Source organism: Uranotaenia lowii, chromosome 2 (genome assembly GCF_029784155.1).
Source record: "Uranotaenia lowii strain MFRU-FL chromosome 2, ASM2978415v1, whole genome shotgun sequence".
NCBI classification, from domain to species: Eukaryota; Metazoa; Arthropoda; class Insecta; order Diptera; family Culicidae; genus Uranotaenia; species Uranotaenia lowii.
In genome coordinates this window covers 228,820,744-228,892,832 of record NC_073692.1, presented here as the reverse complement: position 1 = coordinate 228,892,832, position 72,089 = coordinate 228,820,744, and the positions used below count along the sequence as shown (strand labels likewise).

Sequence of the window (72,089 nt, the reverse complement as noted above, 5' to 3'; positions counted from 1 at the left end):
GTTTACTCTTGGGCTCGAACTCGCGGACATCTGCTCAGGAGACAACAGACTTGCCAACTGAGCTATATCACAAGCTCTAAAAAAATGTTCAAACCATTTTAAATGTTAATTATAAAATTAAACAGCATTTTATGTGCCTATATTTTTGTGATTGTGATTTTGTATGTAGATTTTAGTTTCCCGAACTCGAAGCTGTTGTCAGATTTTGTTTTTCAAATTTAGTTCTGGTGATTTGTACATATTAGTTTAAAAATCAATCAGATCTGAATGAAATCAATTAATGCTAATTAAACCAACAAAACAACATGAAAAACAAAACCTGATTTGGATTTTTTTTCCTCCATTCAATCAAAAAGTCAAACTTCAGAAAAAATAATTTTGAAATTTCAATTCTACCATTTTTAGAAATTTGAAAAGGTATCATTACTAGTATTTTTGACATTACTTACTTCCTGAGTTTTTTTTTTTTTTGACAAATTTGTTGAAGACTGAAAATCGATTTGACTTCTATTCTAATAATATCCAAAATTCAATTTGGTTTAAAAGTAATTAAAAAAAATCGTTAAGATTTTCGTATTTTACGGAGTAGGTAAAAGAAAACAAAAAGAATACTTCTTTTCTTTTATCACAAAATTCAAAATTTCTAGCTAACTTCTAGAAAGTTTATCATTGTTTAAATCTGAGTTTTTCAAATTTTTGTAACGTTAGACAGTTTAGTCAGAAAAGTGCAAAATGATTTTAAATAATGTCTACCTATTTTCAAAAGTTATTTATAAAACAAAAGCTGATACAAAAAAAAACTAATAATTGTGATTGGATTCAGGGCACCCAAAATATTCAAAAATTAGCTCTAAAACTCTGTGCACCTCGGATAAATGTTAATTTTGTGGCCTTGTGGCCTTCCGAATATGGAATTAAACGAGAAACACAAAAAAAAATGAGACTTTTGTTTTGAAGAATATTTCCGTCAGCATAAAATGTGTAATGACATAAGACTTTTTTTTATAATCAAAGTGATATGTAATAAATTAATTGAAACTAGGTTTCTACGATTCTACTAGGTTAAATTTTTTTTGCTTGTTTTGTTGACTATCGTGAGCGGTACACATCTGTCACATCTACCAGCTTGTGTTAATTAAGTATTTGATGAATGTAATTTGATGTTAAAATGGGTGGTTTCAAATTCTGAAATTATTAAGTTACAGTTCTGGAACCCCATTCCAAAGAGGAGGTAGCGAGGTAGTGTAGAAGTGTCAAGATTTAAGTTTCAATACAATGGGTTTGTGAACGCATATAGTGTCGTAAAATGAAATATCTTAGTCTAAGAGTGATATAGGACGTGATGTAGCACTGAATTCCGCCGGAGGCGAGCCAATTTTCTAACATGTTTGTAAACAGTTATTTTTGAATATCTTTTGGGATCAAGTAATTTCCCGTTACTACGATAAATTCAAAAGAAAAATTCCTTAGAAAAAATCTTTATTAGGGGGGCGGGGTTAAACCCCTATCGAAAGAATCACAGCTACTGCTAAGGGTCCAGCGCCGATTGACCGGCGCATAGGGCTGAGATAAAAGATCTCCACTGCTGGCGATCCGGAGCCAGCGTCTTCACTTGCTGCCAGCCGAGGTTCTCGTCAACTGTGCGGATTTCAGCGGCTAGACTTCGCCGCCACGAGCTTTTGGGCCTGCCTCTTCTTCGATGCCCATCTGGATTCCAGTCAAGCGCCTCTCTGCAAATCTCGTTTTCATCTCTTCGCAGCGTGTGCCCAATCCATCTCCACTTACGTTCCCGAATCTCGATTTCTAGCGCCTTTTGATGACACCGGCGATGAAGTTCAACGTTTGAGATCCAGTTACCAGGCCACCAAGCGCGGAAGATGTTCCGCAGGCAGCGATTCACAAAAACTTGCAGTTTTCGCGTCGTCACTGCATATGTGCACCAAGTTTCACACCCGTACAGCAATACGGATTTGACGTTTGAGTTGAAGATTCGGATCTTAGTTCGTAGAGAGATCTGGCGTGACCGCCAGATGTTTCGGAGACTCGCAAACGGAAATCGGGCTTTTCTGATCCGGGTCTCGATGTCCTTCTTGGTCCCACCATCAGGCGTAATCTGGCTACCAAGATACTGGAAGCACTCCAATGTCTCAACCTGTTGTCCAGCTACCACGAAATTGGAACGATTTTCTGTATTGATTTCCATCGACTTGATCTTTCCGACATTGATTTTTAAACCTGCTGCCTTGGAGCTTTCGGTGAGGTCGTCGAGTTTGCTCTGCATGTCTTGTTGTGTTTGGGCGAGCAAAACAATATCGTCTGCCAGGTCAAGGTCGTTCAGTTGCTCCATGGTTGAAGGATTCCACGGCAATCCTCGGTTTGGTCTACAGTCAATCGATCCAGTCAATATCTCATCCATTACGATGAGAAAAAGCAGCGGTGACAAAATACATCCTTGTCTCACTCCAGCAGTTACCGGGATTGGTTCGGACAAGACACCGTCGTGCAAGACCTTGCACGAAAATGCCTCGTACTGTGCTTCGATGAGATGGACTAGTTTCTCTGGGACCCCTCGTCGTCTAAGAGCAGCCCAGATGTTTTCGTGGTTCAGTCGGTCAAATGCTTTTTCGAAATCAACGAACACCAGCAGAAGAGAGTCCTGGAATTCGTTGATTTGTTCCAGTATTATTCGTAGCGTTGTGATGTGGTCCACACATGATCGTCCGGATCGGAATCCAGTTTGTTGCCGTCGGAGTGTAGCGTCGATTTTCTCCTGGATCCTGTTCAGGATCACTTTGCAGAGTACTTTAAGGGTTGTACAGATCAAAGTTATGCCACGCCAGTTACCGCACTCTGTTAGGTCTCCTTTCTTTGGGACCTTTACGAGGATACCCTGCATCCAGTCGGCCGGGAATGTTGCAGTATCCCAAATGTCAGCGAATAGACGGTGCAACATTTGTGCTGACAAGGCAGGGTCGGCTTTGAGCATTTCAGCAGGAATGCAATCGATTCCAGGCGCTTTGTTGGATTTCATGTCCTTGATTGCCGCTTCTATTTCAGCCAGCGAGGGCGCTTCCGAGTTGACGCCATTAATGCGACTTACTGTGGGCGCCTCGAGCTGCGGGTTCTGTTGGCCATTGCTATATGTAACTCGAAAAAGTTGATCAAAATGCTCAGTCCAACGCTTGAGCTGATCTGTTCGATCTGTCAGCAGCTGACCTGCTCGGTTTTTCAGCGGCATTCTTGCATTAGTCCTTGCACCACTAAGGCGGCGAGAAATATCATATAATAATCGGATATCTCCAATGGCGGCGGCTCTTTCTCCCTCTTCGGCTAGGGAGTATGTCCAGGCTCTCTTGTCTCGTCTACAAGCTCGTTTAACTGCCTTTTCCAGCTCCGCATATCGTAAGCGGGCGGCTGCTTTGGCTGACCCGGTACATGCCTGCTCAATTCCGACTTTCGCCTTTCTCCGATCATCGATCATCCTCCAGGTTTCATCCGACATCCATTCACTTCGTCTTCCACAAACTTTACCGAGAGTACCATGGCTCGTCGTGATAAAGGCATTCTTGATTCCACACCACTGTTCTTCGACTGTTCCGTCTGTCGGCAGCTCCGAGGCTCGGAATTCTAGCTGTTCAACGTATGCCCTTTTCACCTCTGGATTCTCCAACCGGCGGACGTCGTATCGACACCCGGCTTTCTGCTCGCGCCGTTGGACACGTGCAACTCTCAGTCGTATCTCGCCAAGGACGAGGTGATGGTCAGATGCAATGTCTGCGCTTCGCTTGTTGCGGACATCAAGAAAGCTCCTTCTCCATTTTCGGCTGATGCAGATGTGGTCAATTTGATTTTCTGTTCGGCCATCTCGGGATACCCAAGAGACCTTATGTGCTGGTCGATGGGGGAAGAGCGATCCACCGATCACCATGTTGTTGTTGCCACAAAATTCTACAAACAGCTCTCCGTTTTCGCTCATCTGTCCTAGGCCATGGCGCCCCATGATGCGCTCAAGGTCCTGATTATCGGAGCCAATCTTTGCGTTGAAGTCGCCTAAGTGGATTTGAATGTCACCCTTCGGAATTCTCTCAACCACGCTGTTCAATTGACTGTAAAACTGCTCTTTCTCCTGCAAATCGGCAACGTCAGTTGGCGCATAACACTGGACCATTGTAAGGTTTCTAACCCGTGTTCTGAATCTGGCTACGATTATTCTTTCGTTTATCGGTTCCCATCTTATGAGGGCCGCATGGGCCTGCGGGCTTAACAGGAAACCAACTCCTCGTTCCCGAGTAGCATGTTCTCCTCGTATGCCAGAGTAAAGCAGTACTTGCCCGGACTGTGTCTTGTGTTCTCCAGTGTTAGGCCAACGGACTTCGCTCAGTCCCAATATCTCTAGCTTGAGGCGGCTAGCTTCTCTAGCAAGTTGAGCCAGCTTTCCTGGCTGGGCAAGGGTCAAAACATTCCAAGTTCCAATTCTAGTCCGTGTTTTCATGCTAAAAGTCGTTGCCAAAGTTCCAATTCGGTTATTTCTTCTCTCAGTTTCTGTAACAATAAAATATTTCAGGAGCAGTAGGTTGTTAGCCTAAAGTCCCTATCCCGCGATGGGGCTGCCATCTTGGACTTAGCTGGCGGGAGCCGCATTTCATAAATTCAGCCGCTTGCTGCAAGACAGACGCTGTTTGAGCCGCCCCTGACCTGGAGAACAGACGCTCGGTTGTTGTTGCACGCCGCCCCTGACCTGGGGAACAGACGCGTGCGGCCACCTTCTCAGTCTGCATGCGACCAAAGCATCCACCGGGGTTGGGTACCCGATCTCCGCTTAGGTTACTCGCACCCCAGCCGGCACCGCGGGGAGGTAGAGATAGGAGTTGTGAATAAGAGATGATATGACCACTATGGGGTCTCGTGTTGCACATTATCCACCGTTTACCACCGTTTAATCACAGAGAGTATTATTAATTTTATCGTTAATTTTGAAATTTTCTTCGAAATTTTACATTTTTGCCAAAACTTTTGATCATTTTCATAATAAATTTTGAAGTTATTTTTTCTGTTTGTAATTTTGTATTCGAGGATTTCTTCAATGATTTGATTTTTTTACTTTTGGATTTTTATACAATATTTTTCAGTTTCGATTTGCGGTCATTTTCTTTGACTAAACGATCAATTCAAATAAAAATATTTAATTTTTTTCGTTTAGTTTGTCTATACTTTTATTGACACATTAATTTTTTTACTTGCGATTTCATAGTTCAAAACATTGGTAAACAAACGGGTTCTCCCAGCATGCAAAGGTTTCATTCAATATGTAGGCATATTTACATAAGGTTGACATCTTCAACCGTCTGCTTCGATTTGGCTTATCCCTGGTTGCCATTTAATAATATGCCCTAAATCTCCCCTCACAGTCTGCGGTAGAAATTTATTAAAATATAAAGATTGCCAGGTTATAAATGTCACGAACAATACCCGAACCCGGAACAATGGCCCGTATGACGGATAGATAGCACTTCTAGCTCTGAGGCATGTCATCCCGATTCCTTCAGTCCCCCGAAGTCCTACTAGGTAGGTACTAGTAGAGCAAGAGCGATTATCTGTGGTTTCTCCCATTTTTCTCCGGCTTCCCGCGCGTCAAGTGGTGCCACTTATGGAATATAAAAAACATCGTTAAAAAATTTGTTCAGCACTTGATGGCACATCTCGACGTGCATAATTTCTAGCGTTATTAAACAACCATAACTCATCTGCTGTGTGGGTGAGTGGACTCAGGGCGGGTATCGACAGCCCAAGTGTTCAGTCAGAATGCTCTCGCCTTGTCCCGCCCGAACAATCGAATGATTTGATTTTGCTCCGGACGAAAATTAAACTTTAAGAATGATTCAGCAGCACCAGGCTGTGGATTGGGGATACTTATACCTAACATATTTCCAAGAATCTACGAAGCAAAACTAACGCAAAAGAAAGTTGTTGCCAGTAGAAAAAAGTAATAGTTTTACTTTCTCGCCGGCTGCTGGCTGTTGTGGAAAAAAGATAATTTATGACCGGAAAACACTTTGCCTGGTGTCAGTTTGGAAAGGAAATATGTTGCCAATCGAGAAGATGGAAGAAAGAAGCTGCAGCAATTTCGGGCTAGATAGGTAATTGAAAACTAAAGAATGTTCGACCGAGAAAAGTGAGGAACTTTTTTGGTTTGTAAATTTTTCTGATTGAAACAAACCAATTTACTGAAACTACCTAGCTGAAAATTTGATCATCGATTATTATGTTTTTTTTTCTATTTTACTCCAATTTATTCGATAGTTTCATTTATTTTTGTTTATTTGTGAATTTATGTAGAGAACTTATTATAGAAGAATTGGGGAAGCAGGCGTTGTCTTGATGACACCGCACGTGTTTTTTCGGGTCTGTGAATTTGTTTTAATATAATTGATTTTTGTAGTTATGATCAAGGTGTGTATATATAGGAGGTGTTACCGAATATGAAATTCCCGATTCAGCCATTGTAACGGCGGAACTCAAGGAAGTTTGTTTACAAACAAACCACAGAAAAGCTGAGCAAATAATCGTATGTTTGTAAACAAACTCATTGAGAGCCCCGCTCACTCCTCGCCTACTTGCTGTCAAAGTCGGTCAACCTCGTGTTTCAAAAAACCTTGGTTGTGATTATTTGATGAATTTTTCAAAAAAAGTGTTCAACAAGTAGCCGGAAGTCAACTGGATCATTGATCACCGAAAGTGATTTAAACGGGCTTGAGAAGGATTTTCTCTTAAGGGGCCATTCAGATACCACGTGGACAGAAAAATGAGATTTTTGACCCCTCCTCCCCCTCCGTGGACAAGCGTGGACATTTGGCAAACCCCTATCCCCCTCCTCGGATGTCCACGTGGACAGATTTGAAATTGTTTTTATTTGTAAATCTAATTTAACAGTAGGAAAACATTACTTTTTGCCTTTTTGTTATTGAAATGGCTGATTTTGAAAAAAAAACGAATAAAAATTTCCTGGTATAAATTAGTTTTTTTTAAAATTTTTAAATTTCTTAATTATCTTTTGCTTTTAAGTGGCTACTATTGTTTAAACCTCAAATGGAAAGCTTTGCAATTTTAAGATTTTGATTAAAACATGTTAATATTTTTTCACCTTTACAAAATATTTTTGAGGTAAGTATATCCACGTGGACATGACCCAAACCCCTACCCCCCTCTTCGTGGACAAGCGTGGACATTTCCATACACCCCCCCTCCCCCTAAGTTGTCCACGTGGTATGTGAACGGCCCCTAATGTACTTATTTTGAGCAAGTGATTTGAATAGTTTTTTTTTCTTTGTGCAACTGTAGTGCAAACTCACATGCTTCACCGCGGGAAAGAGGAGGTTGTGTGTTTCAATAATGGTCCGTGGATTCTGAATCTCCAGATTATAGCGTGAAAATGTGTTGGGATGCAGTGCATGGCTATTGAATTCGGCATTGCTGCATTTGCTGGGGTGGGAAAGTGAATTTTCCGATCTCACAACAGTCAAAGCAAACTCGGCATGCTGCGATTAAATAGTTTTAAAGCACTGTGATTTTATAAGCAGCCTAAAAATTTGTTTTTTTATATAATAATAAGAATGCTTCCTTTAAAGGGGTACAGGGGTAATACAACGATGGAAAGCAATGGCGAATTGTAACAAGGCAAGAGATGAAACATGAGTAAAATTATGTAAATATTTTTTTAATTATATACTAAATAGCTTAACTCTATTATGGGGTTTAGTGGGAGAATTGGACAGGACATCAAACGATCGGAAGACTGATATACAATGGATTGTGGGTTTAAGCCAGCCGGAGTATCTCGGCAAATTTGGAATCATGAGTAGGTTACTTAGGTACCTTTTCCGGATTCTTTATTTATTTCGAACAGTTAGAAGGGAGTGCGATGAGTCAAACCTGTCCCAAGCCAGGGGCAACGGACCCCTTGTTTGTGCTGCAATTATTGTTGATGAGCTAAGTATTAACAATATTTGAATGTGCGATCGAGACTTCCCGTACCGCCTCGGGTCGAAAGATCTATCAGCCACTGGTGGGCAAGGATGGAAAAATTCGTTCACCAGCATGAACGCTAATGATTCTCAATCACCGCTCCGTTCACGATGATAGCATCGGCGATGCGAGCGTGAACAGACGACCGCTGATTGGTCGGATTGGCAATCCGAATGAATGAACTTTCAAATACGTTCGGGTGAACGAACCGATGGCCGAAACGTTCGCCGCAGTTAACTGGATCGTTTTTTATTTTCACCACGACGTTCGTTGGGTGAATTGATTCGCAAATGATTGTTGAAACACAATCGCCAAACGATTGCACGATTGCATTCGCGAATGTTTCTGTAACCGGTAAAGGATTGCGCCATCAGGTGCTTGTTTTTCGGCTAATTTTGTGCGTGTTTTAGCCCCCGCGCTCGCTGACGGTTTGTTTTCTCATGATTTTATTATAATTTATGTTCGAATAAGAACATTCAGCACTTTTGCACATTGCGTAGATAACTAAACTGACAAAGGGGGGTTTGAAAATGTCCACTCTAGTTTACGAAGCCTAGGGATTTAGCTTTTGGCTACTGGGACATTTTTTTTAACCAAAATTGCCAAATATCATTTAATTATGTTGAGATTGCAAGAATACAGAATACAAAATTATTACTTTTATATGCGTCACATAAAAGTTATAAAATCCCACACATAAATATTGTAAGCCGACATAGCACTCAAATATCTGCCTACATCTGGGCGATTACGTGCTTGCCTATTTGAAGGCGTTTTGTTTTGTTCGAATTGGTTTTCGGAAGGAAATAAAAAATTGTGAGGAATTGGCTCGAAATTTTTTTAATTTTTATTGTAAATTGAAATAACTATAAAAATGCTAAGCCTAATACGTGCGTATGTTTCGCGTTCGTATCCCATTGGGACATAAAAGCGAATTCCGCACCGGAAAATCAGCAGCTAAGACGACGTTTATTCGACTGAAACAATATCGACGGCTTTGATCGACACCAGGCCGACGTCCTTGCCTCCTATTTTCAAACCCCCCATTGTCAGTTTAGTTTTCTACGCAATGTGCAAAAGTCCACACTTTTACTAATTATATGTTGAATGTTCCTATTCGAACATAAATTAAAATAACATCATGAGAAAACAAACCATCAGCGAGCGCGGGGGCTAAAACACGCACAAAATTAGCCGAAAAACAAGCACCTGATGGCGCAATCCTTTACCGGTTACGGAAACAATCATGTCGTTTTTCGACAATCATTTGTGAACGTCGTGGTGAAAATAAAAAACGATCCAATTGAACGAGGCGAATGTTTCGGGCTTCGTTTCGTTCACCCGAACTTATTAAAAGTTCATTCATTCGGGATTGCAATCGTTAGTGTTCATTGTGGTGTGTTAACTTTTTCCTTTCCCGATTGCTTCGATTGGCAGTTAGAATTGAATGAGTTCACCACGGATTGCAGATTGAATGTACTTCGATCCGATTTTTTCCATGCTTGCTGGTGGGTTCTCATACATACATACATACAAAGTTTCTTTGTAAAATTAAAAAAGTTTCCTTCTTTGTGACGTGAATTCACTCATTGAGATCTTTTTTTGATCGTTTTTTAAAACAATTTCATAAACCAATTCTTTTTTCTACACAATTCAGCAGTATTTGATGGCTTCAAACCGTATTAAGCAAATCGCGGAAGTATCAATCCATATATGTTTAATCAATTAGGCCTGAACAAATACCACTTTCTTCGTTTGTCACCCCCCCCCCCCTCCTCTCCCCTTCGAAATTTCCAAAAAATCCGAAGGGGGGGAATAAGTAAAGTTTGAAGTATTATATGTAAATTTCGATAAATAAATACAAATATCCGAAAAATTACAAGACCAAAAAACAAATTGTAGAAGATGGGAGTTATTTCACTTTATGTATTCTTGATTTTATTGAATTTTTCGATGAAAAATTACTTGATTTAGAGGTTTTGTGCAATGATATCGTATGCAATGTTGTTGTATACAAGCCTTCGTGCAATTTATTCCAATTTACTTGTATTTCGCATTATTTTTTATTATTAACTCAAACAAACCGTGAAATGGTAAAACGAAATTTGTAATTTAAACTAAAACCTCAAAACGGTTCGGAAAGAAAATCAGAATTTTAATGTTTCTCATAGCACTTAATGTGCATCGCAAACCGCCGCAAAACAACACTTTCAAATTCATAGAACTCGCTTTAAAAATGAATAAAAAAGAAAAAAGAATACTTAGCTTCGATTAACTTGATTTTTTGCCAAAGAGGACGTTGCAAACTCGTCCGCAATCCAGCCAATGGGCCAGGTTAATCCATCTCCACTATTAGAGGAATTGAATAACATGGAAAAGAATTTTCCGACAACGATTTTGACACACGCGGAAAAAAATTATGCGTCCGATCCTACCAACGCCTACTGCCTATCTCTCTGTATTCCTATCGAAACCTGGGGTAGGAAGACTAAATAAAAAAAGAAAAAAATCTTTCAAACGTCAAATTTCTCTCATCAATCTACCGACCAGTGCGAAGGTTCAAAATTTTACTTTCTTATATAGTGATTTAAAAATAAAACTTGTTTGATGCTCAAAAACACTTGTTTTGCATAAACAATGATTCAATTAGGTTTTGTTTTGCTCTGGGAAATTCTTGCATGATCAGTAGGGTGTCCCAAAATAGCATTACTTCTGGGAATCTGGGGGCTCACCCTCCAAATGGTAGATTAGGATGTGCCGAACAAACTTTTGTATGGAGCTGACTAAAAAAAATCATGTTTAGAGGTTCCGCAACGCGATCTTTAAAAAAGTCCACTTTCAAAAGATTTGATTTTAAACAAATTCTAGGTCCAAAAATTTTCATAAAATTTATATATTTTATATTTTTTTAATTTTTTTTGAGTTAAAAACTACACGTAAAAAATACAAAATGAACCAAATTTGTATCAAAATGTAAAACTAGCAGGCTATTTTCAAGGAAAAAAATTTTTTGGTCCAAAAATTTTGAATTCAACTGACCAAAAGGTGTACCAAGCGTAGAATATTTTTGATACCAATGCCATCAAAAGATGCGGATTTTTGTGCACTTAAACTTTGCTGAACAAAACATGTGATTTGTATCAACGTGTGAACAGCTATTCACGATTTAATGCTTAACAAAATAACAATTAAGGATATTTTTTATTTAATTTATCAAATTTGTCTTAATAAATACCTACTTTAAAATCAAAATAATTGCAAAAAAGACTTTGATGGTTTAAAGGAGTCATCAGAAGGCCATATGCCGAATTTGAGCAGAATCGGACAACAGGAAGGGGTTGCACTGAATCTCAAGTGGGAAAGGGATTCTGAGACATAGTGTTCTAAAGAAGCATAAAAAACTGGTTTTTCATCATGCATTTTTGTCTTTACCAATCGATTGCTTGGTTATGTAAGTTTTATTAAAATTTCAATTAAGACTAACATTTCACCTGAAGACTGCAACTCGATTGGACTTAAAACAAAAAAGTTATGGCTGTTCAAAGATTGTATTTTGGTTACAAATTGTCCTGTAAAACTCAATGAGTAAAAAGTACTCATTGTGTGTTAAACGACAATTTGCCACAAAAATACAATCTTGGAACAGCCATAACTTTTTTGTTCTTAGTCCAATCGAGTTGCAGTCTTCAAGTGAAATGTTAGTCTTAATTGAAATTTTAATAAAACCTTCATAATCAAGCAATCGATTGGTAAAGACAAAAATGCATGATGAAAAACCAGTTTTTTATGCTTCTTTAGAACACTATGTCTCAAAATCCCTTTCCCACTTGAGATTCAGTGCAACCCCTTCCTGTTGTCCGATTCTGCTCAAATTCGGCATATGGCCTTCTGATGACTCCTTTAAACCATCAAAGTCTTTTTTTGCAAGTATTTTGATTTTAAAGTAGGTATTTATTAAGACAAATTTGATAAATTAAATAAATAATATCCTGAATTGTTATTTTTGTTAAGCATTACATCGTGAATAGCTGTTCAGACGTTGATACAAACCACATGTTTTGTTCAGCAAAGTTTAAGTGCACAAAAATCCGCATCTTTTGATGGCATTGGTATCAAAAATATTCTACGCTTGGTACACCTTTTGGTCAGTTGAATTCAAAATTTTTGGACCAAAAATTTTTTTTTCCTTGAAAATAGCTTGCTAGTTTTACATTTTGATACAAATTTGGTTCATTTTATATTTTTTACGTGTAGTTTTTAACTCAAACAAATTAAAAAAAATTTAAAATATATAAATTTTATGAAAATTTTTGGACCCAGAATTTATTTAAAATCAAATCTTTCGAAAGTGGACTTTTTTTAAAGATCGCGCTTGCGGAACCTCTAAACATGATTTTTTTTAGTCGGCCCCATACAAAAGTTTGTTCGGCACATCCTAATCTACCATTTGGAGGGTGAGCCCCCAGATTCCCAGAAGTAATGCAATTTTGGGACACCCTAATGATCAGGCGTATTGAGTCGTTCTAATTTCGTTAAAGTTTTGAAGCTGATAAATAAAAATGTTTTGATTAATGGTTGTTCTAAAAATTGCTAAATCTAAATTTAGCACCTGAACAACTGAGTTACATGACTCGCTACACGAAACTGATCATCTAAAGTTAAAATTTGAACGATTACAAATCTTTTCAACAATTGCTGGCTTTTTGTCGAACAGTGAAAAAACGATACAGAAAACGATACAGCAATTTTCAGTCTTCCTCCCCCAGATCGAAACTATAGACACTATAATTTCATAAAGTCTGGCAAAGAGAATGACGGGAGCTAATCGAACTGTCATTCGCACGGAGCCAATCGAGCATTCTATGAAAATGTTCAAGTTCTTCAACACTCTCCAGTTGCAAAATAAAAAATTGTTTTTCAGATTCTTAAATTACATGCTATGTTTGTCACTTAAACGAGAAATCGCTATTATAAATATATTATGATGTATAGGTGAGAAAATAGTGAAAATTCTGCTAAATAACTTTAGTTAATGTCACTAAAAGGCCAAAAAAGCTTAGTGAATCACAATACTTCAACCATGATTTTTCAATATTTAGAAAGTTTGCTCGATTGGCTCCCGCGGATGACAGTTCAATTGGCTCCCGTCATTCTCTTTGCCAGACTATATGAAATTATAGTGTCTATAATTGAAACTATTCAGTGCTGAAAAAGTCAAAATGTCTTTTTCTTTCTTTCTTGGAGCTTCTGCTCCAGGTTGTTGGGCCAGTGGCAATGACTATATGCCCAAGTTAAAATTTCAACCAATGCGGAACCAGAATGATTGTTTTGTTAGTGTGCTATCAACCATACTTCTCTAGCATTTGACATTTAGCTCGGATGGTGCTCTGCGACGTAGTTCTACCTCCTCGTGGTGCAGAGTGGAAACGTGTCTACAGAATTGACCAGCTGTAGATGTACGGCCAAGAGAACTACACGTCACACTTGGTACAGTCAGTTGCGACGAGCTGCGTGCCGAGGGTGACAAAACGTGGTGTGACTGGGCACCCTGGTACCAGTGCTCAGTTGCAAGAGGGAGGGGTCGTAACGTGTATCGGGTAGTCGCGACCCCGATATGCGGGACGACCAAATGTTTGGCGAGTTTCGATCGATCTGCCTTTCGGGGAGGTTCCTGGCCCCGATTCGCGGATACGATCGATTCACGACAGACAGAGGGGCCTTGTGCCGTAACATGTGGCGCCCAGTGGATGGGCCTCAGGTTGGGTCTCGAAGAGTCGAGATGGAGAAAAAGGATATGTGTGGTTATCTCCAGACCCGAGGAGAGGCGAGTTGTTCTCGTCTCGAATTGGGTCAAGAGACGGAACGATCGAGGGCTCTCGAGACACGAGGAGAGGTGGTAGAGTCGCCTCAAGTCGTGTCAAGAGGAGGTATGTGAGGAGGTCTTGAGTCACGAGGAGAGACGGGTCAAGACGGCTCAAATTGTGACAAGAGACCGAATGTGAGAGGGTCTCGAGTCGTGAGGAGGGGCGGGTCATGACGTCACGAACTGCGACGAGAGGCCGCATGTGGGACTCGAGTCACGAGTAGCGGCTAACGGACTGCCAACCCGTAAGTCGTGAATCGTGACAAAGAGTGGTTGAGATTGCTGGTGTAGTACGAATAAAACGAGTATTTGCCGTGGAGCGCATTGCGCGAGTATGGTCTCCCATCATGGGTAAAGCCTTCGTTGCTAGGTCCGGATGGGAATTATGGCCAGAGGCCCCAGGTGGATTTTATGGCGTAGGGGTACATAGTATCATGAGTCGTCCAATTGCACCCATGGACCCAGAGTAGCAAACTGGGGGGACGCGGTGGCTCGCCGTGCCTTGGAATGCAATCCGTAAAAAGGATTTACCACCTGGGTGATCAACTAATAAAAAAAAAACATTTAGCTCGGATCCTTGACAGTCAAATGTCAGGCTTGTTTGGGGCCCAAAAAAGGTTGGGCCCCAAACTTAGGTGGTTGTCACATTCAATGACAAAGGATAGGGATGCTATCCTCCTGGGGGTAAGTGAAGACACCAGCAGTCCACAACAATTTACGTGATAACTTTTCTCGCTTTGCATCTATCAAGCTCATGTCTTCAGCATTTATGAACAACATGTTCTATATAACATTGAACGTAATTTTATCAAAATTGATCGACTGCTGATCTTTAAATGATTTTTTATGAATAAACTATACGAAAAACCGCCCCAATTACCTCAGTGCACGTACTGTTTGTTAATGGATTTATATCAATCCTGTTTCCATATGTCTATTTTACCACTTTCGGATATTTTTAAAACAAAGTGAAACAATGGAAGTATTTGTTATTTTCAAACCCATTTTTTTAAAGTTGGCAAACAAGAAAATCTCACTTTTTTAATATGATAAACACAATTATGACATTCCCAAATGAACCTTGTTCGAGTATGGTTGAAGTTCTTCTGCGGTCTTGATGATTTGTCGCTTTCAATTTAGTAATTTGGTGTTATTTATCCTGAAAAGTTGTATAAACTGTGGTGGAGTGATCATTGATAAGTCAGAAATTACGATACTTTGTGAAAGTGAAATATCTTAGTGGGAAAAATGATTATATATGTTTGGAAAACGTGGGCATGAATGTCCAAAGATGGCGACCATAAATCCAATTTTCTGCCTACGCAGCCCAGAAAATCGGCTTAGTTCTGAATGATTAGATTTTGCTAGAATGGTTGAACTGGGAAGGTTTGAGAAAGTTGAACGGTGTGTGATGGGTGTTTTTTGGACCGGTTCAAGAAGGAAAATAATTAGGTTCGAGATTCGAGGAATTAGTGTTTCAATCGTGAAAAAAGTTACAAGGAAAAAAATACCCTCCCGAAATTTCGTTTTCAAATGTGTTCGCTCGGCCATTCACAATTTTCACTTACAAGCTCAGTTGCCACGCACACATTTGGGCAATGTTGCCGAAAAAGGTGAGAACGTAGTGAACAGTGAGCTGCAGCTGCTGTGGTGTGCAAATGAAAAAGGAGATAGTACGAATTGAGAATGAGAGGTATTTTGGAAACGCGTGGCTTATTTTCGAGCTAACGTTGAACCGGATGCATTCAAATACCTAGGACTTCAGATAAGTATTTTGTTTTTGATTAGATATTACTGCTTATCCAAAACGTTGCACCCTGTACCTATTTTTTTCTGGCACCCAGAATCTGACGTGCTGTAGAGCTCCTTCAGAAGGTTTCAGAATAGAGAGATTGCGGCTTACGCTCTTTTTAGAAATCTTCTCCATACTAATGTTCGCGACCCAGTGATTTTTAAATTCATTTTCCGCTTCGCAGCGAAATAAATTCGAGGCGGGCCGCTTCGGATTTATTTCGCTGCGAAGCGGAAAATGAACTGTAATGAATATTTTTCTTGCTGGGGATTCGCAGTAAGTTCATACGTGAATTGAGCGGGAGTGACATGCGGTTAATGCGGCTATTTAGCCAACGAATGAATGAATCGGAATGAGATGAAAGGTGTGTGTTTTTGTTGTTGGAGTGAGGTGTTCACTCACTCCGGAATTGGAAGTGTTCAACAGTGGATTTTCTGCACATGAGATATAGGCGTCTCGCTCTTGGTCATGGAAAGCCATATCACGAGCAGGTATGTATGTGTGAAATGTATAGATTATTAACAATTTTCAAATAGCGCATCAAGCAGCACTGACGATTTTGTCCTCACAATTTGAGCCAGCAGCGTCTCAAAGATATGAAGCTTTTCTGGCCAACCTTAATACTGATTGTATTTTGAAGGGGCTAATATGTTACTTAAGCTTTGTGCCATCGGATGTGAAATAACGAGCTTAAATGATTCCATTTATTTCCATAGGACAAAATATGCTTCGAATAAGAGAGAAGGATTGAAGTTGCCCCGTAACATGATGCATGTGCTTTGAATTGGATTATACAGCTTTATTTCGTTTTCCATCCTCTATTCCATCCTATTTTAATTCCATACCACAATACCACAACCAAATATATTATCCGTCTAACACCTACTTCCCTATATTTTAAAATAGATTATTCTTACATACTCAAATATTATCATAATGAAAAGCATGCTGTTGTTATACATGCTTGCATGCACTTGCACCTTGTCATAAATGTAGTTCTTGTTGATTTTTTTTATGTAATTGTAATAATTTTCAATGAATTTGGAAAAAAAAATCATTTTTTTTATTCTAACATATGAGTTACAATTTTAAGAGAAAGCTTAAGTAAGCTTAGTAAGTAAGTAAACAAGCTCAAGGTCAGATCGAGTGAATAAACTTTAAAAAAGGTTTAAGAACAATGTTCATGAATTATGTTTTTTTCTTCCAGCGCCATAGAAACGTATTTTATTTTTTATTTAGTTTCGCATTTTTACACACACACACACACAAATATTTTTATATTTTTAGAACTATACAATTGGTTGTTCATAAAGTATATCTTATTTTCAGATTTTCATTTCAAATTAATTCATTAATTTAAGTTAATGAATTAACTTTATAAAGTTCAAACATAATTCTTAATACTTATACTTTAAATTACAATATCATTAAACATGTTCTTTTCAGCTCGTTACATCGTTATTATAAAAATAAAATAAAATTTCAGAATTAAAAGTCTTCATCACGAAACGGTAATAATAACTCTATTTTTATAATACCACTATAACTCAAGTCATGAACAAACATAACCATTTTTTCTGCATCGTCATTTTAATCCATAATATAACTTATGCAACTTTTACTCTAACTGGTATCGATACTGAAATGTATTAAACCTTTTTATGACATTAACCAAATATTCCAGAAACGCAATTTTTATGCATTTAAGCGCTGTTATAATTTGTTATTTCTGTTTAACATTTATTTAGCATATTTTCATATGAAACTATTTTAAAATCAATGCCCAAAATTTATACCTGCTAGCACATGGAGTTAACCGTTTTGAGTCGTTTTTGACATTTCATAAATTAATCTAACATTTTCTTCAAACTTAATTGAAAGTAATCATATTTATTTTCAGTATCGAGAAAGCAGTATAGCAGTTGAAGAAAACTTTCCCACAACATCTATTATTTTCCACTTTACCATTCCACTTTATATCATTGTTCTAAAATTTGTTTTCTACATGATTATTTTAGAATTTTTAGGGTTTTCCTTCTTTTATAGGATAGCAAAATAAAGCATAATCATTTGATAAATTATCCATTTATAATCTTTCAGCAAACCAGAAACCATTAATAACTATTATTTACCAATCATTTCAATCAGATTGTTTTGTTTTCATAGTAATATTCATATTCATATCCATATTTGCATTCGTAATTCGTTATCCATATCCATATTATTCAAATGATGTGTTGAAAAATAATTGAAAAAAAAACTAATGTGTATAATTTTAGTTTCCTAGTGTTCAACGCATTCAAATTATAAGTCAATAGTTTATTAGCATTTTTTTGGTTTTATTGAATAGAGGGATGATGATTTGTAATAATATAAAAATTGTTTGTTTTAGATCGGACGGAAAGTGAACAGGTTATGAAATTCAACAAGGTAGGTTCCAGCTACAGGTAAGCTGAGAGTGTCGAGAGGTAAGACAGGTAAAAAGGTAAGATTATTTTACCATGCAAATATTTCATTGATTGAATATATCATATAAGAACGTACAAAAAGTTGCCAGCTGGGCAGGTATCTACACGGATGCGGAATACCTGTCGTAGATTCTTAACTCTAAATATGTTATGAATTTTATACGGCTGCGAAACAGTTTGCTCGTTCTACAAGTAAGACATACACCTACACGAAACATATTCATTTCATGTCAGTTCACACGAAGCCATGGTGTCGGGTATGTGATGATTTGCATTGAAGATTGGCCGAACTAAAAATCTAAAGGATGCAAATTAACGCATACGTTGGCGAAACTGCGGTGAATCCGTACACCCATGGTGGATTATCTACATACATACATACATACATAAACACAATTATGACATTTTGTTTAGAATTCTACAGGAAATTTTTTTTCTACGTACCTTCAAAACTGGTACGTGCAACTTCTCAAACTCCATAATAAGAAAGGCTTTAAGCTGATAACAAAATTTTAAGTTTCGTTTAACGGTTTTTTCATCCATTTAAAATGATTGTTTCTGTCCAACACTCATTTTTTTTATCTCTGAAATGCCCCATCATCAAAGGAGGTGGAAAAAGTTTGATACCGTAAAACGGGGTAACATTGATCACCGGGGTAAATTTGATCAACAATAAACTTTTCCACATTATCATAAATAACTCAGTCCATAGTTTGAATTTTTGAGAACTGTTTTCTACGTTTGAAAGCCTTTTAGTTGAGTATCAAATAGGCAAAATTTGGTTTTTATTTGAAATTTGTTTTTGTTAGTAAAAATCTAATTTCAAAATCTTCAAATATCTATTTTTTTCAAGGTTCACAAACAAACAGCTTTTCTGATGATACCAAAAAGAATTTAGAAGCAAACGGGTTGTTCAATTTGAAGAACCACCTTTTTTCTTTGTATATGAACATTTATAGTGTTATTTTTATAGTCATTTGATGATAAATTTTTGATATTTAAATAATAAGGAAATTTTCCAAGAGTACTCCCAAATTCGACAAATGGATAGGAACCCTATCAAATCGTTAACTTTGAAGTACAAATGAAAATGGAAGTTGTGGGAAGGCCTAGGGGAATGTGTGAAGGTAAATTTGCATTTTGAAGCTCAAATTTTTTAAGCAATTATAATAATTTTTACCCCTTAATGTAGGCAGCATCAAAGTTCTATTTTCGATTATAAATATTTTCAAAGTAAAACGTTAAAAATCAAAGTAAAATTGATAAAATAGCATATGTTAAATTTATGAAGGTGTTTTGTATCCTATATGATCGAGAAAACTCGTTAAAACCGTCAGAATAGAGACTGATCAATGTTACCCCAAAACATCAAATTCTGAACAGAGACGAACACGATTTTTAAATCAAATTTAAAGTAGTCAAATAAATTTCTGCATCCATGTTTTACGTTCATAGGAGTCCAGTACTGGTTTTAAAAATATGAAACATGCGACATTCCCCTTAACAGAAAAAATAATCAAAATATATTGAAAAAAGTGATCAATCTTACCCCGGATTACGGTACCAATTCTTCGTTCAAAGGTAACAAAAATGTTTTTCAGGTATAATTGTAAGCAGAATAGGAGATTTGGATGATAGCTTTTTTTTATTAAAAAAGGGGTCGAAAACTGATTTTTTTCCGGACTTGAAAATGATACTTGGTGAAAAGTATCGAGTAAACATATGGAGCCAGAAGTCTTTTTTGCAGCGGTCTAGTGGATATATGTATGTAGTTGCAATCATATTTATGCTGGTAAGATTCATGCAGTTTTTGATCGTTGAAATTCCTGATGCAATTATCAATGAATGAAGTTCAAATATTCTGTATCAAGACACTTCGCCCATGTATGTATTCTTGATTGAGTCTATCTCGAGACATGATTCAATTTTTCCCCGATTTATAAATGCCTTTGAACCGATTATACGCCTCATTTGAATCAATAAAGTTTATCAATTTATGGGTCTTTTATCCTTGATTTTGTCCTCTGCTCCTGCTCCAATTTTTTTTTTAACTTCGGCACATGCACACGTACTTGGGAAATTCTGCCGGCTGGGTGTACACGCGAAAGTTTCCGCAGCGCTCTTACCAACCTCCTTCATCGGAGGACATTTGCCACAGGTTAACAGAACACCATCCACATGAGCCATCGGGGGCCACATGAGCCCCGGGTTTGTCATACAAGAGTGGATGTTCATATAGGCATGTAATATGATGACTGCTCTATCTGCCAACTTATTTCATATTTCTTGCTCATTCTCAGGGAACCAACAAGCGAAAAGTGAGTCGAAAAAAAATCACTTGCCGAAGAAGGAGTGTACTTATTTTCAATCTCTTCCGAATGGAGTCTCGTCTTTTTATTGACATAATACGCTCGGGAAGTAATCCGCCCGTAATGCTCACATGTTTCGGTGATAAATCGGGGTGGCGTCCGGGAAAAACGAAATTTATTCGAGACTTCGATAACTTATGCCATCGATAGATTCATATAAATATGTAAATTGATGAGTGAGACAGTATTTGAAAATCAAGTTTTATTTTCTGAATTCTATATTTTAAAAAGGTTTAATTTTACCACACCATATTTATTCTATCTAAAATTTAAGGATGTTTCATTCAAAAGTTCCGCATGCAGTGCATAGAATTTAAAAATTTTACATTATGCAAGTTTAAGCTCAAGATTGAAAGTGACAAAGTTAGAATCTTAGCTTGGAGAGTAATTTACGATCGTCTTCCAAGCCAGTGCAAAAACGGTCAGGATTTCTTCGAAACGTAACCACTTGAGCTCCGATTTGGCGTGGAACTTTCTTGATAGACACGCGGAAAAAGGGGATGAAAAATATGCTTCTTACTTATGGATGGGAGCTAAATATGTGTTTTGATGGACTCGTATGTAGCTGGTCCAGGGTAAGGGTGTGGGCGATCCATTGAGGGAAAGCTGTTCGGGGGATGACTCTTGTGAGTGGATGGTACCATTTAAACTAACATAACATATGGATAGGTTTAGCTTTTTGGTGGTGGGAAAAAGTTACTTTATATTTTTTCGTGACCAGTTTCACGTAGGATTTTTTGTGGCATTTGTATTTTGTTGTTCTAAAAAAACTTCATAATAACAATAAACATTGTTTTTTCTTTTTAAATACGAGCGGTTTCAAATGGTCAAAAATGTGGCGCGCTCCAATGTCAACATTAGTTCCAAATTATAATAATTATAACTATTATTATTTTCTAAAGAACATTTAACCATGAACATGGCATTCCTGTACGACAGGTTCAATAACAGATTTTAACTAATGAGATATAATTTTCAACATTTGCATAGATAGTATTTATTTCTCAGAATACAAATACTTGGCGCCTCCACCAAAGTTTTAGGTTGGTACATATCAGTGCGGCACAATATGCCTCTTAGATGTTTGTAATATAATCCTGGCTAGAAGATGGACTAACGAATTCTTGAGCTTCATCTTCACATCTAATGAAGCGTCTTATGTTTTGTCTGGTTTCTGTCATGTGAGATATGTTTTTCTACTGCTGGGAGACAGATAAAAAATGACAAAAATGTTTGAAACGAGAGAAATCTCATCAGATAAATACCCGTTCTGAATCACAAACGCTATGCCCTTAAATAAGTATTCTAATACTACTCAGTTTACTTTTTTAAACTCAGGATTTTACTTCAGAACCATGTTTCAATTTTTTGTTTGCAATTTGGGTACCGTAATCCGGGGTAAAATTTATCATTTTTTCAATATTTTACGATTATTTCATCTGTTAAGGGGAATGTGGCATGTTTTACATTTTTTAAACCAGTACTGGACTCCAATGAACATTAAACATGGTTGCAGAAATTTATTAGACTACTTTAAATTTAATTTCAAAATCGATATCATCTCTGTTTAGAATTTGATGCTTTGGGGTAACATTGATCAGTCTCTATTTTGACGGTTTTAATGAGTTTTCTTGATCCCAAAGGATATAAAACACTTTCATAATATTTACAAATTCTAGTTTATTAATTGCTAAGGCAGTTTGGAAAATTTAGGATATTTTTAACCAAATAAAATTAAAAGGTAAACAAATAATCTAAATAAAATAGACAACAGTTAGAGCAAAACTCGTGGAGAACTAGATTGCCACTGCTTATAATTCAAAACGCAATTTGTTAAAAAATTGCCGACCAAGTATGAGAATTCTCGTTCTTTCATTTCTGTGAATGAGCTACTCTTAGAAACATAACTCAAATGATAGAATGATCATGAGAAATTTCTACAAAATTGAACGCAAATCTTTCGGGGGCTCAAAGATACTAAATTTGTAACTTGTGGTCCAGTAAATACTGAGATATAGTCCAGTGAATACTAAGATGCTGAAAAAAAAAATTGGGATTGGGTTGATGATTAATACGTCCAAGACGAAGTACATGCTGGCGTGCGGATCCGAGGCCGACCGAACCCGCTTGTCCAGTAATAACAAGGTCACGATCGACGGCGACGAGCTGGAGATAGTCGAAGACTTTGTCTATCTCGGCTCACTGGTGACCGCAGACAAGGACACCAGCCGTGAGATCCGGAGGCGAATTATCAGCGGAAGTCGTGCCTACTATGGACTCCACAAGCAACTGCGGTCGAGAAGACTTAGCCCTCGCACGAAGTGTAACCTGTATATGATGCTTATTAGACCGGTTGTTCTCTACGGGCACGAGACATGGATATTGCTCGAGGAGGACCTGCGTACACTCGGGGTATTCGAGCGACGAGTGTTAAGAACCATCTTTGGCGGCGTACAGGAGAACGGAGTGTGGAGTCGAAGGATGAACCACGAGCTCGCGCGCCTCTACGGCGAACCCAGTATCCAGAAGGTGGTTAAGTCTGGCCGGATACGCTGGGCGGGACATGTTGCGAGAATGCCGGACGACTGTCCTGCAAAACAGGTGTTCGCTACGAATCCGGTAGGAACAAGAAGAGCGGGGGCGCAACGAGCGAGGTGGTTAGACCAAGTGGAGCGTGATCTGGCGAACGTGGGGTGCCCAAGAAATTGGAGAACGGTTGCTATGAACCGAGTGAATTTTAGGAATTATGTTCGTCAAGTTATGTCGTGAGACGGAATACTATGTAAATAAATGTAAATAAACTTAGATGCTGAATTGCGGTGTTTCTTGGTTTAAGTTTATTAAAAAAAAACATCGCGGTCCTTAATTTGTTAAGGCCGAACAATAAATAAAATCTAAAGTTGGACAACGATGCTGCATATATTTAGGGACTAATTTATTTTTTTTTTGACATTGCTTATAAAATCTTAACTACAAAAACAAATGAAATTTTGCCTTCATTCAATTCCCTGGGCCCTCGCACTTTTTCCCTTTTATTTTATTCCTTCAAACTTTACCATTTGATATGGTTTCAAGTTTTTTCCTAGACTGGCTTAGTATTAGAAAAGGTCTCATTTTGAAATATAAAAAAATTACCTGAAACTGTAACAAAAACTACACCAAAACTTTACATTTACTGAGGAAAACAGTTGAACTCTCACATTAATCAACCTGTTTGCTTCAAAACGCTTTGATTTCATCAGAAAGGGTGTTTGTTTTGCAAGCCTTCAAAAATAGATATTTCAAGATTTTGAAATTATATTTTTACTTATATTTGAAATTTTAAAAAACAATCCAAGTTTTTTCCACTCTTCAACTCATATATAGTTTTTTAAACGTACAAAAAAGTTTTGAGATAGGTTAACATTAGACATAGTTATTAATGATTATGTGGAAAAATTTCATGTTGATGATGGTGATCAATGTTACCCTGGTTACCCCCCAAATTTTGTAACAGAAGATCTCATTTTCATATGTGATGAAAGAAATTAGAGAAACATGAACTATCAAAGAACGAAAGGACATAAGCCGTAAATATCATGAAAATTCGAAAAAGATACAACGGCTCACCGACAGGACTTGAACCTGCAATCTCCGCTTCGGTACAACGGCGCGTTAGCCAATTCCACCACGGTGAACCCCCGAGTCGATGGGTGGGGTTAGAGAAACAAGAGAGATCAATAGAGGGAAAGATCACATGCGGGATATACATGGTGTTTCGATAGAAGGTCCAGCAGTTGATCGGCAGAGCTCGATTGCTCGTGTTCGCCGGTTCCATCACGTTCACCGTGGTGGAATTGGCTAACGCGCCGTTGTACCGAAGCGGAGATTGCAGGTTCAAGTCCTGTCGGTGAGCCGTTGTATCTTTTTCGAATTTTCATGATATTTACGGCTTATGTCCTTTCGTTCTTTGATAGTTCATGTTTCTCTAATTTCTTTCATCACATATGAAAATGTGATCATTTTCAGGTACAAAGATGTACCAAGCGATTTCATAACATCAGTATTGATTTCAACAGAGCAACACCTCCCTGTGTAACTGGTCTGCTCGGAACCTTGAGCGGCACTGATTGCTTCTTCATCTGACCGTAAGTTGCGGCAAACCCGAAGCAATCGACCATGTGCTCGCTCGGCTAAAATCCCGAGTCGATGGGTGGGGTTAGAGAAACAAGAGAGATCAATAGAGGGAAAGATCACATGCGGGATATACATGGTGTTTCGATAGAAGGTCCAGCAGTTGATCGGCAGAGCTCGATTGCTCGTGTTCGCCGAGTCGATGGGTGGGGTTAGAGAAACAAGAGAGATCAATAGAGGGAAAGATCACATGCGGGATATACATGGTGTTTCGATAGAAGGTCCAGCAGTTGATCGGCAGAGCTCGATTGCTCGTGTTCGCCGGTTCCATCACGTTCACCGTGGTGGAATTGGCTAACGCGCCGTTGTACCGAAGCGGAGATTGCAGGTTCAAGTCCTGTCGGTGAGCCGTTGTATCTTTTTCGAATTTTCATGATATTTACGGCTTATGTCCTTTCGTTCTTTGATAGTTCATGTTTCTCTAATTTCTTTCATCACATATGAAAATGTGATCATTTTCAGGTACAAAGATGTACCAAGCGATTTCATAACATCAGTATTGATAACAGAAGATCTTACTACACAGTGTACTGAAATTACCGAGTTTGGTAATTCATTTTACCGAACCAGTTCTGTAATTTGAAAAAAATCAGTAATTGATGAATTTGACGTCTATTTTCTACCAAACTCCGTTAATCGATTCTTGACTTACCGAGCGCTTTATGGTTTCGGTAAATATTATAGAAAACTCTACAGTTTTCGGTAAATATTACCGATATGTTGGTAGGTAATAATTTTAAATATTTCAGCAAAAGTAATAACCTGGACCGTGACAACAAGATCTTGGTGGATATGACGTGAGTTCTAAGCGCGAGGACCTAAAGCCCTAAAATAAAAGTGCGGCAGATTGTCACCGCGGAGTTCCAATCGAACTGTCAAAAGTCATTCCAATCGATCATAACCATTTTTACCATTTCAAATTCGTGGGAAGTATTGTAATCTGTGTGCCTGTGACTTTCAATTTTTTAATTGAAATTTATCAAGAATGCAGAGAAAATTCATTGGAGCAAAACGGAAAGAAGCAATTCATTTTTATTTTAACAACTGACCAACGGAGAACAAATTAAATAATATTCACAAAACGAAAATCAACTTCACAATCTGCGACATAGCTGCACATCAAAAATAAGTCATGCGAATGTTTACGTTATTGGCAGTGTTGAAAGATTACAGAATCTTTTTCAGTGCTGCCAAATCGGTGAGAAATTCGATCTGGGACTTTCACTTCTTTATTAAATGCTTTAAGTCACCGGAAAGGACTCAACGAGTAGAAGTCGAAGGTCTTTGTTCGAGGCAATTTGAATCGAAGAAGGCAGCTTGCGCTTAGACTTTCTGAAGCCTAAGACGAATGGAACCCCCAGAATATAAGTGATGGGTGAAAGAGCTCAACAAGTAGAAGCAAAATATTGTTGAAACAATAAGAAAAAAAAAACAATTTATAGTAGACAAAACTCGATAATACTTACATGATAAATCTAACAAAGTTAGATAAAACATGACAAACTAATAAAAAAAATCAAGTTAGATTAAATCCAGGATAAAACCCCTTCCATGTAACTTATCGAAAATTGTTTCCATACGCTCAGTGCTGCTCCCTTCTAAGAAGAGGCATCATAACAGGCGAGAAAAATAGTTAGTACATTAGACTGCCCTAAATGACCCGACATTTGAAAAAGTTATACGCTGCAGGCTAAAATTGATCCTGGGCCTAGTACACGATCTCATGCCAAATTTGGGCCAGATCGGACCACGGGAAGGGGTCGCTCAACGAGCCTGAAGTTTGTATGGGATTTTAAGACATTTTGTTCGAGAGGAACATGAAAAACCAGTATTTCGTCAATAACTTTTGTCTCCTTCGACCGATTTCTTTCAAAAACGGGTTTTCTTAAAGCCTAAATTAAACATTATTTCATCCGAAAGTTGTATTTCAATTAAAGTTAAGATAAAAAAAGTTATTAAGCTTCAAAAATTGGCTAACTTTTTTAAGGGTAATATTCATCACTGTTCTAATGAGGCGACTAAATGTCTGACCAGAACACTCAATGTGAAATGCATGCCGTTTCGTCAAATAATGACCGATTTTAACCATTGTTGTTGCGCTCGGTTTCAATTTTTCAATGTATTTCAATTACCTATTTCAGTTTGGATGATATTCACTTGATAGTTCGGAATGAAGTAAGGGCGGAAAAATGCTTGACATTTAAAAAAAAAATTGCATAACCACAGGAGTTTTGGAACATGACTGAACAATTTGTGATGCCAATATAAAGCAAATTTTTTGAAAAAACAGGTCTGTGTGTATGACATTAAACGGACAGTTGGTAATTCGGCATAAGCGTGCACGCCAGTCAGTCCACCGGTCAGCATCCAGTAAGTGAGTCGAGCAGCGTGTAGTTCCCTTGGTAGTTCATGATCCCGTGGCTTACCGGGGTATCACTTCCGAGCTGCAGATCTGCGGACAGGTCTGCACAAGGTACATTTACAGTTTTCTCACGTTTTTGTATAGTTATAGCTGTAGTTAAAACATAGTACATCATTTTGTTTAAATGTTTTTTATTGCAAAAAATAATGAGGTTGACACGTGAAGTTATTTCTTAGTAGGTTTTAAACTAAAAAAAAATATATATGGGAGAGTGGGGAATCATGGGCCACTTTTTTTCTTTGTTCCATAACTTCTTTATTATAAAAGATAAAATGAAAATAAAAAATGGTATGGTTTTCTACATTTTCAAGGTATCATAAGGTATTTTTTATAAATTTTTAATAAGTCATTTTCTCCAAATTCTGACTGTTTGAAAAGAAGCAATATTTTTTGGATTTTGAAAAATGGTGGGGAATCGTGGGCCACCAAATCCAAATTGACCAAATAACATGCAAAGTTTATGAGTTGACTCAAAACTGTGATTTCCTAATTCATTTCGTTATTTAAAAGCAATTTCAGATGATGAAATAAAAAAGAGAGCTGTGTATGATCGCATAGATTCCAAAACCTGGCTCGCGAACGTTTTGCCAAATTTCTTATATAGTATGGAAATATTTTTCATAACTCTTCATTTGGCATAAGAAAACTTTGCAGATAGGTAAAACGTTTTTAAAGTTCTGAATGTGTATAAAAACATGAAAATATAGATGATTCAAGATGTGTGGCCCACGATTCCCCACAAGCTTTGAATTGCAAATTGGTTGCATTTGTGTGACTTATTGATGTTTCATCGAACATTCCTTTTCCACGTGAAAGATCATGACAAAACTAAGATCATAAGCATATGAGCATATTTTTGTTATGCACTTTAGATTCCCCATCGATGAAATCAGCGGGTGTTTTTTTAATTATGTTAGTTAATTTTTCTTACTTTTTTTAGTTTGATAAATAAAAAAAAGCATATGATGCGTATTTCAGTCAACAACATATAGGAATACATGCTCACACAAAACGACGACGATGACAGTTGGTTTGAGATTTTTATCTCAACACACATCTGAGATATTAAAAGTGGCCCACGTTTCCCCATGGCCCACGATACCCCACTCTCCCCTATATATTTCCAAATCTTTTTTTTATTCATAGAGTGGATTCATCATGGTATTCATCACTGGTAATGTTTCGGGGCGGTCGAACATATTGACAATTTTAAAGCCTAATTACTTTTTATCTTAACTTTTTTCGAAATAAAGTCTTCGGATGAAATATTTTTCATAATTTAGGCTTTAAGAAAAACCGTTTTTGAAAGAAATCGGCCGACAGGAACCAAAGTTATTGATGAAAACTGTTTTTTTTTATTGGCATCACAAATTGTTCAGTTATGTTCCAAAGCCCCTGTGGTTATGCAATTTTTTTTTAAATGTCAAGCATTTTTTCGCCTTTACTTCTTTCCGCTCTATCAAGTGAACACCATCTAAACTCAAATATTTGAAATCATTAAAAAATTGCAATCGAGCGCAACAACAATGGTTAGAATCGGTCATCATTTAACGAAACGGCATGCATTTCACATTGAGTGTTCTGGTCGGACATTTAGTCGCCTCATTAAAACAGTGATGAATATTACCCTTAAAAAAGTTAGCCAATTTTTGAAGCTTAATAACTTTTTTATCTTAACTTTAATTGAAATGCAATTTTCGGATAAAATGTTTGTCATAGTTTAGACTTTAAGAAAACCCGTTTTTGAAAGAAATCGGTCGAAGGAGACAAAAGTTATTGACCAAATACTGGTTTTTCATGTTCCTCTCGAACAAAATGTCTCAAAATCCCATACAAACTTCATGCTCGTTGAGCGAGCCCTTCCCGTGGTCCGATCTGGCCCAAATTCGGCATGAGATCTTGTACTAGGCCCAGGATCAATTTTAGCCTGCAGCGTATAACATTCCACAGGTTTTAAATTTCCCATACAAATTTGGGGCAGTCTATTGTACATCATCCATGGGAGTCAATGGTTTGAGTATTTAACAACGTCTACGTCAAATGACATACAAAATTATCGAAGCAACCGTTGTTCGTATTCGCACTGTTGGTATCAATTTCAACATGCTTTTTTTTATGATTTCCAATTGAGCATTCATTAGATGATTTTCTTCACGAACAGAGTAAAATAAGAAAAGCTTAGTTTCAGTTTAATTCAAATTAATAATACGTCCAAAAGATCAACCAAAATATATTTTCACCATTTAACCCTCATCCGCATTAGATTTCATTACCCTAATCAGCACTTGTGGTGTCAATTTGACACCACAAGCTCAAATCGTTATAACTTTTGGCGTGTTGGACCGATTTAAACAAAACTTACATCAAAAGAAACCTTGTAATGTCAGTAAAATATGTTTAGAACATTATATACAGCTAAAGTTACAAGTTTTCTCGTTATTCAGCATGAAAGAAAAAAAAATCCCAAAAAACATGCCTCACGAAAACTGCTGTAGTTCATATGTTCCAGGTCCAAAAAAATATTTGCCTTATGCATATGAAAACTGAAGTTAATGCCTAGTAGGTACGGTGGGTGGTGATTCGGGCAGAGAGCGAAGCCGACAGACGAAATAACGATGCGTGTCGTGACAAGCAAACGTGAACTACTATCAATACTAGAGTTTGTTTTGATAAGGTCGTAAGAGCCACTAAACGAGTTTCGAGGAAATCGCGAGGAAAGTTTCAAAACACCTTTTTAATTCTAGTATTAAAACTATCGTTCAGAATTGTCTGAAAACTTGGTTTTCAATCGTTAAAATGATAAACAATATGCCTGTGTATTCGATATGAGCATTACTTTTGTTATTACAAGTCAACATGTACTTACAACCTTTGGCATTGACGGTTTGGCGCAAACGTCATTTTGTCAACTTTTGAATTCAATCTTAATAATTGATTAAATTTGCTCAAAACTTCGCTATTCCGTTTGAATTGTGTGTAGTAAAGATAAGAATAATCGGAAACACAAATACCTCTTAGAAGTTCCTGCTCAATGGTTCTTTGAATCGGTGCTGCACCGGACTGTCCTTCAGCGAAATGTTTCTTTTAAACAGGACTACCTATTAGCTGTGCTATCAGTTGATCCAGCAAGTGCAGCGTAAACGTTTCCAGGACTTACAAATTGTTCAGGAATGGTATAAATTATCACATATCTCACTTACCCAGCAAAATTTTAAGCCACTCGTTCTTCTAAGCCAGCTCACACACTCTAACAACCGATTTTTATCTCATTTATTCGCATTTTTTCACAAAATTTCATGCACTTCCTTCGAAAATGCAAAAGGACCGAACAACCAATCAGCCAAACTGTTGTTTAGGTCCTTTTGCATGCACGGCAATTTAGCGCAACGCAAAAGGTCGTTAAAACCAAATTGCACTCAAAAATGAGAAAGTCATTATGCGTCTAAAATTCAAATAGTTTTGTTAAAGTTAATTAATGACTAAATGATTTCATGTTTTCAGTAAACATAGAATACACTTTTTACAATCGTTTGCAGTCTAAAACTCAATTTTGTTTATAATGGTTCATACGACCTAATCAAAACAAACTCTAGAATAGAAAATTTCCAACCAAGAAACGTACGACACGCATCATTATTTCGTCTGTCGGCTTCGCTCTCTGCCCGAATCACCACCCACCGTACCTACTCGGAGAGCAAACAAACACGTTTTGCTGGACGCGGTGCTTGTAGTTCTAGAAATTCAGGAATGATTTTACGTTTATAATTTTCATATTTTTGTGAAATCTTACAGCGTGATTTGTTGCACCTCACTAGAATGTAGATTAAATTAGCTTTCCAATGAATATACTTTTGATTGGTCCAAACAAAGTAAAAGCACTGAAAATCCGGGTACAACCTGACGGTGGCCCACAAAAACAGATGAAATATCAATTTGTAAAAAAATTGCGCAAAGTAGTGAACTTTGAAAAATTCCAGTAATTTCAATTTTTGTTGCATCAAAAATCTAAAGACAGCAAAATGTTAGAATTTTAATAAAGTTTGTTGTCATATTTTTCCTAAAACTCTACCATCGCTCAAACAGTATTTACTAGCAATCGAATGAAAAGTAGGTTTTTTAGACTACTTTTTTGAACTTTTTGTGACCATTTCTTTAAAAAAAAATTTAAAAAAAATATTTCTTGTCTTCATGATGTAGGCATTAACTTCAGCTTTCATATGCATAAGGAAAATATTTTTTTGGACGTGTAACATATGAACTGCAGCAGTTTTCGTGAGGCATGTTTTTTCGGATTTTTTTTCCTTCATGCTGAATAACGAGAAAACTTGTAACTTTAGCTGTATATAATGTTCTAAACATATTTTACTGACACTACAAGGTTTCTATTGATATAACTTTTATATGAAGTTCATAATAATTCAAACGGCTTAAATAGATTTTACTTTTGTGGTGTCAAAATGACACCAAAAGTCGGAAAAGGGAGTTTTTTTGTCCAGGCTTCCAGGGTTCGTCCATAAAAAAAGTAAAGATGCAATATTGAAGAACTTTTGAATTCATTTAGGGTCCCCGAAGAAATTTTTGTATTTTGAAGCTTCTGTAAAAAGTTACAAGCCTTCAAACTTGCAATGGTGTCAAAATGACACCCTAATGCGGATGAGGGTTAAAATATTGCAGATGGCTCTGCAGTACTTACTTCGAACAGATATACATTTAAAGCTGATTTGTTTTTCCAAGACAGACATAGTTTACCATGGTTGGTCCGCACTTCTCAAACCCGACAGTGCGCTGTATAAATCGCACCGTTATCTTCTACGATTTGTAGAGCACCACACTTCATTCCTAAATGCTCTACACTCGTTTCCGAGTACAGCCGAAGCCAAACGCCGAGCAAAACCGGTGCCCCAATAGCAACACTAATGTGTGAGCAGGAGAAATTCCGAAACACACAACTGAAGTGCATTTTTTCCTTCTCTTCCTACCACAGTAGGCAAACAAACAGCACGAAACGATATTGCTTCTTCTTTTTCCTTTTCTTTGTTGGTAAAGAACCAAGCATACTGAGTTGCTTTAGCGCTGCCCCCCTACACTTAATGTGATGATTTCTTTTCTCTTGCTCTCACCCTGGCGAAGCGTTCTCTGCTCTTTGATTGGGTGTACGTCTGGCGTCTTAACAGAGCAGGGCAAGTGTTTCAGAACGAAAAGTTCACTGAGTTGCATTTTTCAAACCGCTTGGGGAGAAATAGACAGCCATGTAGGTTACCATGGCTAGATGCATGAAACTTGTTGCCGGAACCTATAAGATGGCGTCGCCATCATCGAAGGTCCATATAGTAGAATGAGTGTTCGTGGCAAAACCTTCTTCCTTATCTTGAAGTAACGGTATCTTTGATAAAACACACAGCGAGATAGAGAGACATGAAGGGAACTAACAAACAGTGATAAAAAAAGATCAAACAAGATAAAACTAGGTGAAAAAGACAATAAAAGGCGGATAAAAAAGGATAACACAAGATAAAAAATTAAAAGCTAGATAAAAAGTTACATGTTATGACAAATAGAAATTACATAATACAAAACAAAATAAAGCATGATGAAGAAAATAAAACTTGATAAAGCAAGTTGAAACCAGATGAAATCATATAAAACTAGGAAAAAATAAAACAGGGTAAAGAGAACAACAATTTATCAAATGAAACTAATAAAACAGGATTTAACTATATAAAACAAGAGTGAATTAATCATAACAAGATCAACATCAAATAAAACAAAATAGACCAAGTTCAAACGAGACAAAAACAAGACTGAAAAAGATAAATGTAAGGTGAAACCAAATTTATCAATATTTAACAAGATAAAACAAGTTCAACCAAGATTAAATCTGACACAACAAGATAGAAAGGATAAACCATGCTTGTATCCTGTTTTAGATATATTTTCAAACTGATTAAAATAATTTTCAAGGAAAATCAAAACCATGGAATGAAGGGTTGATTTAGTTTCAATCGCTTTTCCCGGGTTTAATTTTATTTTGTATCAAAAACTGAGAGAGCCTTGATCATTTTTTTTCATTCATTTTCAAATATTCTTAAAGAGGTTTATTTTTCGTAGCACCTAAAATTTTTTGACCCTTACTGTGGTAAGAGGTATAAAACCTTATCTACAAAATTTTTTGAACGATCGCGAAAAAATCGCGTATTAACGACCTCTGAGTACATAAGACCGCTACAGGTTTTGTATGGAAATTTCAAATTCTTAAATTTTTTACATCTCCCATAACTTTTTTGGTTGTTTTTTTTTCTGCCAGAAATAGTAATAAAAATTTTGTAATCGATCCATTCAGTTTAAATTCAAACAAATTTTTTTCATGGAAAATCGCCAGAGATGTACTGAAAGTTTGAATAAATATAACGTTGGATGAAAAATATTCCTTGCAGTAAAATTCAGCACAAACCTAACTTGTACCCCAGAAAAAAATCAATGTTAAACAACATTTTTTTTCAAAATTATTTTTTTATTTTTGCGTTCTTGGCTGCTTATTTGAAAGCTGTGTAACAGTGGGATGGGGATGAGAATTTAAAAATCTCGATAAACTGCTTGCATTGCCACAGAATTTATTGATTTATGTAACCTTTACACAAATATTTCATGAAATCATTATAAGCTCTAACAAGTATTTTCAATTACTTTTCAATGGATTAAGATTTTTTATTTTGTAATGGTTATGAGTTTTTTCATGAAATGCTTCGCTGCTTGTCATGTTAGCAAAAAATTAAGAATTTAAGAATAGTCAAAACCAAAAATCAAAGACAAATTTCATTTCAAGCTTACTTGAATTTTCTGGGTGATTAAATTTCTAATCCATAAAAATTTCCACACAAAATTGAAACGCGTTGCGCTAACTCAGGAATCAGCCAAATCATCTCAAATTTTAAACTTATGCTTGGTGACCCAAAAAAAAGGCATCGAAAAACATATTGGAACAATCACTTTTTTGCAGCGGTCTAGTTGACATAGATTATCTTTCAATAAGCAATCCTAACCTATTCTAAGGGTCCGGGCCGATTGACCGACGATAGGGCTGAGATAAAAGATCTCCAGCGTCTTCTGCTGCCCGTCAGGTTTTCGTCAACTGAGCGGATTTCAGCGGTTAGACTAGAAAAATATTATTCAGGATTTCTCAGAAATTAACATGTTTCGCGATATTACAATTCGTTTTCCAAATATTAAGCCATTCATCAACATTTGATAGAAGATAAATCTTTACGATGGCCAAAATCAGTCTCTGAAACCATTTTTAGTATTGCTTTTAGTCGGTCCAGGAAATATTGATTCTATATCAGAGAAAAACCCAAATTTGTTATTGCCATTATTTAAATTGAGCAATATTTCCGCAACGCTTGACCAGATCAGACCCCTTTCTTTCTCTCTTCTACGAGATATCGAAAGGATCCAGATCCGGCCAAGCAAACCCGAGCCGCACATTATCAAATCACCAAGTCACGCGCAATTAGCAAAGCCAAAAAATCGTCCCATTTATTTTTGGTTGGTTCTTTTCACCGATTGTCCAGTGAAAATCAAGGAAGAAAAAAAAGTTATTTCCATTCATGAACGGAGTGACATCTTGCTGCCCATAAATTTCCATCACCCAGTTCAGCATAGCTTCCTCCAGCTTATCGTATTTTCCATTGTCCAGTCCGTTGCAACATTGGCCATTCATGATGGTTGCGAATTCCATCCTACCGGACTTGATTCTTATTGCCTCGATTTAGGCGAATGAGTCGTTTGTGTGTGTGTGAGTGTGTCTGGTGGTTGGTGAAAAGTTATGGCGAATCCTCCGGAAAGCATTTGAAGCCCATTTGGTCAATTTTTATGGAGTGGAATGTATGTGATAATGCGAATATGCATTAATCGTTCTCGCTCGGGGAAAGAACACTTTTATTCACCTAACTGAATTACTGCCTCACACCAGCTTCACCACGAATGGACTGAACGGGAGTCGGGCATGTGTGAAGAAAGGTGCCACTTGGACGTGTGACTATTGTTATTATTTTTATTGCCTTTGCCAATCTGTATTATTATCACTGTAGCGGAACACATTCATCCTGGCTGGTAGTTGTTTGTGGAGGTGGAGTGATATTCATACTTTCCATATTCATACATACATATGAAAGGTTGTTGAAACGAATGTTAAAGAGCTTCAATACTTCCAAGTTTCATTTTATTTTTTTTAATAAAGATTACACTCTTACGACATACCCTGCTGAACAATATTCCTCCAATTCACTCGCTTGTTGCGCCCCTGCTTTTCTGGTACTTAACGGATTCGCATCGAACACCTGTTTTGCAGGACAGCACTCCGGCATTCTCGTAACATGTCCAGCCAACGTATCCGGCCAGGCTTTGACACCTTCTTGATACTATATTACCGTAGAGTGTCGCCAGCTTGTGGTTAATCCTCCGCCTCCACACTAATTTTTCCTCCCTCCGTCAATGATGGTTTTTAATATTTATCATATCCCAAAAATCCCCAACAACTACCGACTAGCAGGGTCCGGCAATTGAACTGCTACATTACATTACAGTAATGATTTGGTTGCACACGAAACAGTATTGAACGCTATGTTTACATTAAGTCTTAGCTATCATTGGATGTAAGTGTTACTTTTGTTATCAGGTGTTACCCGGAAAAATGAATTTCGAACAGAAACGTAGCGCTGTGGTTGCCGTCTGTGGCGAACGGCAGAAGGACATAGTTCGTGAGCTGTCCGATATAAGTGTGTGCAGAAGTTTTGTATAGGTACCGTACAGTTAAAAGATACCTGGAAACCGGAAGTGCCAAAAAACGGTATGGTGGGTGGGGGACGCCTACCTACTGTGGTGCCACCTGCCATGGCGAAGATCGCCTTAAGAGAAATCCTTGTCGTAGTGCCACTAAATTGGCAGAGAATCGCAACATATCGGATCGAAGTCTCCGTCGGATCCTGAAAGATAAATTTCAGACCAAGCCCTACAAGATCCAAAAGATTCAAGACCTTACGGTGAAGCAGAAACAAGAACGGTTAAAAAGAGCGAAGGAGCTGCTGAAGAGGGCCGCGGAAGGAAGGTTGAAGAATATAGTGTTTACTAGAGATGTATTCGGTCGGTCGAATACCACCGAAAAACCGTTGAGCCGAACAGTTGACCTAAGTATTCGGCCGATTAGGCCGAATACCTACTACAGACTTGTAAAATATATCAAATGATTTTGGATAATTTATAAAATATTCAAAAGTAATGTTGTAAAAACTAGACAACCATTCAAAACTGATGGTTTTAGCAAAACATCTAAGGTGTATGTGCGTATCTTTCGATGTAGATCGTACAGGAGATTCTTGACAAGTATCGCTTTATGCATTGATTATAGTTTATTCCAGATTTTCTGAATATATTCAGGTTTGCCCATAAATCCAATAAAGATTCCAGATAAGTCAAATTTGTCCGGAATGTCCAGATATTGTTAAAAACTTCCCGAATTTTGCTCGGGTTTTATTTTTCAGATTGCTTACTAAATTATATAAAAACTCAAATTCCTCTTTAAAATATTTTAGTTTTTGTGTTCAAAGACGATTTTTCAATAATTTTAAAATAATCATAAATTTTGCCCTTTTTTATTTTTGTTTCAAAAATCGTCCTGAATGCCTTACCGTGTGGATACGTGTGGTTGATAGTATGGTATCCTTAAGGTTAAAGGCTGACTTTCTAGGCTGACAGATTTTCTCTAGGCTGACAGATTTTCTTAAAACCCACAAAATTCTTTATACCCACCAATACGGATTTAGAAGCGGATCAAGTACCTTGACAGCAGCTTGTGAGCTAGTGGACGAAATTCTACATGGTCTGGATGCAAAAAAGTTCGTAGGCAGGCCTTCGATACCATAGACCACTCTGTGCTGCTGGAAAAACTGCATATTTATGGTATCAGAAGGAACGGCCAATAAGTTATTTGAAGATTATCGGAGCAGAAGAGAACAGTACGTAGTAGTCAATGGAAGCAACAGTACGCATTTGCCTTTAACTGTCGGCGTACCACAAGGGAGCAACTTAGGGCCGCTACTATTTCTGTTGTACATAAATGACTTACCGAAGCTTGGTCTAAAAGGGAAACCAAGACTCTTTGCAGATGACACTTCGTTGTTATACATCACCAATGATCCTGGAGAAGTCGTTATTCAAATGAAACAAGATTTGCAACTGCTTCAAGAATTTTTCTCTGAAAATCTGCTGTTTCTTAATCTCATCAAAACGCAATACACCGTTTTCAACTCTTGGAGGTCGTTTCAAATGCCACCAAGTAATGACCTAGTTTTTCAATCCACAACCATCGATAAAGCTCAAAGTTACAAATACCTTGGACTCATCATTGATGCTGATCTTAAATGGACAAGCCACATCGAAAATCTCAAAAGGGAGATAAGCTCTACGTGCGGCCTTCTCTGGAGGATTAAGAAGGTTGTTCCAATAAAGCAACGCTTATCAATATACCATGCATTTGTCCAATCGAAACTGCAGTACATGGTTGCAATATGGGGAAGTGCCAGTAAAAGCAGGTTGAAGTCTCTACAAGCTCTACAAAACAGGTGTTTAAAAATAGTATTTGGAAAACCGAGATCATACCCAACGATTGACTTGTATCGAGAATCTTCGCCTTCAGTTTTTCCTGTAAAACCTTGCGAGAATTACAAACTCTGATTCAAATCAAAAACTTTATCCACAATCCACACACCCATCGGAACCTGCAACTTCCTCTATCAACCCATGGATATGATACACGAAGACACAATTACTTGACGACACGTCGTATGAACACGGAAAGGGGTAAAGCTACTTTTTCTTACTATGGTAGCCAAAGGTTCAACGCTTTGCCAACAGTTTAAAAAAAAACGAAGAAAAATAGACCAAAAGTAGTTTGAAATTACATCTTTTTTGAATTACACTAGGGAAAAAATAGATGCCACGCGTTTTAGATTGCGTATACTTTTAGAAATTTGTTGCTGTGTAGGCCTAGTACAAGATCAGATTGCCGACGACATTGATATAGCCTAAGGTTACCATACGTACTCTTCTAAGCAAATTGCTTAAATCACTTCCACTTGATACTTCACTAATCGGTTTACTATATGAAACAACGATATAACAATTTTCAACTTACCAGCAAATCTCACAGAAGTCCACAGCAGCGATTTACGACTTCTAACTATTGCTCAATGTTCTACAACTAATAAAAACGCGCACGGGTTCTGTAAATCCTCGTCGCCACTAAAGTGTTTGATGAATTTCGATTATAATTAATTTGTTCACGAAACAACGATTTGATTTACTACACAGTTCAAATCCAGCTAACTTTCATTTATTTTTTAGTTCGTCTCCAAGTCGTGTTTTATGGTAACGAATATGAGATCGATACTCGATCAACGAGGTTTACGAACACGACAAGTATACATGTAACTCTTTTTTGATCGAAAAATGGGCGTACTCTTCTTTTTGTGAAATTTTTCGAAATGTATTCTTTTTTTGTGAAAGCCATTTAATCCTTTTTGGAATATCGGTTCTGCTTTTAAAACTTTCATGTTTGAAACTCATCTTTTCGGAATATGAAAAAAAATATTTGCAATTAAAAACCAATTTTAGATTTAAAAATTAGCTTCAAACAAACGTCATAATCGTGATTCAGAATTGAATAATCTGAAACACTTTCATCATTCGCAATTTTCCTTCAGATTCACAATAAATAACTGAAGAATTCACATTGAAAGCCAACAATTAAAAATTCAAATAAGAGATTTTTGGTTGAGAATTCTGATCCAAATTTCGCTGTTTGGCTTAGAGTTAGTTAATAAGAATTATTAACTGAAACTTCGAAATTCAAATTTAGCTAAAAATGATAACAATACCAAATATAAACAATAAATAAGGAAAGGAATTTCTAGCACCGTCTCTCACTCATGATTACGACACAAACTGAAAAAATGGACTGATAGAAAAACAAAATTTTCAAATCATATCATAATGTAAGTTTAAAATTTTCGGTAAGTCATTAAGAATTTATTTCAAAATTATCTTCTTTATTTCGAACTAGAAAATTTGTTTCAAAAGAATTTCTAAGCAAATTTAAAATAATCGTTTCCAAAACACAGAGTTTAAAACAAATCTGAATTCTCAAGTAAATGTCCAAACGTATAAAAAACTAACCATGATTAGTTGTAAGGAAAATGATAATAATTTTTAATTTTTATTCATCTTAATTTAAATTCTTATTCTCATTTTCAACGGAAGGGTTGATAGAAAAATTCAGATGTAGTATTTTGAACAAAAATATTTAATCCGGATTTTCAATGTGAATTTTTGATAGCTGAAAAAAAAAATCAGTTTTGAATTTTGGAGAATTTATTCAATGGTTGATGGTTTAATTTAATTTGATAGAAAAAAGAATATATTTATTATTATTTGAAAAGTGTCAGTGATAGAAGTCAGAGATAAAACCTTTTTTATGAAAAATTCCTCCAGTTGTCAAAATAAACAGTTTAAAAAGTTCATTTTTGAAGTTCAAAATAATAACTTCAAGTTCAATTATACTGGAAATGGGTAATTTCGTGGATAATGAATGAAAACTGAAAAATAAGAAAATAAAGAGTTCCAAGTTTTGTTGTTAATATTGAAAGAACAAAGGAAATACAAAGTTAGTTAACATTTCGCATAAAAATTAAGTTTTAAGTTGCTACTTCGAATTATTTATAAAACTTTTTAAAATTAATTTTAAATTCATCATCGATTCATAAATCACGATTTTATTCAAATAAAATTAATGAAAAGTTTTTACATTCTCAATCGCAGGTTTAAAAGTTTAAAATTACAAGCTCTAAGTATTTTGTCACTTTTGATTGAACTATTGGGTCTTGGAAAGAACAGAAGGTTAAAATTATGTTTTTCTTATTAAAAATTTATATTTAAGGGCTTATGTGTCAAGTACATAAAAATTCGGAATAATATCACAAAGACAAAATTGTTAAAATTATTTCTAAAATTTAAAAAGTTTGGCAAATAAAATAAAGAATTGAAAGAAAAACTTTTCTTTAAAATTCGATTAATTTATTGGAAAATTTTAACAAAATCTGAAAATGAAAAAAAATATTGTTTTTAAATATTCAAGAAGATTTTTTTTAATAAACATGTTTCGCCATAAGTTTTTACATTATTTAATTGATGACTCAAGGCAACAGCATTTTTGTGTTTTTTTAAATGATTGATTCGGTAGATTTTGGTGTCCTAAATACGTTTTTTTTTATCAAATTTTGTTGACACTTTTAATTTTGGTGATGAAGAGATTTAAAATGTATCAGTTTTATGTAAAATCAAACATTGATAACTGTTTAACCTGATTCTGTTTATAATACTTCATCCAATTAAGGAATAATTTTTTTTGTTTCGATTATAGTCGTTTTACCATCTTTATGGCATTCGCGACTTTATCAACGTTGCTTGGCGGATCGTTATTGAAAAACTTATCCGGTACAACTGTGTTCGATGTTTACTCTTGGGCTCGAACTCGCGGACATCTGCTCAGGAGACAACAGACTTGCCAACTGAGCTATATCACAAGCCCCCAATTCAGGAATAATATTATTATGAAAATAATGCATGATCAAAAAAAGAAAAAATCAACAATTTAAAAAAAATGGAAAGATATCATTACAATTATTTTTGACATTACTGCAGAAAGTGAAAAAAAAACTTGATTTCATATATCATATTTGTAGTAAGCTGCAAAAAAAATTACACGTATGCTTAAAAAATATTTAAAATTTAGTTTGGTTTAAATCTTCTTTAGAGTTTGATAAATGAGAAAAATTAAAAAAAAAACATATAATTTCCATATGCTTTTCCGCAGAACACAAAATTAATACTTGATACTTAATACTTGCAGTCTTCAGTAATTTTGTCTTTAAACTTTTATTTTTAAATGATACTAGCTGACCCGATAAACTTCGTTTTACCTTCTAATGTAATGAATGTTTGATTTCATCTACACGTCCTTTACTTCATCGTACTCGCGAATTTATTCTTATGGAAATCGTAACAAAATTGTACGGCTTGTGTCCCATTTCAAGTTGAATTTGAATTAAAAGTGCAATTTTTGAAATTATTATACAATCCATCTCTGACCCGAAAAACCCTCGGATACCAAATTTCACTTCATTCCGACCGACCATTCATACGTGATGTTGTTACAAAGAAAACGCCTCCATTTTTATATATAAGATATTTTTGATTGAAGTTTTTGTTAAAAAAAAAATGCAGAAATTTCTCAAATACTTTTTATTGATTTTCAAAAGTCATTTCAATAACAAACTGATAGAAATATTGCATATTTAGATTCAGGGTCCCAAATAAGTCGAAATTACCTTTTAAATTCATTCCACCTCAGAAAACTGTAAAATTTTGTGGCATCGTGTGTTAACATGTGTAATGAAATAAACCATTTTTTAATACAAAAAAAAAATGGTTCGTCTCAAACTCTGTTTTTATTTAGTTACACTTCTTAAAAAAAACCAATCTGAAAAGGTAGGCAGTAAGGGTTTTTGTATGTCAAGTTTTGAGTTCCTATACAAAAGATAAATTGTAATTAAGAATCAAAGTTGGTTTCGATTCGTAAACGTCGAATAGTGTCGTAGATCAAAATGTCTCAAGCCAAGGGTAATTTAAGACTAAGTTCCGCGAGGCGAGAAATTTCTGACTTGCTTGTAATACTAATTTTCAAATACATTTGAGATCAAGTAATTTTCCGTCACTACGATGAAAATTTTTCTTGGAAAAAAATCCTCAAGGGGGGGTTTTACCACTAAACCGTCCCCCCCCCACCCCATTTGCACGGCCATGTATTGAACATTATTTATATTTCAAATTCTTCTTAAACAAATTTTCAAACTTAAATCTTTAATTTCACTCGAGTTTACCAGAGTCGAATATATTATGATTTGAACCGCATACTTCATCTCTTACTTTTATTTCAAAATACTCTTAATATGTTTACCAATGCCTCAAATGGCCATGCTTATGTTTAAAAAGAACTAGTTTACTAATTTCTTATTTATGTAAATATAGAATGTTTTTCTTTAAAATGAACTCTTCTAATCCCTAGTTAATTTTTTCAAATTTCTTGAAAAATATGGCAACTTCTAGGACTTATTTTTAAAGGTTAGAAATAAAATAAATACCATAAACGTAAGATAACTGCATAATTATATGGAACCTTCTGTTTTTTTTTATATTCTTTATGTATGCATTGTTCAAGCAAAAATTTTATGGGAAAAACTTTGTGTCCAAACCCCCCTCCCATGAGCCGGTTCTTCCCACGGCCCTGCCTTACTTAAATATCCCGTATTCATGAAGGCATCTTTGTTTCTGATTGATTCTGATTGATTTTAGTTGCATTGAAGGGCATAGAGGATAACGTTCAAGTCTTCTAAGCCAATGGTCATGAGATCGAATCTCGGCCATGACATATATACCAAGTATTTTTCTATGAGTTGACGGTTTTAGCATTTGTAAGATGTTAGCCATCATATCCTTGAAATATGTACGCTAGGGTGGCAATGGATGATGTATGGGAAAATAAACTATTGAATTTTGAACCCCGACCATATACATTTTAGATTGGCCCGCAATATTTCAGCTCAACCGGACTAGATTTATGGGTTCCTCAAAGCGCGCATAGTTTCGGTTTTTGACCCTCGAAAATCACAAGAGGGGAGACCAAGGATAATTTTGAAATCCGAAATTTTAATTTTGATGCCAAATGACTTGAATATGCATAAAACGTCAAGAACTGGTGTTATCTAAAAAAAATAATTTTGCCAAACAACAAAAATTTCACGTTCGATGTGCTGTGATATCTTTATCAAAAAATCTTTTGAACAAAACTTAGCAAAAGAGACAATTGCTATTAGTCAAACAAATTGAGCGACGAATTGAAAAACCCAATGTCGTTTGATCTGAGAGCTTTGAACAAATATTCTTATCATTACTTTATGAAAAGCTAATGAAATCATTCCCAGATTACAACAGCGATGGCCCACAAAGTGTTACATAATTTGCGGTCATTGGTATTCAACGACCGGCACAGCACGTGGCAATTGAACCGTGGTTAAACGTCAATAGTGTCGGATTTCTTACAGCAGCCTTCAGGCTACCAGGAAAAAAAAACCGTCCACAACCGGTGGAAGTCCTAAACAAATTAATCGTTCCCCAAGGACAATTAGTTCATTATGTTTGTTTCGTCACCGCTGCTGATGGAGTAGAGAAGTTTCCCCGAGGCTTTGCTTTCTTAGCTTCCTTGTTGACTTCGACCTCGGGGAAGTGTTGCGTTTTTCTTGGGGTGGATGTTTAGCTAAAGGGAGCGAGCAGTTGGAATCCGACTGTGACGAAATGGCGAAAAGTTAGTTGTATTTGCACGCTGCCCAAGGACGACGGCTTCTGGTGACAGCTGGCTGACCCTTCGTCTTCGTTTGACTACGGAAGAACCGGGTCGGGTTTTTTCCCAGGGCATCATATCAAACATTCATTGGTTCTTCTGCCGCTGCTGATGCTGTTTGAATTGAAAAGAAGTTTCGTTTGTTTGGAATTCGACAGTTTTCCGCATTTTACTGTCCGTTTGTCCGGGACTCGGTTTGATTTATCTCTGCGAACAAGTGTAACATTATGTATGGACGTTATTTATAGATTTCTAACCAGTAGTTTGAGGGGATTATCGATTTTGCTTTGGTGATATTGGTTAGAAGGATGTGTTTTTGCGTTGCTATGTTCCTGCAATAAAAATCACCATAAGAATCATGGACTTTTTTTTAAATTATCTTTCAGCTACGCGCAAATTCACTAATAGGCTTCTTGAGTAATTTCCTTATTTATCGTTCAATCAAATAAAACATTCGTGTTCCAATCTATCTATTTTATAAATTCCCTGATTTGTGTATCAATACAGTCGAGAATAAAATAATTCAATAATAAATGAAGTGCCACTAAAACGATTCTATTCCAGACACGTGTATTTACTTCAGGGAAGTGTTAAAAATAAAAAGAAAAGGCTAGGACTTGTCTGAGGCACGTTGAATTCTTTATACAAGATTCTTAATGTTTATTTACATACAAAAATTTGTTGAAATATTTCGGGGGAAAACGATTTTAGGATGGAACGATCAAATCATCTTGCAAATAATCTTTTAAACCAGTCTTTAACTTAAACTCGTACTACTGAGGGCACGGCTCGAGAACAGCGGTCATTCAATTTCTCTCCCTGAACACCTATTTGAGATGATGAAGTCGTGACTATTTGTGAAGATCCTCGAATGCGACAGACATGCCGAAGATGTCCCTTACCGAGACACCGAATTATCTTTTTTTTTACTTTCCACGCTTTTATTAGCTCCGGACGTCTCAATTGCACTCGTTTCCTTCCATTCACCGTGTGTTTTTTTGTTATCTAAATTCTACCAAACCGACCGAATGTAAGCCAATTCCCTCCCAATCATGTATAAAACATTATTGGCACCCTCATTATTTGTACAATGTCGTCCACTATCACTTCCAATCACCCTCCGTTAAATACAGATAGGAACAGAGACTTTGTCAAACGTGGAAAAAAAACCAAAGAAAAAACACTCCCACACACATACCCGCCAAGTTAAGTTATCACAGGATCCAGTCCTAATGATGAGTTGAGATTGCATCGCAGCTGCTTCGGTATTCCGGAGACGTCCGATTCGGTGCCACTGCCGGTCAGCTTCCAGGCAGGACACATCGGAATGACCGAAGCAACGACAGCCGGCTATCAAGTTCAGAGTTTTATTCGATTTACTAAATTTCGTTCCAAATTCTTCAGGTGCCAGAGCGTTGAGGTTGTTAGGATGAACCTACAAAGCATTCGAGACATGTAGCCACAAATTCGTTCGATAAATTGCGACGGTAACAAGCCAGCATCTGATCGATAGGGGTAATTATAGGGACGTGTTTTGGGATGCTGGTGACAAATTGGTGTTTGCGGAACGGTACACGCTGGGCCACGTTGAACCATTAATGTTTGAAAAATAACCATAATGGCAGTTTTGTGGGTTAAGTCATTTTATGAGTTTTCACTGAAAACTCATAAAATGAGATTTCACAGAGAACTTGGATAATGGTTATTTTTCAAGCATGGTCGGAAAAGCAAAAATGGGACGAAATTAGCAGGAAATATTCGTTTTAAAATATGAATGGAATGGAAACAGAATTAAAAAAATCAATCAATCAGATTTTCAACAGATTTTTTTATATTAAACATTGATTTTTGATTGCCCTCACTGGTATCTGCTTGATGCTAGTAAAAGAGTGGTCTACTGGCACTACTAAGTTGCATTAGCGGAAGAAAGTTTAGCCGGCCGGGGGAATGATTGCTTCGGCACTGCTATCACAGTTACGGATGATGCGGTGCTGCCTTTCCTGCGATGTTCAGTTTCCCGCTCTTCTGTGATTCTAGTGCCGGTGATTCCCAGCATATTTTCGGAACCTTCTGATGCAGCAAACGTAGAGAGTTTCGGAACATTCTGTAATTAATTTAACATGGTTATTGATCTCGGAACAGTTGACAAAGATTTCCAAAATGGCATGTACTTACCCTAACATATGACGGCAGCTGGAGCTGTCTTCGGCGGGACTGCTGCTGCTTCCGACTCCAGATAACATAACCCATATTTGCTCCAACTTTCATCTGAAAATTTAATTTAAAAGAAAGTGACTTTGATGTTCAATCTGAAAACATTTTTTTTTAATTTAATTAACCGGTATTGTCAAGCAAAATACTTACAGTTTGTGTTATCTTTAATCTTAAATCTTTAAGGAGATTTATATAATCTAAGTCCAACGCGGAACCAGAAACAAAACAAACACTTCTGCGATTGCAAACATGGCGACTGTTTTTTCACGCATTTTTTTGTTGAATTTCAACCATAATCAAAAATTTCTTCATGAACTCGGAAAATGGTTAAAATTGAACAATTCATAACGGTTAAAAAACAGCAATTTTAGCAGTTCTACTAAAAATACCAAAAAATGTATGAAAAACAATCATTTCTGGTTAAAAAAATATGAGCGTGTAGCAATTCATTGGTGTGAGGCCATTCCATAAAGAAGTAGGTATAATGTTGTTTTCAAGTATTTCTAAAACTAACTACGTTTTAATACAAAGTCAATGAAAATGTGCATCTATGGGTTGAACTGTTGATAAGTTCGTTATTTCTTTCTTCGCTAAACAACTTTGAAGGTTTTCTATGAATAAATACCACTGATGAATTTCTGAATACAGTAGTGTTTTGCTTACTCATTATACTGGTTGTGCTAAACGTAAAAACTTATGCTACAGAAATAACACACGACGTAAAGGGTGATACGGTCAAAATTTGGTCAAGCGAAAACGCGTGTAAATCGGTGAAATCGTTTATTCAAAAAATCAAATTAAATTTCTTTTTCAAGTTTATTTAGTATTTAATTCAGGAAAAATATTCAGTTAGGCATCCGCTTTTCCAAATCCGAATTGCCGGGCCTTACCCTTAACCCCTGCCATCTGATTTTGTACAGCCACCTTGTCCACCTTCTTCGCCGCAGAAATCCAGATTGCCTTGAACTGCTGCTCGCCCTTAGCAGTTTTTTTTTGTCATCTTTAGGTTCCGCTTGACAATAGCCCAGTATTTCTTGTCCTTGGGAACCACTCCATGGCCTTTTTACCGTAATGGCAAGATGCCAAATCCGGCCAAAACAGTACGGAACAACCGTGTTTCTTCAGGAAAAGCAGCAGACGTTTATTCAAACACTCTTTCACGTAAATTTCTTGGTTGACAGTCCCGGAAGCTATGAAAATGCTGCTTTTCAAGCCACAGGTACAGATGGCTTGCCAAACCAGATATTTCTTCGCGAACTTTGACAGTTTCATGTGCTTGAAAATATCTGCTACCTTTCCCCTTCCTTTTGCCGTATAAAACTCCTGTCCCTGAAGCTGCTTGTAGTCGGCTTTGACGTAGGTTTCGTCGTCCATTACCACGCAGTCAAACTTCGTCAGCATCGTCGTGTACAGCCACCGGGATCGCGCTCTGGCCGTCGTATTTGGTTTATCATAGCGATTTGGAGTCCTTCTTGTAAGTCGATAGTCCGGCTCGTTTTTTTGGCTCGATGCACGGTTGTAGACGATACACCCAGCTTATTTGCGGCATCTCGGAGAGAGAGGTTAGGGTTTCGCTTGAAACTACCGGCAACTCTCTGTGTCGTCTCAGCGGCTTCCGGTTTTCGATTTCTCCCCGATCCAGACTTCCTGGCTGTCGACAAACGTTCCCCAAACACTTTAATTACATTTGTAACGGTTGATTTGGCAACTTTTTGCGATTTTGCCAGCTTTGCGTGCGAGTAGCTCGGATTTCCGCGATACGCGAGCAAAATTTTGATACGCTGCTCTTCTTCCTTGGACGGCATTTTGACAACTGAAGAGTGAATTCCAAAATCAAAATAGGAGCAACATTCTACACACACACACACACCTTCAAAATGAGATATGTTCAGGTTTTTTAAATGCAAAATTGAAAGAAATACGTCAAGTTGATATTGACCAAATTTTGACCGTATCACCATTTATTATAGGACACGACACTTAACGTTTTTACTAACGGAAAAATGAATTAAATTTACCTTTTTTGTCGACCGGTTTCGGGCTCGATGTTGCCCATCTACAGGACGATGTCCGACTGACTAGATGACAGAAAAACATTAATACATGTTCATACTATCTACACACAAAAAAAAAGCATAGTAAAATTACTAAATCCGTGGTTTAAACGAACAACAGGCGACCATATTTTTGAGTCAAATATGTTTTGTTGTTTATAATACCTTACGCATAGCTAATTTACCATGTGCTCAATTTGGCTACGCATAGTAAATTCGACTGCGTTTTAGTAATATTGTCAATGAAATGATGCATTGTTTTACTTCGTCCCTAGTAAAATTAATATGTTTCATGATGAAACTAGTAGGTGTTATGATAAAGATTAGGAGGAGCGAGGAGCTTGATTTAAATAGTAAAATTACTATGTATGTTTGTTTGTTTATTTGCATGCATGCATTATGACATTATTTGAAACGTGAAAATTCACACTTCCGACACACGTCGGTCAATGTTAGTGTGTTCTCCCGATGCTCTGGAATGATTTTCAAAGTAATGTAACTATAAAGCAGCTCAAAATTAGTTTTTTTACAAACGGGTTTGATGATTAATGATCCTGAATTAGTGTAAACAACAAGAATGTTTACCATAGTAAAATTATCATACGCACTTATGTTTTTGAGTCAAATATGTTTTGTTCTCAAAAGTACGATGTGCGTAGTATTTTGTTGATATGAATTGGTGCCACAATGTCAAAATTACTATGCGGACGGTAGTTGTGATAGAAATTATGATGAAATTATCATGATCATAGTATTTTCGACAACAAACATTGAGAGTTATCGAAAATTACCAGGTACATAGTAATTTCAATAATGTTTCATGCGCACTTTCACAAAATCGATGTTAAACTTTTCGTGGTTGAAAATACTATAGCGCTGAAATGGTAAAATTATCATGACAGCGTCTTTGGGATGACCACTCAATTTTTTTCCGTGTAATAGTATTCGTCGAAGGATGGTCGGGTTGTTGAAAATTTTGTTTGAGATTTTCATATTTTCGGAACTCCTCATAGGGAAACAATTAATAAAACTGAGGGTTGTAGGTTCAAAGCTGCGATCTCAACACTTTGATTGCCGTGTATGAATTTAATTTACAATAGGAATTAGACAGTTTAGTTTAGTTTAGTAGACATTAGAACGTTTAGTTCATTTTTTGAAAAAAACTAAAACCAAATCCAACGCACGAGACTTTTAGTAATTTAATCTGCAGTTTTTAAATTTTGTACAATTCAATTTCATTTGTAAATTTTTAAATTTTATGTTATTATTGATCATCGATGTGTTCAATTCTACCATCCAATTATAAGAAAACTTAAAAAGCACATTGAAAACATGCAGAGGTTCCAGCGGAAAGCTTTTTCGAAATTTCTAAGTACAAAATAAAACTTAAATGGGTATTCCATTCTACGGGGAGATCTTGAAAAGAGGTCGTTAACATTTATTAACCTGCTTAATACATGGGATTTTCACTAGATAACCCATGGAAAAGAAAAAAAAATGTTATCATTTGATTAAAAAAAAATGGTAATTCAATTCAAGCTTCCTAAAAAATGGTGGTTGTAAAAGAAGGTTGCCAGAATTGCCGTATCGGGACCGGACAAATCCAGCCAATTTTATCGAAAAACCTGGCCAAACCCAGCATTTGATTCCAAAATGTTCAAACCGATATCCTGGCAGTATCTTGGCAAACTTGGTCAAAACGGCGGAATTATTCAGTAAAAATAACGAAAAATATACTAGCAATATTTTTTTTTCATCAAACCACATCAGCAGATTTTAAATTGTATATCAAACTTCAAAACACGGGTCATGATAATTTCTAAAACTTGCCATTTAAAACTTCTTTTTGAACGTAGAAATGAAAAATTATAGTAATTATATAATCTCAGTTCATATTACATTTTAAAAATGATGTGAATTAACTCGGGCAAAATCCGGGCTTTTTGCAACAACACCCGGGAAACCGGGCCAGACCAGACTAACCTCAAGTTTTGATTCAAATGTTCTAGCAAATCCGGATAAATCCGGGCAACCTGGCAACCTTAAATTGAAATGTTTTTCGCGATAGAATGGATAAGCATTCGAGGGAAATTATTTAAAATTTCTATTAGGAAACCTAAAAACTATTAGTTATTCAATAATATTAAGACGATAAACTTTTCTAATAATCCCAATTAAAACTATTAGAAGACTAACAAAACATACAAAGCTCACATGGCCAAACATGGTCCAATTTGTTATAATGATGAACAAAAAGCTTTCAAAATTTCAAAAAGTCAAACGATTCATTTCGATTTATATTTTATGTGATCCCGAGCAAGGCCGGGTAAAATCAGCTAGTCTATAGTCTATATATAAAAAGCAATTATCTGTATGTTTGTTTGTTTGTCCTCTATAGACTCAGCCGTCTTAAGAGCTAGAGATCTGAAATTTGGCATGGATGCTCATTAGGACCAGGAATGATGAAAAATGTTTTTAGATTTTTGGACGACCCCTTCTGAAGGGGGTCGTCCATACAAGACAAATATTGTTTTCACGTTATTGACGATATTTTCCGTCGGATTGTGATGAAAATTTGCACATGAGTGTTTTGAAAGACGAGCAATCGATTACAGTTATCAAATTTAGGGTCAGGGGTCGGCCAAAGGGGTCGTCCATATCCACTGATTTATGTTTTTACGATATTGGCGTTATTATACATCGGATTGTGATGAAAATTTGCACATGAGTGTTTTGAAAGACGAGCAATCGATTACAGTTATCATTTTTAGGGTCAGGGGTCGGCCAAAGGGGTCGTCCATATCCACTGATTTATGTTTTTACGATATTGGCGTTATTATACACCGGATTGTGATGAAAATTTGCACATGAGTGTTTTGAGAGACGAGCAATCGATTACAGTTATCAAATTTAGGGCCAGGGGTCGGCTAAAGGGGTCGTCCATATCCACTGATTTATGTTTTTGCGATATTGGTGTTATTATACACCGGATTGTGATGAAAATTTGCACATGAGTGTTTTGAAAGACGAGCAATCGATTTCAAGTTTCGAATTGCGGATCAGAAGTCGGCTGAAGGAGTCTTCCATACCCAACTTCAGTGTTTTTTGCGATTTTGACGTTATTCTACATTGGATTGAGATGAAAATTTCCGCATAGGAGTTTTGAGGGACGCTCTTTTGCCTCCAGGTTTCAAATCTTGACTCAGGGGTCGGCAAAAGGGTTTATTATCTGTTCACTGTTTTTACGATATTCTCTTGATTGAGCATAGAATTGTAATGAAAATTGGCACATGGGAGTTTAACAGAAAAGATAATTGATTTCAGGTGTCAAGTTTTGAATCGTGGTCAAAAAAGGCCGTCCATGTTAGTTGCTCACTGTTTTCGCGATATTGTCGTGATCATGCATAGGATTGAGATGAAATTGTTCAGATGAGGGTTATAAACTATGAGCAATTGACTCTAGGTAGCATGTTCCGTGTCAAGGGTCGGCGAAAGGGGCGTCTATATTCACTGATCACTGTTTTCAAGTTCCTGACGTTATTTTACATATAATTTTAAAAGAAAAAATGGCACAAGGGAATTTTGAGAAACGTAAAATTGGTTTCTTTTATCGAAATTCGGGCCATGGGACAGAAAAAGAGGGTTTCATTGAAAGTTCAGTGTTTTGTGCAATAATTTTGTTGGAGGCAGTTAATTGATACCAATTTAAGTGTGAAGGTCAAGCAAAAGAGTCGTGCACACAAACAAATAGTACATGTTTCTGCCATAATGTCTAGATTTTGCAACCGATCGAGAAGAAAACACTCTCACATAAATTTTAATAAAAAGCCAATCAACAGTTTAATTTGAATTTCAAGTAATAGTAATAGTAGCGACTTTAAACACTGTTGAATTTTTTCCCCAAAATTGTTGAAAGAATGTTTCGAATTCATTTTCTAAACTCATTTTGACGTACCAATGATTTAAAGCGAAACGAAGTTCGTACGGGATCAGTTAGTATCATATAAATTTGCTTCTTGTCGGATTCTTCGTAATTGTTGACCGATGTAACGTATCAGACCACGTCTTTTGCCTCGAAAATTCGTTAGCAAACTGACTCTTCTATTCACTCGTTTTTCAAGTTCGTTTTCGATTCTCTATCTCTGTCACTATCCGATCGTTCGTCCAGTTTTTCGTTAACCTCTTTTCGACGAATGCACGATAAAATTAAAAACAGCAGATTGATTCATTTCTATTTAAACTGATTCTAGAAAGATTTAAATTTATTTATTTTTATCATTATTTCTGTATAACCTGTTCATCTGTATCCTACAATCTTCTCCGCTCCTACTCTCGAAAATGATGATAAAGAATTGTAGTTTTTTTCCCACTGATTCAACTTTACCAGAAAATCAATTGTCTACCCAATCTTTTTTTCCTCCACGCAGAAAAAATTATTGTAATATCAGCCCTATTTGGAATGAAAATAATAAAAATTTTGGTTGGGAAAAAGCAGAAATATATTTTTGTTTATATCGATAAAAAAGACTACTTGGAATTGAACTTATCGTTTGTTTTAGAGTAATATACGTCCTTTTTGAAAATAAACCATAGCTCTGCCATGAAAACAACAAAATTTTGGATAAAATAGAAAAAAATGAACTTCGAAAGAAAATTAATTTAAGTGGATCAAAAATACAATCTTTTTGTGGTTTTGAAAATGAAAGTTTGATCTGAATGATTCAATGTATTTCATTTATATTGAATAGAAAATGTTAGGTGATGATATTTTCAGATTTTGATTACACAAACGATTTTTTTCGGATGTTTCTCTTTTAATTTATATTTAAAACGGGGTTTCATGGTTTCACTATCAGTGATTGACTCCTCTGCCTGGTTTGGGGGGAACACTATCTAAAACCGACGATGTTGCCAGTGGAAAGGCCAACTCTGGAACGACCTTTTTATTCTGGGCTATTCGCTTATTGAGTCAGCTCTCGAGAATTACCGTCCATGCCGGGTCGACGGTAAGTCCTATGGAGTTGGAGTGGTTGGAGGTCGGAGTCTATCTGGAAAATAAATGACATTTAACTAAATAAACTTGCTTTTGATTCTGATATAAAAATTAACAAACCTTCCATGCAACAAATATGCGGATAAAAAGATCCATTCAGGATCGGATCCAGAGAGGTGGATAGGAAACTCCATTAAAAGGGAACCAGCCGCACCGCTCTAAAAGTCGGACAGTATTCCGCCAAGCACCTAAAAGGAACACGTACTCCTTCGCGCCGGGTTCCGAACACTCTAAAGCCGGAAGATTTTCGTAGCTGCGTGTTCCAAATGCATCCATATTCCGATCCTTGAAATTCGAATCTCGGTTCCGGGTTTCTCGGTGACTGGCCCAGCAAAAACTGTTGTACGGCTTAATTGTTCCACAAAGCTCTTCGGACATCCTATACAATGTTGTTTTGTTCAGTCGGATGTCTATAAACTTTTAATATTTTTTTTCTTTTTGCATTTTTCGACTTATCGTTTACACGAATAATTAAAAAACCGAATTTCGGTTTCAAATTAAATCAAATTTTATTTTTGAGTAATAAAAAATGTGTGTGTATAAATAACAAAATCTCGTTATTATTCACAATCGATTTTTCTGTGAAAGTTATCAAAAAATATGCATTGGAAATATAAAACAAAGTAACAAAACGTTTTGTTGAAACCATACCCCATTCTTTTTCTGCGTGTCCAATGTTTATCAAAATTTTCAAAATACAATTATAATATTTAAAAAAAATTTTCGGGTTATCGTCAAGAAATTGGTACAAGTTCGTAATAAATATTTATTTAAAATTCATTTACTATACTCGTACATGCTATTTGTTTTTCCAAACATTCTACCAAACTTTTTTTGTTACTGATTCAAGATCCCATCAAACTGTCACTCTTTCATCATCTTTTTCTCCCAATATTGCTATACATTGTATGTTTATTCATTCTTCTCTTTTTTTTCATCATTCATCGTCGATATAGCTTTAATTCCAGAATTTTATAAATACATATTTTTGTCATAAAGATCATCGTGCTTCGTTATGAATGAAGAGCATGAAAATAAACGAACATATATTTTATATTATTATTTGAAAGAAAATGACCAAAGATCTGGAGCAATATTTCTTGACAAATGTGTTTTCTTCAGTCACATTTGCTTAAGCCCTTCAAGTTTTTTTTTAATTTATTTTTATTTTTAATGTTTTTTTCTAGTGTACAAAAAAATAGCATCCCTGATTTCTGCAGACGGTGTAGAGTAACGCCAGTAACACACGAAAGCAAATTGTAACCTACTATAACGAATATCTTCAACAACTGTCAGTTTCAGTAACGTAAACAACAATTGAGTAAAAGTTTGTTTTCCTCTGTTTTCTTAAATGATTCTGCTGAAATAAATTCATAAAAGAAACAAAAGCTTCAGCATATAATTGGTTAGTGTAATGTTTCGTTAAAATGCTGGTGAATTGTTGGCTACTGAATAGAAACATTCGGCTTCAATCCAATTCCAAACTAGCGAATGAGCACCCGATGATGGAATGCAGAAGTACTAACATTTAACCGTCTTCATTAGTGAATATATTTTTTAATTTTTGGATATTTCTGGTTTTCTTGGTCACTTAGTGTATTTGGATTCTACATAATATGTTCAAGAGGACCAAAGTCAGAATCGCACTTCGTAACCTTTTCTTGCTTTAAGGTATTTTATTCGTCTTTCATTAAGGTAGGCCATGAAGGCAACCCTCAAGCCCTAACCACCTTAGATATGTAGAAATAATAACGTAGTTACATTTCATAATCAGGAATAGGTTATTTTATTCTGCTTACCACTTAATCGCCCTGCAGTAAACTGTAAGCCAAATCTTGAAATTATTTTTTATCTTATTTGAGGCTCTGAAATTTCTGTAATATTGACACACTTCGGGTTTCAATTAATATTTGTCACAAATTTCTAAAAAAAAAAACTACAGTTCAGAATAGGAAACTCGGATTTCAAATGGAGGCTTTAGATGCATTCTTATTTCATATCGATATTCACCTTCAACATTTTTGAGTACTCACCATGAAAAAACTCTTAGATTCATTTTTTTTTATTCAAATGTCATATTTTGGTTTAATTCATCTTGTTCAGTTGATTCAAATTCTTTGTATTACTCTATTTTTTCTTTATTTCATCTTATGGTCAGATTTAAAATCAGACGACTAGGATAAAGCAGTTTCAAATAATATTTAAGATTCAGAGATGTATTAAATTTTACACTGTTTCCCTACATTGAAGAAATTTACAAAAGGATTAACTTATTTTCAAATGGCATACTATACGGTTTCGATTTTCTTTACAAACTCAAACCTAATATTTTATTCTAAGTTTAATCTACAGACTCCAATTTTTTTTTCAACCGATTGATTTAATATTTAAATAAGTAATGGTTTTAAATTCCTTTAAAAAAAACTGTTTAGAATTGAAAACACGAGACTGGGGGCTTTAGATGCCCATTCTGAGTGTAGATCGATATACCTCATTTTAACCTCTTTTAGTACAAACGGTTTCACGGAAATTTTTCATTATTTATATTCAGAATTATATTTTGGTTAAAATTCATCTTGAGACCTCTTTATTTCAAATTTGATCTTATCTTCAGATTAATAAAAATCCACAATAAGGTTTAATGCCGTTTCAGAATACCCTTTTAGATTAAGACTTGAATCAAATTTGGCACTCTATCCTCACACTCCATTTACAAACTCCAACTTAATATCTTGATTTTAAGATTTAATCAAAAGACTCCTATTCGAAATTTTTTTTCGACCAGAATCGTGGATACTTAAAAAGGGTTGAAGAACCTCATGTTAAACTTCGAAATACCGTTCATTATCAGTGTTTTTTGTTTTTTTTTTATCATACTCCAATTTTGAAGGCTTTAAGTTCTTATCCCAAAAATATATATAATCAGACTTCAGACTTCAAAGAAAAATTAAAGACAAAGATTATTTATATTTTCAAATGAAAATTTCAGGTTCAATTTCAGATTTCACGAATAATTTATGCGAACGGTTAATGACACTTATTTCATATCCATGTTAATTGAACAACATAAATGACAACCTTTCTTTTTTTTCCATTTAGACTCTTGGCTAAAAATTAAATTAGTGAATTTGAACTAAATTTTTCCTTTCTTTTTTTTTGTATTGTTTTTGAAAATGCAAATAAGTATAAAGTTTTTTTTTCGCTTTCTGATGGTAGTACATTTTTCTCTTTTAGTTTTTTTTTTCAGGATCTTCGCCTTCTCATCGAAGTCCAATTATTATTTATTTGTTTAAGGGAACTTCGCCTTCTCATCGAAGTCCTTTTTTTTCTAAAAAAAATGTTTTTTTTTTTATGATAACTGTTTTTATTTTAGATCTTCGCCTTCCCATCGAAGTCCATTTATTTCAATAATGTAGGATCTTCGCCTTCTCATCGAAGTCCTTTTATTAATTCAATTTCATTCTTTTTTCGTACTTTTCACATCAATTCATAAGGATCTTCGCCAACCCCCTGGCAACTTGACGTTTCCCATACAAATCGCGTGTGCCAGTTTTTCCTGGTTCTCTGGTTCTGTCAAATCGAAAATCGAGCTACTTAACATGTCGGAAGGACGCATATTGAAATATGTTTTCTGTAATTAATTCAATAACTAAAAAAAGTTTTGAATTTGGAACTTTTAGCTATGTTTTATGTGCAGTGAATCTGTTTTCAAAAGTTTAGTCCAAGAAAACGAGTAGAGCGTTAATTCGTGTGTCCTACATAAGGTATAAATGTTCTGGCTGCTTTAAATAATTTACTGAATTCCGGCAGTTTTTTGGGACAAGTTTACCTTCCACCGAAACTGTTGAAGACACTCAAGCACAATAAATGCATCAGCATCAATCATTAAGTGATTGCCATAAGCTGCGATGCATATGAAAATTTTAAAATGACAAAACAATCACATTATAGGAAAACTTTTTTCCATTTTATAGAAAAATTGTTCCTACACATTATATAAATCGGTAGAATATTGAATAAGATTAACAATTTTGGTAAAAACTTTTTTTTTATTCATTCGAAAGTTATGAATTTGCCTGATTCGCATCACATTTAATAGTGTGCCCTTTCCATATGTATGACTCAAAAAGTATGTAAACAAGCGGCACAAGTACGACATCTGCGATTTTGAAACAGACACACGAAACTCGACCGAACTGTCAAGTTGCCAGGGGGTTGATCTTCGCCTTCTCATCGAAGTCCTTTCTAGTCTTTTAATTTAAATTTACTTTTTTTTTTTTTTTAATGGAACTTCGCCTTCCCATCGAAGTCCCTGAACTACAAATTACAAAGAACTTTGCCTTCTCATCAAAGTCCTTGTAGAGAAACCTAACAAGCGAAATTATCATTAACAAAATGGCGGAAGCCGGTTTTTTCAGTTCATTTTTTTTTAATTCACAAGAAAGATTCTCATTTAGTCATTTTTCTTTTATGTTCCACCTTCGCTTTAATATTTTCCGCAACATAAATACTTACTGCATCCGTGGAGTCTCGACTGCGCCAATGTCGGATTCTTCGTAATTGTTGACCGATGTAACGTATTAGACCACGTCTTTTGCCTCGAAAATTTGTTAGCAAACTGACTCTTCTATTCACTCGTTTTTCAAGTTCGTTTTCGATTCTCTATCTCTGTCACTATCCGATCGTTCGTCCAGTTTTTCGTTAACCTCTTTTCGACGAATGCACGATAAAATTAAAAACAGCAGATTGATTCATTTCTATTTAAACTGATTCTAGAAAGATTTAAATTTATTTATTTTTATCATTATTTCTGTATAACCTGTTCATCTGTATCCTACACTTCTGTACACCCAAAGAAGAGGTTGCAGAATGTCAATATCACTCGGAGCTAACACTATGTTAAAAATGTGCATGCATTGAACCAAGAATTATATGATTGGATAAGCACTACTTGGTATAAAGATCGAGCTCCCGTATAAAATGATGCATTCATTCAAACGAAATAGATCGGGTTGGGTCATTTGCAAGCTTATGAATTGCACTTAATTTGGAAAGCTTAGGTAAAATGACATATCATAAATGATTATCACCAGAACGTTTACTATGATAAGATCATTAGTTATAAAATGAGTATGAAGTTGTGATAACATGATTCATATGATTTTAAGATTATTACTTTCAATCATTATATCATCAGTAAGTGCAGGTAAGCTTTCAAATAAACCCAACCGATCTGCAATAACTTTTGACAACTAAGTTATGGTCGAAATAAATTTGCAAATTTCTTTTAACGATCGTACTATTTGATATAATTATCAAACTTTAGCTAAAGGTTTAATGAAATTAGTCTTAAAAAAATATTTAAACTAAATATTCACTAGGCAAGTTCAAATCTTTAGCTTTCAAATCAGCTTTCCAGATAGACAATACGTTGTTTGATAACAGAGATACGCGTGAAATAAAATTCTTGTTTTAGAAGAGTGATCCCATACTTTTGACCGCTACACCACACTGTGGGGTGATCCAAAACTTTTGGACGATAACCTAAGTAGCTATTTTATTTATTTTAAGTACATTGCAAATTTTTTGCACAAAATTAAACAAATGTGTTTTGATAAGTATGAAAAATGGATTTGAATGCAACTCCAATTTTGAAATTTGGTCCACCCTACCCTGAGATGTTCGGGTTTGAATTTAAAGTGTAGTTTTTGGAAAATGTCCCAACTTTAAGCTAAGTTTCGGCGATATAAACTCAACTTAAACCTTTTGTCAAAAACATACAAGGAAGAGTTTTGCTCTAGATCTTTCGAATGAGATCAAAAGAATTGCAGTATGTCATAAGAAGGCTGAGATAAGGTCGGTCAAAATTTTCATGTTTTTGACGGGGTGATCCTAAACTTTTGGCCGACAGTGTATATCATCTTGACAACCCGGCATCTTAACCAGTGCACTACCTGAGGCAGATGGAGGTTGAGGGATAGTTGTCATAGTATTTCTACCACCGGGTTTGAGGCGGAAAAAAGTAAAAAACGGAACATTATCGGATCGCTTTTTATTTTTATTAGTTAGTTACTTGATATTTGACTAAGATATTCCCAGTTTTTCAACTCATCTTGGATACTGAACGCTCCACAGACATCAGACTTTGAAAAATTTATATAATCACGAAAAAATTTAAATCACATATTTCTATGGAAAAGGTTTTTTTCCCCTCAAATTTCAAGTACACCATATGAAAGCTTATATTAAAATCTATTAATTGAACCGTTCAAATTTTTACACACTAAATTGATCTATAATAAAAATGAGTAAACAGTTATTTTTTTCATAAGTCAAAAACTTTAAAGTCTTGCCAAAAAAAAACCCCGCATTGCCCCATACTCTTTTCACTACCAAGATCTTGTTTAAGGTCCTAAAAATACAATGGAAGAGATTCCAGGCATCCCAAAGCATCGTATTTTGAGTTAAAGTCAAATAAAGCTGAAAATATCATGCAAATATATAATTTTTACCCAATAATGAGTGTAATTTCAACAAAGTTTATGTTGGTTTGTCAAAAAAAAAAAAAAATGTTTCTCATGATAAATCAATCATTTCACAAATTTTTTTCTTGAGTTTCATGAAATGTCTTGATGATGTTTATCATTTAATGATCAATTAGTTCATAACCCGGTTTTCAAAAGAAATAAAAAAGTAGGGTCAAAAATAAAACCAAGCATCCTACTTTAGATGATGTTTGTAAATATTTTTTGTATGAATTTATTTTAAGTTAGTTATAATAGTAATTTTCAAACAAAATTTTCAAAAATTACAAGAGTCCAATACACCTAATCATACTTTTTTGCCGCCTCATTGTATGGAACTGCCCCATAGTGCACCGGTCAATTCATCCATCATCAGTGGGGTTCTCCATCCTCCTTTCAAAGAAGTCCTTTGCCTTGTGAAGGGAATGCGAGTGGATTCCCATTGAATGGGTATTGAAAATAAGAAACTGGGGTGAAATTATGAATCCTATTCGATTCGAGTTACCCGTTTCGAGTTGAACTCGTATCGAATTAGAATCAGTATTACGAATCTCGTTCGAGTTCTAAATTTTAACGTACTAGATTTCGAGTAAATCGGGTAGTAGATCATCTCGAAACGTTACATTCGAATCGAGATCGGTAATGCCAAAGTTGGTCGAATCGAACGAAACTCGATTGTTTCGAGTTCCATAATCCCGCCCCTGATTTTTGGTTTTCTACTGCTTGCATACACACGAACAGCTGCTTAAATTGGGCAGCTTGGCCGGTGGTTTAAAACAAGGAAATATTTTTTATGCCCACTTCGGTACACACACACAGCATTGACCAACCGGATCAATTCGTTCGAATCGGGCTACCTGGCCTTTTTTCCTTCCTTCTTTTTATGTGATGGCATAGGGAGGGATGTGAAAATGTTTTTTTAATTTTTTTTAGTCATATTTACGTCTGTTTGACATAGGTACATTAAATGACTTTGGATCTAAAGTTGTCGGTATGTCGGTTGTCGGGGGGTTTCCCAATACGAAAATAACAGAAAAGTGTGAATATGAGATGATATGTGATATTCATGAAAATTGATACATATGCAAATTTCTACATGTAAATGTACCTAATTTATCCTACCTAATGGTCCAAACCGGAGGTCCAATAAAAACTAATGAAAACTAAGACACAACTCGAAGTTAGAAACCAAGTTGGAACATCACCAAATAATTGACAAAATTCTCTATTAATCCTCCAAAACTGTTCGGGTCAATATGACCCGAAGCGCTCATTTCAAACAACTTTATCATCATTCCAATATACTGAAGAACTGGGAATTTTGACAGACTAAGTATGTTCTATGAAAATAATGATCAAATTAACGGCAAAACCTTGAAATTTGAGTTTCGAAAATCGGTTCATTGGGAAATGAAATACAGCTAAGCAATGCCAAAATTGGATGTCGTTATTTAAAAGTAAGGTCAAAACTTTCATTGAACCCCAACATGTCTATATTTGTCGGATAGATGAATTCTTGACTATTTCAAACATCATCAAAATACTTAAAAATAGTAAAGCTGTCAGAAGCAATGAGTATTTCAAAAATAAAATTGATTTTTCGGACTTTTTACTTTCTGAACCAGTTTCTGATAAGCTGGTAATACATATCGACTTTATTTTGAAATGTTGAGTATTGCGGAAATTGCACCTATTTAGACTCCTGTGCAAATAATTTCCACGCAGAAATATTTTCGCACTGACGCACACATAGACAACCCGTGTCAGTTTTTCAAATCAGCCGTTGCTCGCTTCTGATTTTCGAATCACATTTCCAAACGGCATAATCGTTATTGTTTTGACGAAAATTGACCGATCAACAAATGAAAGGAAACGAACAGAAAACAGAATGCATTCTGTACATTCAGGTACAAGAATGTAAGCGGAACAAACAAATCATGCATATTCGGGCGTTTTTCAAATTACTGAAAAATTTGCTAAAAAATTATGGATTAACTGACAACTTTTACTGACACACCAGTCTTCAATTGTATCCAAAGATGTAAAGAATATCGATATGTGTCATTGTCTATGTATAAGTCTGTGAGCAGATTTTACTGCGCGCAAATTATTTGCACGGGGGTCTACTAAATAGGTGCAATCTACGCAGTTTTTTGAAGACGGCAACGGTGCGTATGAAAGTTGATTTTTTGGTAGAAATAATTTGAAGTTATTGAACTCTGATGTTGGTCCTTTTTCATATAGTCTCTTTTCAACTTTTAGCATATGATAGTTTATATAAAGAATGTGATGGTGTTAGTGAGTGCGGAATTGTTATCTATCAAATCAGATTCTCTCAATAGTCTAAAAATTCATGCAATTGACAATAATTAGAAAAATTTTCCTACACAATGAATATAATATCATCGAAATTGGTTAACATATACAGTAGACTGCCCCAAATGACCCGATTTTTGAAAAAGTTATACGCTGCAGGCTAAAATTGATCCTGGGCCTAGTACAAGATCTCATGCCAAATTTGGGCCAGATCGGACCACGGGAAGGGGTCGCTCAACGAGCCTGAAGTTTGTATGGGATTTTTGAGACATTTTGTTCGAGAGGAACATGAAAAACCAGTTTTTCGTCAATAACTTTTGTCTCCTTCGACCGATTTCTTTCAAAAACAGGTTTTCTTGAAGCCTGAATTATGACAAATATTTCATCAGAAGGTTGCATTTCAATTAAAGTTAAGGTAAAAAAGTTATTAAGCTTTAAAAATTGGCAAACTTTTTTAAGGCCCCTGTGGTTATGCAATTTTTTTTTGATTGCCAAGAATTTTTTTCCACTCTTACTTCTTTCCGAACTATCAAGTGAATATCATCCAAACTCAAATATTAGAAAAACATTAAAAATTGCTAAATCATGTTCCTCTCGAACAAAATGTCTCAAAATCCCATACAAACTTCAGGCTCGTTGAGCGACCCCTTCCCGTGGTCCGATCTGGCCCAAATTTGGCATGAGATCTTGTACTAGGCCCAGGATCAAATTAAGCCTGCAGCGTATTACATTTCACAGGTTTTAAATTTCCCATACAAATTTGGGGCAGTCTACTGTACATACGTATCTTATTAGACAAAAAAGTTATTAGCTGTTTAACAGAGGTATGTCTTTTGGCATTGAAAAACAATAAATTCAATTGACACCACTGCTGGAAGACCTAGTGGTATAAGATAGCTAAAACGATGGACGAAGAAGATGTGCGCCGCCTAAGGCTGATGTCATGCTGAAGCTACAAGCAACGCAACGCGTTCACACGACAAACCAGCTCTTATTTGATCTCCATGGAAAAGGCGCAGACCTGTCATACAGAGCGCTTTGTAAAGCGCGACAAATCCATGGAGATCAAATGAGAGCTGGTTTGTCGTGTGAACGCGTTGCGTTGCTTGTAGCTTCAGCATGACATCAGCCTAATGAGCCGTGTTACAGGATAAATTGAGAATTCTTTCGAAACCGTGACGATAACTTTATTCCTATTTTTTCTCAAAAGTAAGAAGAAAACGCTACATTTGTATGAAAAAAGATCTCGAATTTAATTATAAATAACATAAATACAGGCATTTGTTTTTATTCCAACTCTATCTGAAGCAAGCATTAGTCTAGGTCTATAAAACCATTCAATCAGTTATAATTCAAGATGTTTGATCAGGTTTCGATTTTTTTTTAATTCTACTAGAAAGCCATATTTTGTCTTCGGTCAATTTTTTAGTTTCCGTTATATTCTGTTCTGGCTCAATCTTCATTATTTAAAATTTCAACATTTATAATTTTATTAATTCCGCATTGTCCGCTACACGGAGTCAATTGTTTTGAAGGTTCAGGACTTGAATTTTTATTTCAACAATGATTAAACAACTATTAGACACATCATTTTCAGTCGAGATAAGGCTATAGGATTACAAACATTATTTTTCTAACCTTCAGATATTTATTGAATAAAATTGGAGTTTGAAATCTACTTTAATCAAAATTATTATCAAGTGGAATTACTGTAAGTATATTTTTGTTGTTAAAAAGTTTCATCTATCAGCAATTAATGCTGGATACCGCTTCTAGAATGGTCAGCTGAAAACGATCGATATTGTTGAATAATCACAAAAAAATTGCACTCGTATGTTTCCGATGTGAATCAATCAACTTTGAGACAGCAGAAAAGTGGTTGTAATCGGAAACGCTTTTTTGCCGTTCAATCGATGTCTCCGAATACAAAGTAGCGTTACATGAATTTTGATTTTGTGGTCACGAATCGAACCTGAAAATGGACGCCTCATGTGTTAATCACCTTTCTGATGAATCGTAACTACTTTGAAAAAAATCGGATCCAACCTCCTACTTACCGAACCCTTTAAGGTTTGTTGTTAAATGATATAATAAAAAAAAATGGATTTTTTTTTCGGAAGATACAACTTTGTTGTGAATATTTCGAATTACATCAATAATAATTTTAATTTATGTAAATACCGATACCGGTCCGCTAGTTTCAGTGTTTCAAAGTATCCTGAAAGGGTTAATGAAACCCGCGGCTAAGTGATGAGCAATCAATCCAGTGTTGTCAAGCGCCACTTAGCTCGGCTTCGATTGGCCGTTGCGAGGTTTGAAACGTGCTTTACCGCTTCTCTGTAGGAAAACTACGCCAATCTACTAATGGTTCACATAGGTCCCTACCAATAGCTCAAATATCTGAGAGTTCGATGGCTTTCACCATGCATGTTGGCGTGGCGACAATTCTGTGACGTCGAAAACTGTCTGGAAAGTCCGGCGCGTGTGAGGTGTTCGATTTCGCTGAATTTGCCGACCACTGAATTTGAAATTCACTGATCTTAGACTTATTTGAAGGTCGAAGAATCAACAGAAATCCAGCTGACAATTAAAAAATATTTGCAAAAACGCTGTTTTAGGAACAATACTGAAAACTAAATACCCCAAAAGACGGATCAAAATCATAAAACAAAACGAAATTAAAACAAACTTCCTAGCAGGGAATGAGTAAAATAACGAGATAATTGATCTGGTACCGTGTCGAATTCGGTCATCCAATAGGCCCATACTTCCAACCAGGCAAAAGCGAATTGGGAAATAAGGAAAGATTTCCTTCTACCAATAAGGGGAAATCGACGATTTTCGATTCCTGGCGACAGTAAAATTACTCCGGTTCGTCGTATCGGAAATTAGGTTCGCTTTCCTAATTGCCAAAATAAAGATTGTCACCGGCCAAGATAGTCTTGCTCGATTCCGTCGATGTTTGGGGCCCAACTATAAGGAAGCGGAAGTAAATTTTCACAAATCATATTATTATAGAACCAACCGAATGTAGGCAACGTATAAATCGGACCTCCAATATAAGGGAAAACATAAAGATGGAAACGCAATGAATTGATATTTACGGCCTCTGTCTTGATTAAGTCAGTACACTAACTTGCAGCTGAAATCCAATCCATTGCCCTGAATTGGTATGCATGTATTCAACTTCCTATATCTGAAATCGGAGGATTCACTTCCGAGGATTACATTTGCCGAATATAATTTCAAATTTATCGATGGATAATTAATTGGATCTTAGGGTGGATTGAATTGATCGTTGGAACAGGCTGATGAAGATAAAGATCCTACATGTTGTTAAATAATGTTAACAACAGAAAATTCATTAATATCATACCGGTTTTTTTCTCGCATCCCTCGAAGTTCTCATTTTCAATTTTTAGCAAGCATAACTAATTTAGTTCAAATATTCGCAATTGGAAAGCATCGACGTTTATACAAATTTTACTTCAACATTGAATTGCCAGTGAACTGATTCGTTCCACTAGCCGGTATTTTCCAAACTTCGCAAGGAAAAGCCGCGGCCAGAACTCATTCAACCCTTTTTCATTTGGTTTGGTGTTTGCCGAATGAACATTGTTAGCCCAGCATCGGAACGGAACGCCAAATTAGATCAAACACCGGCAGTCTCCCGAAAAAACAAGGAACCGATGCTAATTTTTCGGGATGGGTTCGCTGATAACAACGAGATAGAGTTAAAAGTCAAACCACTTCAGATGAGGGGAGAATGTAAGTTGGATGATCTTGGCGATGATGATGATGATGATGATGAACTTTGGTCTGTTTAACTTTACCAGCACTGTGGATATGTTTCATGGTTCGCTATTTGATGAAAAGTCAACAGGACACGCGTGCTTGTTCTTTGAAATTTTGAATAAATAGGGTAAAAGAACTGGATATTGAACACCTTCTTTAGGATATATCGAATTTGTGGCCAATAAAAAATAACAGAAATTTTAGGTTTGGGTTGATTTTTGGAAAAAAATATTCGTTTTATTTCAAGTTATGTTTATTACAATTACAGTAGTTTTGTTCGTAAGATCAGTTTTGTCCGTCCACCTTGATGTCCAAAATCGACCAGAAATTGTCAAAAGAAATCCAGACGAGGCTTTGAGTTGTTCCTACCATTGATTTGCACCGTGTCAATCGAAAAAATAATTTTACTTTTTTTCTTAGCTGCTGTTACCCTTCAGGAAACAATTCAGCATAGATAACTTTTGCATTTAGGGGAGATGGCCACGTTGAGAAAGACGCTAATTTAACCATACAAACTATTTGCCAAAAGTTGAAAATCAGTCACTGTAGGGGCATAATGAAAACCCCTATTGCGGCAGTATAAGCACCATTAATCGGGGCACGATGAGCATTATCTGCCGTAGAATCTAGCAGCGAATTTAACTCGATGAAGTCAACTGAATGATAGAGCTACAGCTAGACTTGTGTCATCCGACGATGTGACCTATTGGTAAGGTGTCGGAGAGAAAATCAGAGGATTCGAGGGCGCTTTCTGGTCGAGGTGATTTTTTTTTCATTTACCATTCATGATCGATGCATTTGCACTTAACGGTGAGTCGTAGATCCATCAAACAAAGCAAAAACAAAATAATGTATGTGTGTTTGTAGAACACAAACAATTCACACACACTCATACATTATGTTTCTGGTGCTTTATTTGGCGGATGGTGCTACTAGCCGTATGAATCAACAATCAAAATAATCAATCATGAATGGCAAATAAAAAAAATAACCTCGACCAGGAATCGAACTCGAGTCTCCCGGTCGGACGGAACCGCATGTGTTTGACTAAGGTTGCCAGAATTTTTTCCACTCCCATCCGGGCCTAGCAATTCCGGGCATTTTTCCAAAAAAACCTGGCAAAATCCGGCCATGTATTTCAATTTTTCAAATCCAAAAACCGGGCAAAAACCGGGCAAAATTTAGGTGTTATTATATATAAAAGCAAAGAAAAAAATGCAAAAAAAAAATTAAATTATTATTTTAATAATGTAATTGCAGACTTCCAAAAACTTTTTGGAACACTTCCCAAGCAACCAAAAGTCGCGTTCTCACTTAATGATGGAACTCCGAAGTTCACATTTGGCTGAAAAAATGTTTTACGGGAACTTCAGGTGACTCTTGTCGCGTAAAAGTTACTCAGGAACTTCCATCGCCCTTTGAAAGGCTAAACTATCGATAACGGAACTTTTAATGGAACTTCTTTCAAGAAGGTCGATAACGTTCGCGTAACATTCCAAAACGCACCATTAAGATACTTGAAGGTGTTTTAAAAAACCTATATGGGAAATCTAAGCGACATATCAAAAATGTTTTTCAAGAAGGTCAATAACGTTCGCGTAACATTCTAAAGCGCACCATTAAGATACTTTAAGGTGTTTTAAAGAACCTATATGGGAATTCTAAGCGACATATCAAAAATGTCTGTCAATTTCTTGTCATGGAATTTGTTTTGTTTATATCTGTACTCATATTTACAAATGGAATTAAAGATTTTTTCGAATTTTCTTATGAATGTTAAGATATTCGAATAAATTTTTGATGATGCGAATTTTTGTTATGATTTGTATTGTGTACTGAAAGTCCTTTGAACGAAATAAGGAAATAAGGTTGACCAACCCACTCAATCATATCAAATGACATTAAGTTAGAATACTAATCATTACAGTGGCAATGAACTATTGCTGGATTGGTCGAGAGGCTGGTGAGTTTCTTTGCAACCTAGAGAGCAGCGGTTCAATTCTCTAGGCGTAAGCAGCTTTTGTAATCAAAACAATATAATTATAATCAATGAGATAGACCATGATAGACCGGCAACCTAGCAATCTGACATCTGAATGTCAGAGCAATCTGTCAATCGGATTTTTTTTTCGGCGCGTAGAAGTTTCTTGACATTCTCTTAGAAGCTGAATAGCGTTCTCTACAGCCACCTAAACGAACTTGAAAGTAGCTTTAAGAACTTAAATTTTGGGCTGATTAGCATTCTCTTCAGACACAAACGAGAGCTGATTAAGCTTCTATGGAACCTTTTTAAGGGAATTCTGGTTGCTTGGGTTAAATATTTTAAGGTTTATAAAAGTAAATCAGCGAAATTATTTGAAACAACCGTTGAAAATTTCCATACCGTTAATCGGTTTTGCTGAAACTTACTCAAAAACTTTGATTTTTTTTTATTACCTTGAGAAAATTGTGAAAAACCGGCAAGCTTATGTTTAACCATCCATTGCTGGTTGTGGGTAGCAATGTGGCTTCTTCGTCACTTACTTAAAACAACTAGCTGGTGCTGGGCAAAGGATCACACAAGTGCTGTCGATAACACAAAGCCCTTAGCTCACATTTTCATCATCTATTCGTTCCCCCTACCCAAAGCATACCACACCCATAGAAGAGGTTGCAAAAATCCAATGCCTATTTAGCATATCTCTGTGCCGATAATGCGCTGAAATGTGCACTGTGCCGAAGACGGTATGTTTGAAAAACCGTAACTGGCATAAGGACTCGGCTCCCAACCAAAATAATGACCACTACATTCAAGCAAAACAAGTAAAACATTTTATGAGATTTCTTTCCTATTGGATAATTCATCCCAGAAACAAGAAAATAAAAATTAAAATCACAGCGCCGTAGTGAGAATCGAACTCAAGTTACCAACTATATCGTCATGCCAGTCCGACACCTTAACCAGTGCACTATTCGAACTTCATGTAGGACGAGGGATATTTGTCATAGGCTTTATGTCACCGATCAATCACAAAAAAAAACGCACAACGGCGGCTTCCCGGCGTTTGGTCTCCTTTCAATTCATTCCTTTGTCTCGTGAAGGAAACGGGAAAGGGAACGGGAGTGAAGGATTGGGAAACCCATAGAATGAGAACTGTGCTTTGCTTACTGCCTGCTATTACATACACACGCTACATATACACAGCTGCCAAAGCCGGGCAGCTTGGCCAGTGGAAGAAATATTTCTGTTGTTGCTTTTGCTACACATGCGCAGCTTAGCCAGTGGTTGTTTGCCGGTGGATTGAATTGAAGCAATGTTGTTGTTGTTGCTTTTACTACATACACACACACAGCTCTACCGTGGTTGTTTGCCGGCGCGGCGGATTGAATTGAAGGAATATTTTTGTTGTTGCTTTTGCTACATTCACACGCACAGTGCTCGGTTCGCTGGCTGCCTGGTGTTGACCGGTATTTATTTCTATCCTTCTGCGTCTTGTGATGCGATATGGAGGGACGTGAATTCGTTTTTATTTTGTTTCTTTCAGACATACGCAATTCGGTTAACTTGGGAGGTTAATGCCGGTGGGAGCAAATCGAATCAGCACCGGTCGCGTTATCTTCTTGTACCAATGATGCCTTGTACCAATGATGCCGCCATTGGCACAGAGGCTGAATTGTGGGTGCACCTATCAATTTTCATTTCTGTCTTAATTACTCTCAAATTAGAATTAGAATTTGCCGATATGCCGACATTAATTATAATGAAAAATAAAAAAAATGATGATGTTGAAAATTGAGGAACAATGTAAACATCATGTTGCAGTGCGTTCTTTATATGTAGATCAAGATAATTTATTGATCACTAGCTGACCCGTTGTGCTTTGCTACACCTTCCGAAAATAAATGTAATTTGTAAGAATTTATTCTAATTTAGATTTTAGAGAGCATTTTTTTTTTAAATCAAACCTCGTCATACTTCAGAATCAACAACTTTGAAATGAGAGCTTCAGCTGCAGTTCTGAATTGCAATTCAAAGATGGTATATATTATTTACTGAAACTTGATCTCTAAACTCGTTTTTCAAGATCTGAAATTTGTACTCTGTACCCAAAAAAAACCTTTTTAAATATGGTCCCTTCTTTGAAAAGCTCTTTATCTTAAATTTACATGGGAGCTCCCCCATCTTTTCCAATTTTGTCTCCCACTGCTTGGAGAAGGTAGGCAAATTTAACCGGCTCGAGTTTACATAAATTTCTAATTGAAAGAAAAAGATTCGCATGTTGGAATTTATTGCAAATTGTACCTTATGGATATAGAATTTTTAAAACCGATGAATAGCGTGAATCGAGACAATTTTTTGAGTTTATTCCTTATATTCTGTATTATGAGCACTTCTAGCTCCTGATAAGCTTTAGATGGGGTATTTTTTGGAGTTGAAAAAATAAGCTGTAGATATTTGAAAAAAAAAAGATGAAAAGGATTTTTAACAACTATTGTCAAACAGCTTTTTTTCCATCCTCGCCTACGAAACAGTTTGAAATTCTATCCTTTTTGCTCCAAAATTATGTTAAAAAATGTTTCGCCATATTCCAAACTCGTGGACATGAGACATTATAGCTTGAAGTTTTCCCAAACAGCACATATCATGATAATGAAAAATATATTAAATTAGTTATGTAATACAGTGCAAATTTCTTTTTTTTTTAAATAAATTGACGACAGCAAAAAATAAAAATATTGAAAAAAATATCAGTTGCATCACTAAATAAACTCTCAACTTTTTTTTTATTTTCTCTTTAAAAGTCAAATATTCAAAAATGTTGGCAAAAACAAATTTCTAAGTTTACATTTGTCCCGTATATTGTGGCAAGTGTCTATGCAAAGCTTATTTACAGATGCGCCAGAGTAATGGCTTTAAAATGGATTTAACACGTATTCCTGTTTTTTGTACGGGATGAATCATCCAATAGGATGAAAATCCCTGAAAAAAAAATCCTTTTTATTGTTCTATCAAGTTTCACTGATATATCTGCAGTATTCCTGCAGTATAAATTTATGTTTCTTACTCCACTATTAACGAATGCTGTTCAAAGGGAATGACCTTCATTAACAAAGACATTTAAGAATTTTCAATATCCGCTTCAGTTGCAACATTCGGAATACCCCTTCTGGTCTTTCCGACATATTGAATCATTTTGAAGATGAATTTCTTAAAAGTTCGACGTTTGCCCTTGCCCCACCGTGTAAGATGACAGGAGGGAATATTGTTTTTAACACTTAAAGGGTATATTAAAAAAAATTCATAAAAATTTTGCGTCCAGTTGAATATCAGTTCTAAAGTCTCGCTTTTCAAAAACGAAGCGGATCAAAAGTCTCTTTTATGCAGCCATGTGACACAAAGACACTTATCATGTTAAGTACGTACTTAAATTGGTATGTAATCATACTGATGATTTTTTCAGAATTATTTCAAATAAAAAGCTCCCATTTTCGTTTCTAAATTCGTTTCAGTTGTGTATTTGAGCCGAAGTAACAATTTCTAGAAGAAAACATAATTTTTATTTTTTTTTAACAGAAAAAGTTTAACGTTTGAACATGTTCTAATGTTCCTTGAACATAAAATCGAATGCTACCTACATTAACACGAACTAAATAGTGAAGTATTTTTGCAAAGCTTTCAATTGGTTTTGATTCGATTGATAAAATACTAATCCGTGTCACATCTAGGCGTCATTTACCACCACGTGCAATTAAGCAAGAAAAAAACACATCTAGATTGCATTAAGCCCCCACGTGCATAAGAAACATAGGTACTTGGTTGAGAAACAGGCGCCTGATTGTTGAATTTTTCCAGCGATCAATGAACAGTATACTTATTTAGTTACTATCCACTTGCGACGACGTTTGCTTGACCATAGAGACGAAAAACAAACCCCTCAAATAAAAGAAAATCTCTAAAAATGGACGCCATGACTTTTCAATTTCAGATTTTGAAAAAAAAATGTAGGTATATGTTTTATCCGATCGGCAAAATGTCAATCTAGGTCTCATCTAGGCGTCATTCATAACCATGTGCTGTACAAATGAGCTAGGAATCAAGTAGAAAAAATCACATCAAGGCTTCTTATCGCCACCCCTTGCATTGAAAATATTCTTGGTTGAGAAATACGCGCCAAAATATTTTTACTGATCAGTATGCTATGCCTGGGTTACTTTCCATTTGCGACGCTGGCTCGCGACGCCTCGACCATAGAGACGAAAAACAAACCACCCAAAGGAAAAAAAAATCTCAAGAAAATGGATGTCATGACTTTAATTTGTTTCGAAAAACTACAAATTTTGTATGGAAGCCCCCCCTCCCTTAAGTCGGATGGAGTTTTGACTAATACAGAAACCATCCCCGGCCTCAAAAACCCTCAGATGCCAGTTTTGACGACGATCGGTTCAGTAGTTTCCGAGTCTATAGGGAACAGACAGACAGACAAACATTCATTTTTATATATATAGATAAGAGTTTATTTTCCGGTTAAATTTTAAT

At 36.0% G+C, this 72,089-nt stretch overlaps 1 long non-coding RNA gene across 1 annotated transcript; it reads right to left on the bottom strand.

Moving 5' to 3' along the window:
- Positions 1 to 45,457: 45,457 nt before the first annotated feature.
- On the bottom strand, positions 45,458 to 46,232 carry LOC129743845 (uncharacterized). Its single transcript, XR_008736698.1, has 3 exons — positions 45,981 to 46,232; positions 45,792 to 45,884; positions 45,458 to 45,720 (listed from the first exon to the last, which is right to left on the bottom strand). It is a non-coding gene; the product is annotated as an uncharacterized LOC129743845 (long non-coding RNA).
- Positions 46,233 to 72,089: the final 25,857 nt, after the last annotated feature.